Genomic DNA, 72089 nt, shown 5'->3' with positions numbered 1-72089 from the left:
GAATCTCAATATGCTTCGTCTTGAAGTGTTGCACCGGGTTGAGAGAAATCTTGATGGCACTTTCATTGTCACACCAAAGAGGCACTTTGTCACAAATGACACCGTAATCCTTTAAAGTTTGCCTCATCCATAAAAGTTGTGCACAACAACTACCGACAGCCACATACTCCACTTCCGTGGACGAGAGAGACACACAACTTTGCTTCTTGGACGACCAACTCACCAAAGAGCAGCCAACAAAATTGGCACCCTCCGGAAGTGGATTTCCTATCCACTTTGTCCCCCGCCCAATCCGAGTCTGAATAACCTGCAAGCTTGAAGTTTGCTCATCTTGGGTACCATAAGCCAAAGTTTGGGGTATGAGCCAAATATCGAAAGATTCGATTGACCGCCACAAAGTGACTTTCCTTAGGTGCGGCTTGAAACCGTGCACAAATACCCACACTCAAGATGATATATGGTCTAGATGCACAAAGGTAAAGCAAGGAGCCTATCATGGAGCGATATACATTTTGATCCACCGCTTTACCATTGGGATCAATGTCAAGTTGGCACTTGGTGGGCATGGGAGTGGAAGCCGGCTTGACATCACTTAGCATGAATCTCTTGAGCATGTCTTGAGTGTATTTGGCTTGGTTGATGAAGGTTCCTTCTATCTGTTGCTTCACTTCGAACTCGAGAAAAAACTTCAACTCTCCCATGGAAGACATCTCGAACTTTGAGGTCATTAGAGCCGCAAATTCCTCATTGAAAGCTTTGTTAGGGGAACCAAAGATAATATCATCAACATATAATTGGCACACAAACAACTCCCCTTTGACCTTCTTAGTAAAAAGAGTGGGGTCGCTTAGCCCAACTTCAAAACCATGGTCTTGTAACAACTCGGTAAGGTGGTCATAGCACACACATGGGGCTTGTTTAAGGCCATCTAGTGCCTTATCGAGTTGATACACATGATCGGGAAAGTAGGGATCTTCGAACCCGGGGGGTTGCTTGACATAAACCAATTCATTAATAGGACCATTAAGAAAACAACTCTTCACATCCATTTGTTGTAACTTAAAGTTATGATGAGAAGCGTAGGCAATTAACATGCGAATGGATTCAAGATGAGCAATGGGAGCAACGGTTTCACTGTAGTCGATACCCTCGACTTGGGAGTAGCCTTGTGCTACCAAACGAGCCTTGTTGCGAATGATAATCCCATGAGCATCTTTCTTGTTCTTGAATATCCACTTGGTTCCAATGACAATGTGGTTCACCGTTGGCCTTGGCACCAATCTCCACACTTTGTTGCGCTCGAAGTTGTTGAGTTCTTCATGCATGGCATTGAGCCAATCCGGATCTTCGAGCGCCTCATAGACCTTTTGGGGTTCAACACAAGAGACAAACGCGTGATGTTCGCAATAGTTTGCTAATTTTCTATGAGTGCTTACCCCCTTTCTTAAGCTTCCAAGCACATTTGTCATGAGATGATCCTTGGTGGAGAGCTTGGAAGCAACCTTGGCGGCTCGACGCTCCAATTCCTCCTCGGGGGTGAGACGAGGAGTGGTCACTTGATCATCTTGAGCGTTGTCTTGAGCTTGTTCTTGATCTCGTGGAAGCTCTTGATCTTGAACTTGCTCGGAGGAGGGAGCTTGACCTTGGGCATCACTTGATGTTACAACAGCATCTTCAGATTGATCTTGCCCTTTGTCTTGTTCTTGAATTTGAGGGTTCTCACTTTGTTCTTTGGAAGCGTGTGGGTCTTGGGTTGGTGAAGGTTCCACTTGAGTGGAACATTGTCCTTCTCCTTCGGCCACAAGGGGTTCCTCAATGGGTAGGATATGACCAACACCCATTCTTCTTATGGCTCGGGGAGGAATTTCATCACCTACATCACAAGTACCACTTTGCTCCACTTGGGAGCCGTTATTCTCATCAAACTCCACGTTACACGTTTCCTCAATAAGTCCCGTGGACTTATTGAGAACACGGTAAGCATGAGAGTTTGTAGCATAACCAACAAATATGCCCTCATAAGCTCTAGCCTCAAATTTAGACAAACGAACACCTTTCTTGAGAATGAAACACTTACACCCGAATACCCGGAAGTACTTGAGGTTGGGCTTGTTACCGGTGAGTATCTCATATGGAGTCTTGTTCAAGTCTTTGTGGAGGTAGAGCCCATTAGATGCATGACATGCGGTGTTGATGGCTTCAGCCCAAAAGTTGTTGGGAGACTTGAACTCCGCCATCATGGTCCTTGCCGGATCCATCAACGTCCGGTTCTTCCTCTCCGCTACACCATTTTGCTGAGGGGTATAAGGTGCGGAATATTGATGCTTGATTCCCTCATCACTCAAAAACCCATCCAAGGTGTAGTTCTTGAACTCGGATCCGTCGTCACTTCTTATAGTCAAGATCTTCGTATTGTGTTGTCGTTGAGCTTCATTTGCAAAGTCAATGACTGTTTGTTGGGTCTCGCTTTTCCTCTTGAAGAAATATACCCAGGTGTATCTTGAATAGTCATCCAAAATCACCAAGCAATACTTTCTACTGCCAAGACTATCGAAGGATGGAGTCCCGAAGAGATCCAAATGAAGGAGCTCCAACGACTTCTTCGAGTAGATGATAGTCGTGGGAGGGTGAGCCTTCTCATGTAGCTTTCCTTCGATGCAAGCACTGCAAGCACGATCTTTGGCAAAACTAACATTTGTTAGTCCACGAACATGATCCCCTTGAGAAGACTTTGCAAAGATCTCATATTGACGTGGGCTAAACGGCGATGCCAAAGCCATCCCACGTCAACTTTAGCCATTAGGCATGTCACGGTCTTAGTGGGTCGCTCCGAAAAGTTAATCACATAGAGACCATTCTCGACATGCCCAACAAAGGTTACTTTAAGAGTCTTTCTCCACAAGAGGGCCACAGTATTAACATCAAAGAAAGTGGCAAAGCCCATGAGTGCTGGTTGGCGAACGGAAAGTAAATTATATGCAAGGGACTCAACAAGCATGACCTTCTCGATTGTAAGATCATGAGAAATGACAACTTTGCCGAGTCCGAATACCTTAGATGACGAGGCGTCACCCGACTCGACGTTGGTGGGCATGGATGGAATGGTTTGCACGTCCACCACCAAGTCCTTGCTTCCGGTCATATGATTAGTAGCTCCACTATCGAGCAACCATGATCCCCCATCGGAAGCAAACACCTACAAGAGATCAATGCTTGGTTTTAGGTACCCATTTTTAATGGGTCCTTTGATGTTAGTAACAAGGGTCTTAGTAACCCAAATAGACCATTCAATATACTCATGAGGAGAACCAACAAATTTGGCATAAACATGCCCATCACTAGCACGACATAACACATAAGAAGGATTAAAATCGCCGGCTTTGTTGGGAGGGGTGACATTGCCCTTATTGACACCACCACTCTTCGCATTGTTCTTCTTCTCCTTGGAAGCACCCTCTCCCTCCTTCACAAAAGTTTGCTTGAGAGGAGGAGGTCGTTTGGTCTTGTCATTCTTGTTCTTGTTCTTGGACTTGGGCACGTACCCAATCCCTTCCTTGGCCACAACTCCCTTTTGGTTGGTCAAAAGGTCGTTGAGGTTCTTCTTGCCTTGTATGCAAGACACAAGACCTTTCTCAAGTTGCTCCTTTAGCTTAGCGTTCTCCTCAACAAGATGCACATGCTCACAACATGGGTTAGTAGCATTTGCATTATCAATTAACATTATAGAGGAAAAATAGCTTTCTCCTTGGTTAGATTTACTTGAAGTTGATCATGAGACTCTTTGAGGCTAGCATGAGCACCCTTCAAGACCTTGTGAGCCTTGTCAAGTAGATCAAACTCCTCTTTGAGTCTAGCAAGATCAACCCCAAGTTTGGCCTTCTCGGAGTTTAGCACATGAGAAACAACGAGAGCATGATCCAAATCTTTCTTTAACTTAGCATGATCAACGTTGTGTGACTCCTCAAGAGCCAAACGAAGACCACGCTCTTCCTCAAGAGCATTGGAAAGATCCGAAATCTCATCGGCATAGTCATGACTATGCCCCTCCATTTTGGAGATAGTATCTTCGTGAGCCTCGATCACGTCATTGCCTTCACCAAGTTGTTCCAAGAGAGCAACAAAATGCTTCTTGGTTTTACCCTTGAGTTTACCCATAAAGGACTCAAACTCATTTTCCTCCACATTAGGTCCCTCATATTCATCAATGCAATCCATCAAGGAAGGATTATTAATGATGGTAGCTTTGATGTTGGGGGTTACCTTGTTGGTGGCTTTAGCCATGAGGCACTTGGCGGTGATGTTCTCATTGGGTGAGTCGAAGAGAGATATCCTTGGAGTTTTTGCAATGGCAACGGAGGCCATGGCAACTGACTCACCATCTTCATCATCATCATCATCATCCTCATGGTACTCTTCTTGAACCACCAATGCCTTGTGAGGGGTTTTCTTGGTGAAGTTGCTCTTGTTGGGGAAAGACTTGGCTTTGTCTTTTCGAATGAGCTTGCCACCATTGTCTTCCCTCTTCTCATACGGGCACTCCGCAACAAAATGACTCACATTGCCACAATTGTAGCAAGTCCTCACACGTTGCTTTCTCTTCGTGCCACTTGAGTTGTTCTTGTTAAAGTTTGGCCTTGAGTTTTTCTTGCTCCAGAATTGCCTTGAAGCAAGTGCCATGTGTTCATGATAGGCATACTTTGTATCTTCGAGGTTGCTTTCCTCTTCTTCCTCTTCTTCTTCTTCAACAAAAACATTGGCCTTCAATGCAAGGTTGGGCTTCTTTGCCCTTTGAGAATGAAGCACCGCATTGTCGGCGGTCTTGTCCAACATGTTCATGGCCACAAACTCATCGAACACTTCACTTGAGGTTAAAGTGTGGAAGTCCGGCCTTTGACGAATGACGGAGGACATGGCCTTGTGGTACGACATCATTGCCTTGAGGAATTTGTGTTTGATCCAATTGTCATCCGTGTCCTTGCTCCCATGATCTCGGAGTGAGACCGCGAGTTTGGTTACTCTCCAATAAAGCTCACGAGGTTCTTCATCTTCTTTCATTGCAAACTCATCGGCTTCATCTTGCACTACTTCATAGTTGGAGCGTTGAATGCTTGCGCTTCCCCGGTAGAGAGAGACAACACAAAGCCATGCATCCTTGGCCAAGGCGAAGGGCTGAAGATGAGGAAGATCTTCGGGTGGAATTGCATCTTGAATGATGAAGAGAGCATTCTCATTGAATTGATTATCCGCGGCTTCTCGAGGAGTGAAGTTGCTTGGATCATGCGGATGGAAACCTTATTCAATGATTCTCCAAAGGTTAGTGTACACATGATTTAAATGACGCTTAAAGCAATAGACCCAAGAATCAAAGTCCTCATTTTTCACAATCTTAGGGGGAGGACCGGCATGATTCAAATGAGTGGAAGGAATCGGTCCACCATACACAAGTGGTGGTTCCACATGGGCAAAGATGTCGGTGCCATTTTTACTACTAGAAGAAGGAGCCTTTTTACTACTAGCTTCCCCCTTGTCGGAGATAGCATCCGTCACCTTGTTGGTGGGATCACCCGCTTTCAATGGTGCGGTGGATAGTTTAAGCCCTTCAATGAATTTAGTAAACATGCTTTCAACCTTGGTCGTCATGGAGGTTTTCAATGTCTCCAAGGCCACATTGAACTCCTCACGAGAGACCGAGGTTTCCCCATCGCCCGTAGACGATGTCGGATTCACACCTGAGTGTTCCTCCACACCGTCTACGGTATCAACCATACTCTTTGGACGGCGAAGTCCTTAGTAAAGAGACGAGGCTCTGATACCAATTGAAAGGATCGATATGGTTGACTAGAGGAGGGTGAATAGGCAACTATCAATTTTTTCGTTTCTTTACCAAATTAAACTTTGCAACAAAGTAGGTTGTCTAGATGTGCAACTAGGTGAGCAACCTATATGATGCAACAACAACAAACAAGCAAGCAAGCAAGAGAAGTAACACTAATAAGCTAGCAAAAGTAAAGGTAAGAGATAACCAAGAGTGGACCCGGTGAAGACGAGGATGTGTTACCGAAGTTCCTTCTTTTGAAGGGAAGTACGTCTCCGTTAGAGCGGTGTGGAGGCACAATGCTCCCCAAGAAGCCACTAGGGCCACCGTATTCTCCTCACGCCCTCACACAATGCGAGATGCCGTGATTCCACTATTGGTGCCCTTGGAGGCGGCGATCGGACCTTTACAAACAAGGTTGGGGCAAACTCCACAACTTAATTAGAGGCTCCCAACGAAACCATGAAGCTTCACCATAATGGAATATGGCTCTGAGGTGACCTCAACCGTCTAGGGTGCACAAAGCACCCAAGAGTAACAAAATCCACACAAGAAAGTATGGGGGAAGCAAATATCCTTTGGTGGAAGTGTAGATCTAGGTCTCCTCCTTCAATCCCTAGCAAATCAACAAGTTTGAGTGGCTAGAGAGAGATCAGGCAAAGAGAGCTTGAGTAGCATTAATGGTGGAAAGAGAGAGGTAAGAGGTAAATGTGGTAGGTGGAAGAAGCACCCTTATATAGCAACCCTAAAAATCCAACCATTACTGTGTTCTCAGTACTATAGAGGTACAACCGCTCCTGGTCCCGGTACAACCGGGACTCACAGTTTACGTGCAGAACCCTACCAGGCGGTACAACCGGGCGACCAGGCGGTAGTACCAGTTGAGAAGAACAACCGGACCAACTGCCCAGCCACCACTCAACCACCGCATAGGAACAGAAGGGAGTCACCCCTGAGTGCGGTAGTCGTGCGGTACCGGGCCGGTGCAACCGCATGGTCTTGAGCACTCGGGCGGCTAAGTCCTGAGCGGTAGAACCGCTCCGGACACCGGTGGTACCGGTACGACCGGACCAACCGGGCCACCACCGCCCGAGTACTGGATCAAAACAAAGGCCTAAACGGTACTTGGGCGGTGCCTGGCCGAAACAACCGCCCTAGTCTTTGCTGAGCAAGTTGGCGGTACCACCGCCCGGAAGCAGCGGTACAACCGCTCAAACAAAACTGGTCAGCGCCAAGACCCAGCGGTACAACCGCTCCAGAGAGCGGTACAACCGCTGGAGCCCACAGTAAGCAGAAGGAAAGAAAGGGAAGAGCTCTCTCTCTCAAAGTTTAGGAAGGCAAGAGAGGGGTGAGGTAAGTGTACGTGAAATGATACCCCCAACACTTTCCAATGTGGATTCCCTCTTGATAGTACAGGTTCCCTATGACCAAAAGAGATAAGCAAACATGTATAACACACCGTCTTTGATCCTTTTTTCCTTCAGAGAGAATAGCTAACCGAAGAAGACCTAAAACCGAAACCTGAAACACTTAGCATAAGATTAGGCCAATAAAGGGTTGTCATCATCATCCAAAACACAAAGTAGGGAAATGACCTTACAGGGTGCTGTGCGACCGCGGCGTGCAGGAGCGACCGTGTGAGGGTGCGGTGCGACTGCGACAGCCATGCGCAAGTGTACCTCCTTTTCAGTTTGAAAACTTTAGGCAAGCTTGGAAAAAATGTGTGGCAACGTATGGCAATGCAAGGCCTAGACCCAAACAGGATAAGTACGTAGTACTACGTACTAGGAGTACTAGTGTTAAAAAAGAAAGGCGGGGTTTTCCTTCGCGGGATTAATCGATACAAATCCTCGTTTCACGTGTCAATTAATACATATTTTTTCTCCAAAGCCCAAAGAGCTAACCATCTTACTCCTCATCGCTTGATTAATGCAGCGCCATGCAAACCAACCTTGTCACTTCCGCATGCATGCAGGGGATATTAATGTCCTTGGTTGCTAGTACGAGGCAAACCCCATCAATTTTGCCTCGATTAGTGTTTTGTGGCGTTTTTTAAATTGTAATTTTGATGTACTGGCCTTGTGTACAAAAAATGGAGGTAGTAACTATATTTGACTTCCTTCCCCATTGCAGTGACGTCGACGATATCTCGAACATTGTGGTTTGGCGAAGTGCGTTCGACGGAGAACACCATTGATGGAGACCATGGTAATCATTTGCAAGTGCCGCCTGCAAGCCGAGACAATCGCCTTATTTGCATCTAGGAAGTCTGTTGAACCAAAGGACGCGTAAATGTACTAGTACTACTCGTACACAATGGCGTCGTCTGTCCAGCTTAGTGTGGTGAGATGGTTTCTCGAAGAAGATGATGGAGAAGCGGAGTCAACGAAGAGTGAAATGATGGTTGCTTCGTCCGTGCTTTGTGATTTGACACCTCACTGCTTTGTGATTTGTGATAGAAGGGACAGGGGAGTAGACTCTATCCTCTATACTGTACATGCGTCCAAGCACGGGAGAAAGAGGAGAGACGTTGCATTTTTCTATTCCTTCAATCAATCAGGGAGCTTCGGTTCCATCCTGTTGGCTTTGGCAACACCGTCCACAATGGTTCCCACAATTCCAAAAGCTATTTTCACATTTGGATACACATTGTGGATGCCCCTAACCGTACCACTTGGTTTTGCTCCTGTGTGCTATCTATACAAATCTCAATTATATTGATCTAAAAAATTACGGAATCAATATTAGTAAAAAGGAGGTGATTTTGCCGCGCGGATGGCGGGGGAGGTTTCTTATTTTTAGAGGACGTTGTCCTGGCGGTTTGCTAACATGCGGTCCCACATGTCAGTGCTTTACCAAGCCGATCCGCTTCCCACATGAGGCAGAACAACGACAGAAGCAACACGTGGTTAACTTGAAGAAGATGAGGGAGAAGCGGATTCAACAATGAGTGAAATGATGGTTGCTTCGTCCCTCCAACTTCTTTTTTAGCATTATTACTTCGTCCCTCCGACTTAACTGTGGGAAAGGTGCAGCTTTGTGATTTGACGCCTCATTGCTCATTACTACGCCGGCTCCATAACTGGGTGCTTCACCCCGGCTGCTCTGCACTGTATTCCGGTATGGCACGTGGACCCGGTAGCTTGATGCCCACATGTCGGCGAAAGGGACTAGAAGATTTATGAAAGCGAGCGCTCCACTCTTACAACGGAGGAGTACACGACACAATGACCAAGTGAACTGTCACTTGTACTGTATATAGTACTGTAGTTTTGTTGTTTCACACGATCCATCGATACAAACCCGATTAAACAGGAAAGGGAGGGATTTTTCCCGCGCGGTATATGATACTGGCCATACATTTCAAAGGCAATTTTAATGTATGCAAACTAAATAATTAAGTAACAATATGATATCTAGTAAAACTAAAAACACAAATGATTTATTGTGTTAGAGTGTAGTAGTAGTGCTGTATTGCATAGTTGTTAGATGTAACATGCAAGAACGTGTAGAGATGAAGTTTTTGAGGGCCTACAGAGAGAAAAGCTTAATACGTTCACCGAACTTCAGAATAAGCTCATTACGGTCACTATATACGTTTTGCGGTGATTAATCGGTCACTTGCTCACGGTTCAGGATCGGATTGCACTTTGTTGACCGGCCAAATAGTCTGCGTGGCACCATATTGACTACTTAAATTGACCATGTTCCTTGTGGGTCCCACCTGTCAGTTTACATAGGGAAAAGGTCAGATAAACAAAAATTTACGTAGGCGCGACAAGACTCCACCTCGTGCGTGGGAATCACCTGGTTGTGTATGTGTCTGTCAGGGCCTGATGTGTGCGCATGCACGTGTAGGTTGAGCACTTGAGCGTGAGTGTGTGTGTGTTGGTTGTGTGGTGTACTGGTGTGTGCATGCATGTGTGCGTGTGAGTGTTGTGTGCCTGCGTGGCTGTGTGTGTACGTGTGAGTGTTGCGTGCGTGCGTGGGTGCATGTGTTCGTGTGAGTGTTGCGTGCATGCAGTTCGTGTGCATGCGTGTGTGTGTGTGTATAATCACCACACCAGCTCCTGGGTGTTAAAACAGACGGCTCAGCATACCAATACAAGGCCACCTTCCAATATTTTTTTGTCATTTGTTTTCATTCTTACTAGCAAGATGCCCGTGTGTTGCATGCAACATCAAGATGCATTTGTATGACTAGTTTATCTTGTGAGAGAAAAGGATGAACGAGGGAAGGCCTTATTTGCAAATGTGGAGAGGTGTGTGGGTAACATTTTGCAAAATTGTCATAGTTTCTTTCCTATCCGTCAGATATAAATCGGACGGCCTATATTGCAGGATGGCAGGCACACCATCATCACCAACTCTGTTTTTATAAGAGTGTATTTTATCCCTACTCTTATAAATGATCGTGTGCCTGCCATCCTGCAATATAAGACGTCCGATCTATATCTGACGGATAGGAAGGAAACTATGGCAATTTTGCAAAAAGATACCCACACCCCTCTCCACACTTGCAAATATGGCCTTCCCTTGTTCATCCTTTTCTCCCACAAGATAAACTACTCATACAAATGCATCTTGATGTTCCATGCAACGCATGGGCATCTTGCTAGTATTTTATAAGAGTGTAGATGTAGAGTAGATACAAGACGACAGGTGGGCCCGATGGTAGTGAGATAATGTGATGCAACACTAGAGGTGCCACGTGCAGCGTTTAACTGGTCAACTAGTCGTGTCTTGAGCAAATACAGAGTTGTACGGTGAGCCCGTGACTGTATAATAACCACAAAACGTAAATGGTGACCGTAATGAGTGGATTCTGAAGTCCAATGTACGTATCATTCTTTCGCTTCAAATACAATGATCGTCACTGTATATATCGCGAAAAAAAGATGAAACATGCGGGAATGTGCTGGGGGCTTACTTTTAGAGGACCTGGATGTAGCTTGTGTGCGTACGTGAAAGGGGCGTAGAGGGGGGTATGTGATGGAGAGAGAGATGCTCTTCGTTTCTCTTTATTATGACTAACTTTATATATAGTATAAAAATATACAAATTCACAGTGCGGAATAAATATCATTGTGGGCACCATGCAATGCAAGCGTTCCTACTCCTCCATATAACTTTGTAATGTTGTATATATGTAGAAATTCTGAAATATTTTTTTGGCCACACTTTATTCAAAAGGAATGTTGTATGTGAAATAAACGTGAAGAGAGGGCTTTTTAGATCAATGGGGTACGTGATGTAACATGTGTGAATGTGTAGTTGATGCATTTGGCAGGGCCTAGAGAGGTATGTGTGTGTATTACGTATTCGGGAGAGGCATGGATAGAGGGGCTGACAGGGGGCGTGGGAGAGATAGCACAAGAAATGAGAGTGGTCTAGAGAGAGAGACGAATATGACGTCACGGCGAGAGATTCCCTTGAGTGTGTATATGCAAGGGGGGAGTGGATAGAGGCACCAGGAGAATTTTTTGTGTGTGTGGTGTCTGTGTTGGTATGTGTGGGTGTGAGAAGATAACGAGACGTGGGGGCAGAGGGTGTGTCACCGCGTGAGGTCCGGTGGGTCGAGGTGAGGCCCTTCGTTCGGTTCCGTTCTGCGCCACATTGGTCGGCCCGTGACGCATTTAGGGAGACCCATGGATGACTAGTCGTACAAGACAAAGATAGCATAATTGTGAAGGACTCTATGTCCACTGACAAAGCCGGCTAGGATTTGTAACCCTAGGTTCTCGGACTAAGGTAACCTCTTTTATCTTGGATATTACTATTCATCCAACCTAACTTTAAGGGGCATCCTATAGAATGCTCTGCTAGAATCATACTCTTCGGTTAGGAAGAGAGGTGTGAGACAATGCATGAGAGATAGGCCTAAAGATAATGTGCGTACATGAGACACGTAGGCAGGTCTATGTATACAGAAAGGGTCGATGCGGATTGTGCATGTGTATGCTTGCGAGAGGAAGAGTGCTTGGATAAAGGTTAGTGAAACAGTCATAAATGGTTACGAGAGGGAGGGAGGGTTATATTCAGAGCATGTGTACGAGAAAGACACCTCGGGAGAGAGTGTGTGAGCATGTGTGAGAGACCACCGATGGAGAGTGAAACTACACGTACAAGACCGCTGTACACATTGATTAAAGATATAAGTTGTATCCAAATATTAGGATGGGATCATGATATTTGCAATTCGCATAAGGAACGGTCATTGATCCATCAGACATCTAGATTCTATCGAATTTGAGCATGTCTATGTTATTATTCGACACAATTGATCCACATAGTTAGTATTTTGAACTCCAGACAATGCATCGCTTTAGCAATCGAATATAAACGTGAGTATAGTTCATGTTGTGTGTCTAAAGCACCTTATACATACAAAAGTTACACAATGAACATTATAAATAGCTACCTATGAACTAGCATACATTTGAATTCAACTTAAGGTGGTTTAAAAAATCGAATTCAACATGAAGTCCATTCAATTATTTGAATTTGATATCATGGCATTTGTAAATCATACCTAAATTATGGTGGCACCAATCTTTGCTCTGATTTTGTACATAGTAGCATATGTAGTCGTGTACAAAATAGATTAAAGTTTAGCTCCTCCATTCCAAAATAATCGTAGTTATAGGATTTTCAAGTGTCAAAATTTCAAAAAGAAGCGGATAATTTAATGAGGTTTTCAAACGTACAAGGTCAAATTTAACATTGTCTATTTAGGTCAATCCTCAAAGTTCAAGAGTACTCTAAACGTGAATATTTGTGTTTCAAAATTTCAAACAAAGCGCCAAAAGATCCTCTACTCGCCCGAAACCGTGTGAGACCAATGTTTGGTAGTACAAGGAAATTACTTTTCTCATAACTCTGACCCATGAAACCTATCGGCCCGACGTCCAAAGGTCTAAACCAGGGTAGGTTTGTAGCTTCATCTAGATGCCACGCAACCGCCTCCGAAAAACATTCATACATAATGGTCGCTTAAGCACACATGTGCGCGGCCGAAATCGCTCATGTCCACTATTTGGGACACCTGGGATTACCATCCTACCCTAGACCCACAGTAGGTCCAAAATTTAAGAGGGGGGCAAAGTTTGTACTTTCCCCAAATTTCAAACAAGTGCATCCCATCTTCTGTTCAAAAAAGTCAAAAACAAGCGCGTCCTAGACCGAAACATGGCTCTCCCCCTCCCCGCTGCCCACCCGTCCGATTCCCCATTCGTACTCTGTGGGCGCAAAAACTACCTCTGTCTGCCACCCCATTCCACCCATCAACCACCGCCCTCCACCATCACGCCGGAGCCGATACCCCGACGTCGTCGTCCACCGCAACCTCAACTGCAACGCCCTCCACGGCTAGTAGTTGAAGCCGAGGCTGAGCCGTCCGTACCTGAGCCAGTTCAACCACGCCGTCCTATGCCTCACCGCTGCCGCTCCAACTTCGCCACCCTCCACCGCACCGGAGTTGTTCCTGCTACGCCGTCCTTCGCCTCCTCGGATATGCTTCCCCTCTGCTGACATACGGCCACGGCAACACAGTCAACAATTTGGCCATGGGTTCGTCCAAGCCTGCACCCTCCTCCAGAACAGCGATTTCCCCGGCAAAAAGAAGAAGATCGGCGCGACATGTGGAGGCGACCACACCGACAACCGAAAATGGTACTCCTATTCCCTTATTCGTGCAAATCTTACGTGTCTGCTTGTACGGTATTAATCCCACAGAAGACACTAGTTGACCGCTTGCTCTTGATACTAGATGTTCCTAGTAACTCGCGATGCACAAGGTTTCTCCTCATATACTATTTCACCTTAGCTAGAGGTCCGTCGCCCCCCTGAATTTCAATTCCTGGTTAGTTGATTCCCAATTAACGAAAGCATTCCCTGGCGTAACTAGCGCTAGTCCACCTATTACGCCAGGGAAGCAGCGCCTCGGTGTTTATAGACTACAACTAGTCTGACTACCCGTCCTCATATAACATATCAAGGACGCACCATCTTACCAGATTAACCATTCGACTTACCAATGCAGTGTGGAAGAAAGAAGTATTGGGACTACGTATCCAAGCAATTGATGCCATGGACTCCTTCGTAGAACCTTGTAAGCGAAAAAGAAGTTGTAGTGTGCCTGTACAAAGAGCTAGCATAAGTTCAGTTACCTACTTCTTGGAATTTTAGTTAGCCACTCATTGCAAAAAAATTCAATTATGTTGCTTGGCTTAATTTAGTTTGCTACTAATTACATAATGCCATAGCCTGTTAATCCTATTATAGACTGCGCCTATCTATGTGTTTGATACTTACTGTCAAGAATTACATGTTTGCCTTAACTTAAATAGCTACTTAAGCACGTGGATAGCTGGCCATATGTACTTCTAGGGTGCAGCAGAATTCACGTCTAATTTACGTTCTGATACCTTGTTTGTTTAAATGGTTTGTTGTTATCACTTGTAGCACTAGTAATGTTTGCATGTCCATAGATAGACAACTGTCAGGTTTATATGAGGGACACCGTATTTTTAACTTATATATGTGTTGGAATCATTTTGCTTACATCAAAGAAATTTACAGATGTCTGTGTTGCTGGTAAACGGTACCAACTTGTTACTTTAATACATTGCCAAGAACTTGTCAGTTTTACTGGTTCATGTGTAATTAAATATGTTGCCAAAACTGGTTAGTTTTACTAGTTTGATGTTAGTTTCTTATGGCTCTTGCATCATTTTATTTATGATTGCTAACATTCAAGTTTGCATGATCCAACTGAAACTCCGTTGGCACAACAGGTATGTTTTCAGAAACTTCCTTGTTAAGCTGGGTTGCTGATGTAACTTGTTGCTGTAATCATCTTACCAACTTCAAGTTTTCAGGATCCAATTGGAAGTCCAATTGCATATCATTTTCAAAAATATATTTGTGTAACAGGTTTGCTACTGTAACTTGTCGCTCTAATCAAGTTACTGACTACTTAACTTTTCAGGATCCAAGAGAAACTCCAATGCTACAACAGGTTCCTTTTGCAAAACTTGTTTGTTTAACTCCTTTGCTGCTGCAACTGGTTGCTCTAATCATGTTACTGGCTACTCAACTTTTTAGGATCTAAGAGAAACTCCAATGCCACAATAGGTACCTTTTGCAAAACTTGTTTGTTAACTGTTTTGCTGCTGCAACAACCGGTTACAATGATGTTAATAACTACTATTCAGCATCCAATTGAAACTCTTTAATTCCTTGTTTGTTTAACTGATTTGCTGTTATAACTCCCAGTTGAGATGTTTTGCTAACTTCAACTTTTCAGAATCCAATCGGAACTTTAATGGAAAAATAGGTTGGCCCAAGATCAAAGAGCGAGGTCCCCATGGACGTTGTATCATCCCACGGCAGTGGCACCGGCCCAATCGTGCATCATGAATTGCTAACTGCAGATGCTCTAGAGGCTAAACTATTGGTCGAAAGAGATTTTGCTTCTGCACTTAGAGATGAAGTTGACATGTTGAGGAAGCAAACAGCACAATCACAAGCAGTACTCAAGACAACCATTAAATATTTGGTGGATTTCAAAACGAAGCAAGCTAAGACTAACCACATTGTTAAGTTCCTGAAGGAAAAAACGGAAATTAAATTTCCACTTAGTAAATCATAGGTGAAATGTTCTTTCCATCGTTGAATAACCTTTGTGTTGTTTGTTCATGTAATCGATCAAACCGTTTGTTTTAGAGATCATGTAATAATTGTTTTTTGTTTTTTGGTTTGTAATTTTTTTGAGCACAAGTCTATATTAATTGATAAGACTCGGAGACATTTCATTTTGATTCTTGTGCCAGACCTACAAATAAGCCAATCAGGCTGAATGTGCATTCAGCAATAATAGTAGTATAGATGGACCTTAAGTGGCATGCATCGGAAAGGGCCAAGATGATGTACTAGCTTCGCTAAAAAAGGATGCCCTTCTAGCCAAAAAAGTACAGCGGACTGGTTATGTATGTTAGTTGATATTATTGATCCATATACTCTATAAGGGTTTATATGTCTGTTAGTTTTGTACATTATTGGTTGATTGACTCGGTATTTGAATCTTGATACATCGCTTGTGTACATATCTAAATGGGAGTACACATTATGCTGCGTGTGACACTTGAGTTGGACATAAAGTAGTTTCAAATATTCGAATTCACCTTAAACTAGATTCTAGCTTCTGAATTTGAGTATCGGCATTTGTAAATCATATTCATATATGACAGTGGAATACATCTTTGTCGTGCTTTTGAAGATATATAAAACACATAGAATGAGTTATAAAGATCCGTATAGGAATACAAAATGGATTCGAATTTAGTTGCCAGGGTAAACGTGGATGCTTATTGTCCCAAAATTCGAAAGAAGCAGCAAAATGTCCACTCCCACGTCGGCTGCCCGAAGCCAAGTGTTTGGGAGATGAAAATTACTGTCTACCCCTTACACGGACAATCCATCGGCCCGATTTCCACTGCTCTCGATAGGGGTAGGTTAGTAACTTCAATTAGACATGACACGACCGCCTCTAAGCCCATTCCCACACAGTGGGTGCTAAGCATGGGCGGCAAAACACATTTGATTCAAGCTCGTCCGAAAGACCTCTGTTTCTCCCTCCATTTCCCCATTCATACACGGTGGGCGGCAAAACAAACTCGACTTGTACGAAATCGATGTAGGCAAATATTTTCAATAGGGGCAGGTTTGTAACTTCACTCAAACGTGACACAACCGCCGTATCTGTCAGCCCCGTTCATACACCATGGGTGCCAACCATGGGCGCCAAAACACCCTCTCCTCGCCCGAAATCGCTCTAGGCAAATATTGGCGAGATGCGAGATTACCGTCCTATCCACAACCGACGAGACGTCCAAATTTTAAACGGGGGCTAAGTTCGTAACTTTCCCATATTTCAGACAGGCGCGTCCCAAAAACATGGTTCCTAGTACCTCTCCCTCCATTTTCCCATTCATACACCGTCCACGCTAGAACACCATCCCCACACCAGCCTCCTCCGTCTGCCACCCCATCCATCGTCGCTGTCCTCCACCCCATCCATCGCCACCGTGCTCCACCATGCCGGAGCACCTACCAAGACTGCGTCGTACACTGCTAGAGATGGATGTTTCTCATCCACGGCGACGGACCAAGAGCCTTGCATCGCGTCCTCTCGCTTCATCGGCATCGTCGTCCTCTTTGCCGAGGCCGCTCACACGACCTTCTCTTCCACCATAACGGGACTTACCCCCGATGCACCCGTCTACCATCGCAGATCTGCTTCAACACCACTGACAGCCATCGCACCCCCAATGCCTACACGGCGCCTCGAGAGAGGTGGTACTTCATATCTCCTCAACTTTTTGATCTCAACCAGAAAATAGATCGTAACTTGACTACTGTACTTTCTTTCCAGCTCTTAGAATTTAGTTCTTAGTTCAAAGCAAACAATGGATGCTAAATAGCATTTCTCTAGTTTGCAGCTTTAAATCTGCCATGGCACAGTCATAATAGGGTTTAATTGATCATGCTTAGGGTTTAATTGGTCATGTTGGTTCTGTGGTGGTTTATTTAATAGAAATCGGAGGGGAAATCCTCTTTTGCTCAAAAAATGCTTAGGGTTTCCCTCTTTTATGATCACTATACGATCAGCATACGTGCTTCGTGTCATAATAGCACTGCTCCACCCACCAAGCTAAACAAGCTTAGTTGTTCAAATACGAATCTGGTATTATTAAAATAGAGTCGTTTAATTGGTCAGCTAGATGTTCCTACTTTAGTTTCAAAAATGCATGTTCGCCGCTCGAGTGTGTATCTCTACAGGGTGCCCACTGTGGGTCGCGGCCCACCCTAGGATTTTGGGTCGACCCAGGCCTTGATTCCCCTCTGTTATGCTGCGTGCATCCGATCTCTACTCGCCCCCAGCCGCCTGCCTCACCGGCGACTTGCCATCCCCGGACGGCATGAATATAGGAGGAGACGCTGGACTAACAAGAGGTCAGGAGCCGCTCTTCTGACAGTGCCATTGTTGCCCGGGAGCGCCGCTGTGCCTACCTTCCCAGTCTGTTCAGGGCTCAGGCATGTAGCACCCACTAAGCCAACCCGATTTATCCTGAGATACGTCCTCAACACTCAGCAGCCACTCCTCATCACCCATTTTCTAATTGACTCATTACTCATTAGGCAGGACTGTCATTAGGGTTTGTTGTGTGCTAAGTGCTACTTACTGTCGGTGTCAAAACCGGCGGATCTTGGGTAGGGGGTCCCGAACTATGCGTCTAGGATCGATGGTAATAGGAGACGGGGGACACGATGTTTACCCAGGTTTAGGCCCTCTCTATGGAGGTAATACCCTACGTCCTGCTTGATTGATCTTGATGAATATGAGTGTTACAAGAGTTGATCTACCACGAGATCGTAATGGCTAAACCCTAGAAGCCTAGCCTGTATGACTATGGTTATGAGTATATCCTTTCCGGACTAACCCCTCCAGTTTATATAGACACTGGGGGGATCTAGGGTTTACATAGAGTCGGTTACATAAGAAGGAATCTTCATAGTCGGTCGCCAAGCTTGCCTTCCACGCCAAGGAGAGTCCAATCCGGACACAGGTACAGCCTTCGGTCTTCATGTCTTCACAGCCCATCAGTCCGGTCCATGGATAACAGGTCGGACGCCCGAGGACCCTTTAGTCCAGGACTCCCTCAGTATCCCCAGAACCAGTCTTCAATAGCGAGGTGTTTGGCACACAAATTGTCTTTGGCATTTCAAGGCAGGTTCATCCTTTAATGATCTCCAAGTGATGTATTCAGCCATTGGTTCAATGTCACTCCCCTCGGCTTCTGCACGTTAAATAACTTCGCTTCCCATGTGTCAGGTGAAGGTGGAAGTTCAAGGTATTTTTGCAGATAACACCCCGTCCATGCAAGGAAGAGCACCTATTAAAGAGATTGGATCCTAGATCCATTCGGCACCACGCAGAGGAAATCCCTGGAAACTGATTAGGAGAAACCATTTCAGCATGGCTAGCACCCCCAGCTCCTCCACCCGTTCCGGCCCAGAGAAAGGCCAGTGGGAGAGGTGTTCAGTGTCCCACAGTCAATTGACGAAGCTGCAGACGCAGGGATTTCTTCCCCCCGCAGATCTAGTTCCTGTTCGAGTGGGGCTAGATTCCTTCAACGGTGAGATTCAGGCAGAGGACCTCCCCAATCCATCCGGGGGAGAGCGAGTATGTTTCGTCCCCTACCTGCTAAGGGGCATTGGATTTCCCATTCATCCGTTCCTCCGAGGGCTTCTGGAATACTATGGCCTCCAGCTGCACAACTTCACCCTTGCCTCCATTCTGCACATTGTGGGTTACGTCGCTTTATGTGAGCTATTCCTGGGTATCGAGGCTCATTTCGAGCTGTGGAGGAAGTTGTTCTGTCTTGTCCCGCATAATCACGAGGGGTCAATATTTGAAGTGGGCAGAGCCAAAGTATGGCGTATCACCGATACTGAATATCTGTCTGGCACACCAAGGAAGGCATCCGAAGAATGGCCTTCCGAATGGTTCTATATTGAGGACGTCGCGCTTCCCGACCTAGTTCGAAAGGGTCTTCCTGAATTTGTGAGCGTTCCGCTGAAGAAACGCCACAGTTGGCGTCCTTGGAGTCTTGAAGAGGATGACAGTGCAGAAGTTTGCCAGCTTATGAGCAAGATAAAGACGCTCGCTCAGTCTGAACTCACAATAATCGAGGTAATGGCGATCTCCATAGTGCGTGGGGTTCAGCCTCTATAATACAGAGGGCTGCCCCTGTGGCACTATAATGGAGAGGATGACGCCTCCCGCTATGGCCGAAAGGGTCCGGATACCCTCGCCGCTCTGGCCAAAATATTTGCCGAGTTGTTTAAAGGGGAGGAAGAGGAGTTTCTTCGCATTAAGTGCAGAGATGGATATTCTATGTATGATCCTCCCAGTTGGGTAAGCTTCGACCCCTCTATTCCACTCATTCCCCTTCCAGATTACTTTTGATAAATTTCAAGTCTGTTTGTCATGACAGCACTGGCGGAAGGTCACCGAAGGACTTCATAGTCCTGCCCCACAGCCGGAGATCCACAACCGGGAACTAGATCCTGGGTTTGAAGAGGATACGAATATATTTGTGGTGCTTGTGGGGGGAGTGTTCTACCAGACAAGCTATGACGGCACAGAAGTGACCGTCACCGCCGACTACCCCGGCCTTCTTCCTGCTTCACATGTAAATAATTAAGAAACACCTTCTCTAAAAGAGTGCTCTTATTCTGCCTCACCCACCGCACTGTATCATGCTTCACAGGGGAGACGTCCGGCGATTTCGAAAAGATTGGCTCCCGCGCCGGGCAAGCCTTCCAAGAGGAAAGCAAACGAAGACACGGTCGTGCCTTCATCAAAGAGGTATGAATTCTCCAACCTGCACCTGAGCAGTCACGTCCAACCATGACCTTCCCGTTTTCCATGTGTCAGGAGGAAGGTGTGCTGGACTATATCCGGAGGTTTGAGCGGCCGTACTTCCCATAGCCAGGATTCAAACCCTGCCGAGAAGACGGGGGCTGATGCAGGGGTGACGTCGGACTGTCCTCCAGCCGAGGACACGGATGATGTATCCGTTACCAACTCGGAGGTGGAGAGTGCTATGAATCATCGGCGTCTCCGGGCCATTTTACAAGACACTGGATTTGCAGAAGAGTCGTTTAACGCCTTCAACTCAGCCGATGCATACATCTGGGCTGCTCGGGATGGGATTAACAGGGCCACAAAGCAACATTTTAAAGATGTGCAGGTAAATTCGCTTTGTCTGACTATGATAACCATATGCCAGTAGCCACTGAGACTTGAAGGAGTTGAAACAACTGATTTAAGGATCAATGCATGACCAGGTGCTTACGGAGAAGAATACCCGGCTAGCTCAGGAACTAGAAAAGTGTCAGCGCCAGCTGCTTGCTGCCAATGCCGAACTGGAGAAATACAAGGCATCTCCCGGTAATGTTTTCCTCTATCGAAAATTCATAATGATACACTGATAGTGTGAATCTGGGTTCTAATCTTCATGTTGGGTCGTTACACCAAGTACGAGAGCAGCTGGACGCCGCTCGAAGCGAAGAACACGGAGCCAAAAAGCTACTAGCCGTGGGCGAGCGTCTGTTGACAAAAGTCGTTGAAGAGAAAAAGAAACTCCAGGATTTGAACATCAAACTAGACGAAGAACTGAAAGATATGCGAGCGCAGCTAACCGACTCTGTGAAGGAGAACAAGAAGCTGCGAGGCGGCATTTTCAGTACGTGGCCGCTTTTATTTTATAGTAGTTTGGAGGTAGCGGTAGCTGATATAGCTGTAATTGCAGGTGTATTGACAAACCGCCCCGACGAGGAAGTGTCCGGATCATCAAATGATCTTCTGCAAGGGCTGTCGCAGTTGCACGAGCAAGCTCGGCAGGCTATGCAGAGTGTAGGCAAGGCTTTATGGCCATCCGACTCCCCCCCAGGAAGCATGGAGAAGCTGGTAGAGCTGTTCAAGGGAGCGCGGCGGCGTATCCGGCTGTGGAAGATATCTGCCTGTCAAGAGGGTGCGCGAGAGGCCTAGTGCCATGGTGAAGACATGGTATACCAAGCTGGATCCTAATCACATGGCTCGTGTCGGAGCGGTAGGGCCGAATCGGGAAGAAATTCCTATTAGTATAGTATATGACCAAGTAGAGGTGGCCGCCAAATATTCCCAACAGGATTGTAAGTTAGACTGCCTGTTGGAAGGTGTAGAGGAAGAGGTGTTCGAGTCCAAGTGACTATGTACTTTCCTCATCTAGCTGAATTGTATATCATTTTTCATGGCAGACCTTTTTGCTTCAACCTCTGGACCCGAAGGTGCGGAGTGTTTCCGAATACCGTCTCAGCCGAATAGGCCGGGGTATGCCTGGAAACTAGGCGTAGGGGTCATAGTTGCTTGATCAGACAAGTTGTATCCGGATAGCTATGTTATATTACATTGATATCGTAAGAAACATCTTCCAGAGAGAATAGTTCTGTTAATGGTTCCTTTCCTTGGGTGTGCATGCATTTGTATGACTTCTGTCCGAGAAGCCCCCAGGTACAAGTGACATACATATTTATAGATGTATGTGTCGACGGTGCGCGGTCTAGCCGTACTAAAGCATTAAAGCAAGAAAGAAGAGAATAATTGAAAAAGAGAGAAAAAATAATGGAAAATACAGGGGAGGAGGAGATGAACGAGGGGTTTGGCGCTAGGCATAGAATCTCCGGAGTCTGGCCGCGTTCCAGGGGTTCGGCTCGAGGCGATTGTCTGATGCATCGCAAAGACGGTACGCTCCTCCGGTGAGAACTTCGTCAATTATGAAGGGACGCTCCCATTTGGGCCTGAGTTTGTCCTTTTTCTTCTCCAGCAGGCATAGAACGAGTTCGCCAACGTTGTAAGTCTTGGCCCGTACTTCTCCGCTTTGATATCTTCGAGCCTGCTGTTGGTAAAATGCTGAATGGGCTTTTGCAACATCGCATTCCTCCTCCAGGGCATCTAGGCCATCCTGCCGATCAAGCTCGGCTTCTCTCTCTTCGTACATACGCACTCGAGGTGAGCCGTGAATAATATCACATGGCAATACGGCCTCTGCGCCATACACCATGAAGAAAGGTGTGTATCTGGTAGTGCGGTTGGGCGTGGTCCGCAGCCCCTAGAGTACGGAGTCGAGCTCCTCAACCCAGTGCTTGTCTGATTCTTTCAAAGACCGCACTAGTCTGGGCTTGATGCCGCTCATAATAAGACGTTGGCTCGTTTGACTTGACCGTTGGTTTGTGGGTGGTAGATGGAGGCATAATCGAGATTAATACCCAGATTAGTACACTAGTTTTTTACCTCACCGGCCGTGAAATTGGAGCCGTTGTCAGTGATGATGCTGTGTGGGACACCATAACGGTGCACAACACCGGATATGAAGTCTATCACCGGGCCGGACTCAACCGTTTTGACCGGTTTAGCCTCTATCCACTTAGTGAATTTGTCCACCATAACCAGCAGATATTTTTTCTTATGGCTTCCCCCTTTAAGGGGTCCAACCATATCGAGTCCCCAGACCGCAAAAGGCCAAGTGATGGGGATTGTTTGTAAGGCGGTGGGGGCATATGGCTTTGATTGGCAAAGAGTTGGCATCCGACTCAACGTTGGACAAGGTCCTGTGCATCTGCTCGGGCCATTGGCCAATAAAACCTTGTACGGAAGGCCTTGCTAACAAGGGCCCGAGCTGCGGCGTGGTGACTGCCGAGTCCGGCATGAATTTCAGCCAAGAGCTGCCGCCCCTCTTCCTCGGATATGCATTTTTGAAGGACTCCAATGTCGCTTTTATTGTAGAGCTCTCCATCATGAACCTTGTAGGCCTTTGAACACCGAACAATGCGGCGGGCCTCATTCTGATCCTCGGGAAGCTCTTTCCTGTTGAGGTAGACTAGGAAGTGTTCGGTCCATGGGGCAATGACTGCCATGATGAGATGCGCCGACGGTGTTATTTCGATGTCTGAGCCCCCGACAACGTTGGTGTTTCCGGGATCTTGGATTATGTGTGGTTTCGGACTAGTATTGTTGTTTTCCCCCTGCCACACCACAATGGCTTAAATAGCCTTTCCAGGAAAATATTAGGTGGGACGGGGTCACGCATAGCGCCAATATGAGCAAGAACATTCGCCGCTTGATTACTTTCTCGAGCCACATGATGGAACTCGAGTCCCTCGAACCGGGCCGGCATTTTTATGACTGTGTTACAATACGCTGCCATCTTCAGATCTTTAGCATCGAAATCTCCATTTATTTGAGATATTGCAAGGTTGGAGTCCCCGCGTACTTCTAGGTGTTGTATGCCCATGGAGACAGCCATCCGGAGACCATGTAATAAGGCCTCGTATTCGGCTGCGTTATTGGAGTTTGTGTATGGTATTTGGAGAACGTACTGGACGATGTCTCAAGTAGGGGACGTTAAAACGACGCCCACTCCTAACCCTGCCAGCATTTTGGAGCCGTCGAAGTACATGACCCAATTGGAGTACGTGTCGTACTCTTTAGGGAGTTCGGCCTTTGTCCATTCAGCAACGAAGTCGGCCAGTACTTGGGATTTGATAGCTCGACGTGGCTTATATGTAATGTCAAATGGGAGGAGTTCAATGGCCCATTTGGCAATCCGGCCCGTAGCATCACGGTTGTTTATGATGTCATTGAGTGGTACTTTGGAGGCCACCGTGATCGAACACTCCTGTATGTAGTGACGGAGCTTTTGGGTTGCCATGAAGACCGCGTCTGCTATTTTTTGATAATGAGGGTACCGGGATTTGCATGGTGTGAGGACGGTAGATACGTAGTATACTGGCTTCTGAAGTGGGAATTTATGTCCGTCCTGTTCTCATTCGACGACGAGTACGGCGCTCACCACCTGGTGTGTTGCCAATATGTATAATAACATCGGTTCGCCGGCATTTGGTGCGGCCAGGATTGGATTGCTCACAAGAAGGGTTTTTATTTCCTCCAGTCCGGCTGTTGCCGCGTCCGTCCACTCGAAGTGGTTAGTTCGCCGTAGAAGGCGATAGAGTGGGAGTGCCTTTTCTCCCAATCTGGAGATAAAGCGGCTTAGAGCTGCTACGCAACCCGCAAGCTTTTGAACTTGTTTAAGGTCTGTTGGCTTAGCCAATTGTGACAAAGCTCGGATTTTGGCTGGGTTTTCTTCGATTCCTCTATTGGAAACGATGAAGCCCAGCAGTTTTCCAGCGGGGACGCCGAAGACACACTTTTCCGGGTTGAGCTTAATGTCATACGCCGGGAGGTTGTTGAATGTAAGACGTAAGTCGTCTATTAGTGTTTCGACGTGCCTGGTTTTGATGACGACGTCATCGACGTAAGCTTCTACTATTTTGTCGATCTGTTTCTCCAGGCATGTTTGAATCATGCGTTGGTATGTGGCGTCGGCGTTCTTGAGCCCAAAGGGCATGGTGTTGAAGCAGAATGGCCCATACGGGGTGATAAATGTTGTTGCGGCTTGATCGGACTCCTTCATTTTGATTTGATGGTATCCGGAATATGCATCAAGGAAACATAGTGAGTCATGTCCTACGGTGGTGCTGATGATTTGATCAATGCGGGGGAGGGGGAAGGGATCCTTGGGGAAAGCCTTGTTGAGGTCTTTAAAATCGACGCACAGGCGCCAGGATTTGTCCTTCGTTGGTACCATCACCAGGTTTGCCAGCCAGTCCGGGTGTTTGATTTCTCTAATAAATCCGGCCTCGATTAGTTTGGTAAGATCCTCCCCCATGGCTTGTCGCTTGGGTTCGGAAAAGCGCCGCAGTGATTGCTTGACCGGTTTAAACCCCTTTAATATATTGAGGCTATGTTCGGCCAGCTCACGTGGGATCCCGGGCATATCTGAAGGGTTCCAGGCGAATATGTCCCAGTTTTCGCGCAAGAATTCTCGTAGTGTGGGGTCAACTACTGGGTTCAGTTGAGCTCCGATAGATGTTGTCTTCTTGGGGTCCGTTGGGTGGACCTGGAATTTGACTATTTCTTCTGCTGGTTTGAAGGATGTGGATTTAGGGCGTTTGTCGAGGATCACGTCGTCCCTATCCGCCGTGGAGCGTAGTGTGGTTAATTCGTCGGCCACGAGGGCTTCAGATAGCTCCTCCAGGGCCAGGGATGCGGTTTTGTATTCAGCGCGGAGTGCTATGTCCGGATCACTGACAAGAGTGATTATACCGTTTGGTCCGCGCATTTTGAGCTTCATATACCCGTAATGGGGTATGGCCTGAAAGCGTGTAAAAGCATCCCGCCCCAACATGGCATGATATCCTCTCCTGAAAGGGGCCACTTGGAAAGCTATTTCTTTGGACCGATAGTTCTCCGGCGTGTCGAATACTACATCAAGTGTGATCTTGCCCGCGCACCGCGCCTCCCGACTGGGAATAATTCCTCAGAAGGTTGTGTTAATTTGCATGATGCGGCTCATGTCTATTTCCATTTTATGGAGTGTGTCCTCATAAATGAGGTTTACTCTGCTGTCGCTGTCCATGAGGACCTTGGTCAGTCGAAACCCGTCCACGATGGGACTGAGGACTAACGCGACTGGCGCTCGTACTATTATGTACATTGGTTTGTCACCGGCGTTGAATGTTATAGCCGTATTGTTCCAGGGGTTTATCGCAGCAATTTGGCAGACTTCGGCGAGCTCGCGAAGCGCCCTTTTGCGCTTGTTGTTTGAAGCGAATGTCTCAAAGACCGTCAATACTCTTGAGTTATTGTCTCCTGGGGGAGGCCGTTCTGGGTCGTCCTTGATAAGGATGTCCTCGCCGCTCTTGGCTACTTGTCCTAGTATCCAACATGCTCTAAGGCTGTGGGTTGCCACGGTATCTGGTGTTGTATGTATTTTGCATAGGCCATCGAGCCATCGCACCAGAACAGTGTCGTGCCGCATAGCGGTTTGTGTTTCTTCACTGTTAGACTGGGCGTGCCCCGAGGGTCCGCCCTTTTCGCCTGTAGGGGGAGTTGAGTTGGGACTGACGGTTCTTAGCGAGCTGCCTGAGTTTTCCAGGTGCTCTCCATCGCGCTATACTTTTGTACGATGGTTGCTAAGTCAGCGAATTTCAGCATGTGGCGGCGATTGATGGCGTTGAGGATTCCTTCATCCATGCAATTGTTGTAGAACGCTGATATTGCGTCCTCGTCACGGCAATCTTTTACCTTGTCCTTGACAAGGAGGAACCTGGCCCAGAAGTGGTGGACCGTTTCCTGAGACGGTTGTTTTATGCTCATGAGAGCGTCTATATCCGGGTGGGTGGGTGGAATTAAATCCGAACCCCGACCTGACCGATTATCCGGAGTCTGACGACCTTCCGGGCTTAACAGTCCGGGTTCCGGAATATCTTCTGATTGTTTAGGACCGCCGTCCGATGCTATGTTCGGAGGGTTGGTCGCATCCTTTCGCAGGTGGGTATCCAGCTCTTCCTGATCGGCGATCCAAACATAGTCCGTCTTCGGTATAGAAGAAGACTCGCCGTCCTCCTCAACGACTACAGTAATCTGGTGGGTGACCGTAGGGTCTCGATTTCTTCTTGATTGGTTTTAGGCCTGATCTGATCATAGTCTGTGGCTATTCCCAAAGCGGCGATGCGATCTAGGAGCTCGTTCAAAGACAAAAACTCTGTCGGATCCATCTGCTTGGTGTGCTCGGAGTTGATGCGAAGGGGGTTTTCGATGGCCTGAGAGGTCATCGTCGGCTCAATGGCCGAACGGGTGGTCATAGTAAAGCCACCACACCAGAGGGTTTGGCCTGGGGCCAGAGCTCCCCCGGAGGTGTTGTTGTCTTTAAGGACAAGGCGATCCATCGAGCCTTTCGTCGACGACACGGTGGAACTCTCAATGAAAGCACCAATGTCGGTGTCAAAACCGGCGGATCTTGGGTAGGGGGTCCCGAACTATGCGTCTAGGATCGATGGTAACAGGAGACGGGGGACACGATGTTTACCCAAGTTCGGGCCCTCTCTATGGAGGTAATACCCTATGTCCTACTTGATTGATCTTGATGAATATGACTGTTACAAGAGTTGATCTACCATGAGATCATAATGGCTAAACCCAAGAAGCCTAGCCTGTATGACTATGGTAATGAGTATATCCTTTCCGGACTAACCCCTCCGGTTTATATAGACGCCGGGGGGGTCTAGGGTTTACATAGAGTCGGGTACATAAGAAGGAATCTTCATAGTCGGTCGCCAAGCTTGCCTTCCACGCCAAGGAGAGTCCAATCCGGACACAGGTACAGTCTTCGGTCTTCATGTCTTCACAGCCCATCAGTCCGGCCCATGGATAACAGGCCGGATGCCCGAGGACCCCTTAGTCCAAGACTCCCTCACCTACACTTAATGGTTCAGATGTATTTCAGTAATCTTTAGTACCTATAAAGTTCACAGGGTTTCAAAATTCCGGTCCTAGGAACAGACACTAGTCATTTTGGATTGTTGGTTGTAGTGACATTGACCCAGATTACTACTGCAGGCCAGGTTTGTTGACAATTTTACTTGTCTTTCTTACTCATTGGATATGATATCAAATTATTCACGTCGATTAGTTGCAAACAATAAGTGCTAGACAAACTTCTTGATTCAAATTTTGGACGGTCTCTTACTGCAGTTACAATTCTGCATACTTGTCCTAGTAAGCTCACAAGTAAATGATCGATTCACTACATCTATGCTTGCCTTGTCATATTTGTTGTCACTATTCTTTTAGGGTGGAACCGCAGACATGAGTGAATAGTATTTCTCTGTGCGATCTCTTCCATCATGTGTGGGCAACGAACACTGCATTGTATAGAAATAAGGTGTCATCTATAGCTTTTACATAGACTACGATCTTCTACACGGAATACAATTTGCCTACTTACTTTGTGTCACACTACCAGCACTCCACCCTTGAAGCTAAACATTATGCCACTCATAATTCCTTAGTTTATTTGTTCAAATACGATTTTGATATGATTATAATGTTCCTACTTCAGTTTTGAAATGTGTGTTTGCCTGTTATAGAGACATAAGAGGTTTGTATTTCTGTGTGTGGTCTGGTCAGCACGGTTGGGGGTGAACTTTGCATATGTAGGGTTTTATAGGGAGACACTCTTCGAGTTGAATCCGCAATGCATTCCATAGATAATCTAACTACTTTTTATGTTTTCATGAATCTCAGATTCTGAACAACATCATAATGATTATGAGCTTGCGCCCATGAAAAGAATAAAGCAGAACAATGCCATGGCTGTCAAATTTGGCATTAAGGGGCTGAAATCAAGTCTGGATGCAATGCAATGCAAATGCTCTCCACCTACAGATTCATGCTCAGAATATGATCCTAACAGTGATTCTATGCTAGAGGGCGACCTAAGTCAATGTAGCTCCCTAGTGGAGGAGTCAGAGGCAAATGCCCTATCTTATTCACCCATCAATGTGCTTGCTCCAACTTTCCAAGGTTATATTGGGCACACATATCTTGCAACTGATGCTTTGCATTGCTTCTACTTTGTTGCACTGCCATTAGCTTAGTTTACACATCGTGTATGTGAATACGCCCTGCCTATCCATTTTCAGTACATATTCCATCAGTCATCATACCATATTTATCCGTTCAAATGTTGTTCTTGTGTATTAGATGTTCAAAAGGAAGAGGGCGATTGCTGATCGCGGAGGAGCACGAGCAAAGTATTTGAAAAGGTAGTGACACCAGATAAATAAAATAGCCCATTAGGTGTATTTGCAATATCACCTGACCCACAAAACACGGCCCCAACTCTAGCAGACTCTAGCCCTACTACACTGGTCATTTCTGATGCCCCAACTCAGCAGACCCCAACTACAGCAAACAGTATGATGATGCTAGTTGACATAGCACCAGCTCTACGATGCAAAACCCCCATTCCAGCAAAGAGTACACCAAATCTAGTTGCCAAATCCCTTTTCGAACTAGAGAGAGCCCCAATTGCAGCAAATAGGACCCCTGTTCCATTTCTTCCCAATATAGAAGACGAAGCTTGTATTGTTGTCAGGAACTTTGTGCGCATCTTTCCTTCATGGAAAGATTATACCACAGACATAGAACAACTTCCAGTCTTCCTCCACAACTTACGCGTAAGTAATGTACTAATGTTATTCATGGTAATTATTGTATATGTTTCTGCTGACAGAAGACACAAGATTTCATTCTTTTAAATAGGCGAGGACCAAACTGGATTGTCAAGACAAGCAGGGGTTGGTTGCGCTTTTCAAGCACTCGTTGATGAAGTATCGTTCCTACCCGAGGCAAGCACACTTCGATGGCAAGCCTTGAAACAAAATTTTTGTAAAGTCTCTGGTGCTACATTTATCCAACAGTGACTGGAATAATCTTGCTACACATTGGTCTCGTCTGCAACGTAAGGTACTATCTATCATATCACATCACAATTTGAACTACATTTCTACATTTTCCTTAACATGTCACTTGTACAAAAACTGTTAGCAGAAGAACATTCATTCTCAAGGGACCACAGAATATCGCAACTATACTGCACACTGCATTGCTCTTGTGAGTACCTCTTGCCCTGTATGACCATACTTACTTTCATAGTTGTTTGATTATGTAGCATCACTGCACATGTTAGCCTCGTTATCGTCCATTTGGTGGACATTATAAGATCTGTATGGGCTCTTACATAAATTTAGAATCAACCCAATGCTTTTGAAGAGGTTTAGCTCTGTAGTCCTCTTGTAAGGACTGAACATCGTCTATCAATGTACTTACATTAACAGCTACTCCCTCCGTCCCATAATATAAGAACGTTTTGTACAGTACACCCGTGTTCAAAACACTCTTGTATTATGGGAAGAGTGATTGGTTCATTGTGTAGCATTCCGCATCTTATCTCCCTTGCCCACCATTTACTACAAAATATCATATCTATATTTAATCTTACCAGAAAGTTGAATACACAGACAATGCCAGTGCACAATTGTAGCCCATTGCTCTTGTCAGTACATTTTGTCATGGAACGCTTGTACTTCCAGGGATTGGTAGTTGATTTTGTAGTATCAATCTGCATCTTATCTTCATTATCCTCTATCCCTTCCAGTATTATCGTATATATAATTACTCTCTACATAATGTAGAGTACAGGCAATGCTTATGAAGAAGATTTTGTGCTGAAATTGTTGAGTTATCCTTCGCTTGACATAGAGAAGGGCATTATAAAGCCCGTGTTAACTGTTAATGCAAGTCAGTCCTTCTAAAGCCTTTTATCCTCAACTGCTATTTAATTTGCTCATACTCCCTATCATTAACTACTGTTTAGTTTGTTGTTTCTATCAAAATGCATGTTCGTAACAACCGTAAGTTCCAAGTTTTACTTGTAAAACCAAATTCCTTATTCATACCATGCACATTACTCGATACTCCCTATATGTATGCTTATTTTTGTGGATCTATAATCCAGTGTGTGGTGAAGCAACCCACGTTTGCACCTTGTCATCTCCTATTTTATCTATACCTACTAATAAAGCAAGGTGCGTTTCGCCAAATTTTTCATCCGTTCACCGCTGAAAATAATTTTTTTCCTATCCGAGTTGGTACTAAATTTATATATGTTTGTCTGCTAGAAAAAGTATTTTCGTACATGGGCCGCATGCTATGGCCCAGCAAAGCAAGCCTACTTATTTTTCTACCCACGCACTTGGGAAAATTCTATTTTCCGCGCAGGGCGGGAAATAGTTGAGATCCCACAGGGCAACCAATATTGGGCTGGCCAATTTTTCTTTTTATCTGTATTTTACTTCTATTTTTATTCTTATTTTCGTATCTCTTTTTTTCCTTCCAAGTTTATTTTTCTTTTAGAATTTATTTCTTAAATTTAAAATCCTCAAAAAATGTTCAGAATTAATTTTTTTTGGAAAATGTTCAAAATTCCAAAAATTTATTGCTATTTCGAAAAATATTCTGAACTTGCAAAGGGGTTCCCATTTTTTCAAAAAATATTATTAAATTTTTCGAGATGTCTAAAAATCAAGTAGCATTTAAAAAAACCTCCAAATTCGAAAAATATACTTGTTTTAGTGAAATTTTTACAATAAAAATGTTCACAAATTTAAATAATTTTCATTTTTAGTTGGATTTCGCACAGGACAACCAATAATAGGTTGGCTGAATTTTCTTTATTTCTGTGTTTTACTTCTATTTTTATTCTCCTTTCCTATCTCCTTTTTCCCTTCCAAGTTTGTTTTTCTTTTAGAATTTATTTCGTAAATTAAAAATTCTCAAAACAAGTTCAGACTTAAGAATTGTTTTTTTGAAAATGTTAAGAATTCCAAATTTTTTGCTATTTTAAAAAAATATTCGGAACTTGCAAAATGGTTCCCATTTTGTCAAAAACAATTATTGTTTTTAAAAATAGTTTGAGATGTCTAAAAAGGAAATAGCATTTAAAAAATGCTCCAAATTCGAAAAATATTCTGTTTTACTGAAATTTTAATAATTAAAAATAATGTTTTGTATGAAAGATACACATTTTCTAAAAATCTTAAGAATTTTGAAAATATGTTCCCTTTTTAAAAAATGTTCACAAAGTCAAATAATGTTAATGTTTTTATAAAAAATGGTGTTTTGAGAAAATATTTGTGAATTGAAAAAGATGTTTCCTTTCATATTTTGTTTGCGTATTAAAAAGTGTACATTATTTTCAAAAAATTATTCCAAATTTAAAATATTGTTCATACCTTAAAGTCCCCTCGATTGGAAGGATTGAAAAGAAAAGTAGATTGAATAACTCATGGGTCTTCCCCGACGTACGATGACATAACAAAACTCTTAAACGCCATCGATTAATGAATGAAAAAATAGCGGATTGATTCCTCCACACGCTGCGAAACCGAGGAGCTAATCGTTTCATTTTTTCTTGTGCACATAGGGTTATGTTTGCACAGATAACTCTCACTGGCTTTAAATGCATACTATTTTATCTCCCGTTGCAACGCACGGGCATATGTGCTAGTCTTACTAATGTGGCTGATGATATGAACAACATGCCATGCATATTAACCAAAATAGATACAATGATTGTCTTTTCCCTTCATCTATGCTTGTTATGTTGACATGGTAATCCAGTAGTGTGGTGAAGCTCCCCGCATTATGAACAATGCCAAATTATGTTATTGATATTTTGAACTTACTCTTTTTTTTCAAATTTGAAATTTAATGGAATTGACAGCATACTTATGATCTTTGTTTATACACATGCAAAACCAGTCATCTCTCTGCTTGTTTCAGGGTGATATGCCTAATGGCATGCACAAGTCTGCTGAAGGCTGTGAGACAAACCCAACATATATTGCAGCAAAGAAGACAAAACATCTTGAAAATAGCGAGACAACCCCAAAGTCTTGTCTTGATGCAGTGTTCAAGTTACTTGAGACTATGTAACGCCCTCGATGCAGCTATATCTCCTACGTGTCGAAGCACGACTTAGAGGCATAACCGCATTGAAAGCAATGTCGCAAGTAAGGTAATCTTCACAACAACCCATGTAAATAGATAAAAAGGGGAAAGGTAACATAGTTGGCTTACACTCGCCACTTTACACAAAGTACATAAATAGCATTACATCAACCAATACAATCATGGTCCGACTACGATACCAAAATAAAAGATCAACCCCAACATGCGACATGGTCCCGATCGCCCCAACTGGGCACCACTACTGATCATCAAGGAAAGACACATAGTAACAGCGTGAGTCTTCGTCGAACTCCCACTTGAGCTCAAGCGCGTCATCTGGAATGGAATCATCAGGCCCTGCATCTGGTTTGGAAGTAATCTGTGAGCCACGGGGACTCAGCAATCTCGCACCCTCGCGATCAAGACTATTTAAGCTTATAGGAAAGGCAAGGTAATATGTGGAGCTGCAGCAAGCGACTAGCATATATGGTGGCTAACCTGTTCGGAAAAGAGAGCGAGAAGAGAAGGCAAAGCACGAACGAAGAACTAGAGAACAACTTACGGCAAACATTACTCCAACACTGCGTTCACTTCCCGGGCTCCGCCGAGAAGAGACCATCACGGTAACACACATAGTTGATTCATTTTAATTAAGTTAAAGTTCAAGTTATCTACAACCGGACATTAACAAATTCCCATCTGCCCATAACCACGGGCACAACGTTTGAAAGTTCAAATCCCTGCAGGGGAGTCCCAAATTAGCCCATGACAAGCTCTCACGGTCAACGAAGGATAAACCTTCTCCCGAGACATTCCGATCAGACTCGGTATCCCGGTTCTACAAGACATATTCGACAAGTTAAAACAAATCTAGCAACACCGCCCGAATGTGCCGACAAATCCCGATAGGAGCTGCACATATCTCGTTCTCAGGGCACACTCAGATTGTCCAAACTTCCGGTGGGCCAGGCCAGAGTTGCCCCTAGTGGCCACCGGCGGCTGACGAGGTGGACCAACACTCAGAGGAGCACTGGCCCGGGGGGGTTTAAATAAGATGACCCTCGGGCTCCGGAAACCCAAGGGAAAAAGAGGCCAGGTGGCAAATGGTAAAACCAAGGTTGGGCATTGCTGGACGAGTTTTATTCAAGGCGAACTGTCAAGGGGTTCCCATTATTACCCAACCGCGTAAGGAACGCAAAATCCGGGAACATAACACCGATATGACGGAAACTAGGGCGGCAAGAGTGGAACAAAACACTAGGCAAAAAGGCCGAGCCTTCCACCCTTTACCAAGTATATAGATGCATTAAGATAACAAGATAATATAATGATATCCCAACCAATAAACAATGTTAAAACAAGGAACGATCTCCAATCTTCACCTGCAACTAGCACCTCTATAAGAGGGGCTGAGCAAAGCGGTAACATAGCCAATCAACGGTTTGCTAGGACATGGTGGGTTAGAGGTTTGACATGGCAATTTGGGAGGCATGATAAGCAAGTGGTAGGCATCATAGCATAGACATAGCAAAAGAGCGAGCATCTAACAAGCAAAGATAGAAGTGATTTCGAGGGTATGATCATCTTGCCTGCAAAGTTGTCAGAGTTGACTGGATCCTCGAAAGCAAACTCAACAGGCTCCTCGTTAGAGAACTCGTCTCCCAGCTCTACCCAAACAAGACAAACAAGCAAAAAGGACACAATCAACCACGTGCAAAGCTCAAACAACATGATGCAAACATGGTATGCTATGCGGGATGCGGTATGTGATGCATATGCAAGATTTGACAAGGAATGAATGAACCTGGCCTCAACATGGAAATCCAAGTGTGCCACTGGAAAGGTGAGGTGATTTCGCTTGAAATCGATATAAAGAACACCGGAATCGGAGACACGGTTTGGAAATGGCAAGCAAAACAAATATGGCACCGGTCTGCGATAAACAGCAAGTAGCCATCTAAATGCATCAAGATAATCATGCTATAGCACTCAAACATGGAAACAAAATACATGGCAGGGATCCACTCATAATGCTTGACAAAAGATGAACACTGAGATACGGCCAATTCATCCATTAACAGGTTCAAACAAGCATGGCAAAAGTGCAATTGGTAAACAGGTTTCAGACTTAGTGAAATTAACACAAGCCTGGAATTTCTGATCAGGTAGCACACTTTGGAGCATGAAAACTAGATGCTACAGGAACTTAACATGGCAAAGCAAGGCATGGCATGGAGCTACTCAAAGAGCTTAACAAAAGTCCCTTAGTGACCTTGAGCCAAAAGGGATCAGAAAATACAATTGCAAGGATGTGAACATGGCAAAAACATAATCAGATCTCAGACTTAGAGAAAAACTGGAGCATGCAAATATCTTAACGAGTAGGCATGTTTACGAGCTCCATGCACTCGCTACAGAGCAAGGCATGACAAACTAAGCACACACCCATCAAGAATGCACATTATATAAGCAAGACATGGCAAGAACAACAACATAGCATGCACGGATCAACAACAACATCCTCGGCAAAATCGCTAACAAGTAGACAATCTGCCCAGATTCATGAAATAGCAAAAGTAGAGCTCGATTGACTCAAGCTAGGTTGCCCCATAATTGCAAACAAAGACATGGATGGATAGAGCACCACAAGATTAACAAATCATCCTTACTGATCATCCTCAAAAGAGGCACGGATCACTAGGAAAGAACATGAACATATGGCATATTGATAAAAACAGATCAAGGACTTCGAGAAATTCTAAGTCCCTGAAATCAGCATTAACGAATGCACTACTTTGCAAGCTTGTGCTAGTCACCACACACATCACAAAAATACATAGATAGCACCTCTGTAAAGATGGCAAAACATATAAAAAACACATGTAGAGCTCAGGGGCATATCATGCACACATTAAACATGGCAAAAATGACAAATACCTATTTGGTGCAGCAGATCTGACAATTAACTCAAATAGCTCTCTACCAACAGCATTTCGGGCATCAAGATGAGCTCAAATGAAAATGATGGAATGACATAAAATTATGTACTCTCTGGGATGAACATTTTGATATGCTACACGCGCAAAACGGAGCTACGAATGTGGAGTTACGATGCGTCAAAGTTTGCCAAAAAAATACTAAAACTGGGGAGTTAGAGAAAAATATACCCTCCGGATCTAGGGTTTAGTGTTCACCCGATCCAGGTCCACTGTTCACCGGCGACGAACCGAGGCCGCCGGCGAGAAGCTGCGACGGCGAGGGGAAGGCGAGGCGATGGCCGGAAGGGGGGCGCCGGGGCGCGGTCGGCGAGGAGGGAGACGGTGGCTCGGGGCGGCGCTGCTGGCGTGGTGTTCCGGCCACCGGAGCTTGCGGCGGCGAGGGGAAGGCGAGGCGCGGCCGGGTCGCCAGCGTTGAGGAGCCGCGGCGATCGGCGAGGCGGCTCGGACGCGGCGCGGCAGCTCGGCCACCGGACGCGGGGAGGGCGAAGGCGCGGGGCGGCGCCGGATCTGGGCCGCGGGGGCCTCGCCTGGGCCCGGGCGGGCCGGCGCGGCGGTGGGCAGCGGCGTTGTGGGGCTTGGGGGGCCATGTGGCACTCCCTGATTGGCCGGAGGGGGCGGCGGACACTGTCCGCGCGGGCCAGACACGTCCGTTGCGCGGAGGAGCTGATTTTAGGGTTTCGGGGGGAGAAGAACCGAGAATTTCGGAGGGGGTGCTATTTATAGGCATAGAGGGAGCTAGGAGAGTCCAAATGAGGTGCGGTTTTCGGCCACGCGATCGTGATCGAACGCTCTAGATGATGGAGAGGGTTTTGGTGGGTTTTGGGCCAAAATGGAAGGGTGTTGGGCTGCAACACACACGAGGCCTTCTCGGTCCCTCGGTTAACCGTTGGAGCATCAAACGAAGTCCAAATGGTACGAAACTTGACAGGCGGTCTACCGGTAGTAAACCAAGGACGCTTGGCAAGTCTCGGTCCAATCCAGAAATGTTTAACCCCCACACACGAAAAGAAGGTAAGAATGACCACCGGAGGAGATAGGAGCGCTGGAATGCAAAACGGACAACGGGGAAAATGCTTGGATGCAAGAGGCGAACACGTATGCAAATGCAATGCACATGATGACATTATATGAGATGCATGACAACGACAACAACACACGGAGACAAAAACCCGAACCCGAGGAAATAAAATAACTTAGCGCCGGAAACGACAAGAGTTGGAGTACATATTAGGTAAATTACATCCGGGGTGTTACAACACTCCACCACTACGAAAGGATCTCGTCCCGAGATCTAGGACTGGAAGAACGTCGGGTACTCAGAACGGAGGTGATCTTCGCGTTCCCAGGTGGCTTCACGGTCGGAATGGTGTGACCACTTGACTTTGAGGAATTTGATCGACTTATTCCGAGTCCTGCGTTCAGTCTCTTCAAGAATAGCAACGAGGTGCTCACGATAAGAGAGATCTTCTTGGAGAGCAATGTCTTCGAAGTTGACGGTGCGGTTAGGAGTCTTGAAGCACTTGCGGAGCTGAGAGACATGGAACACGTCGTGCACATTTGAAAAGTTTGAAGGAAGCTCGACTTGATAGGCGAGATCGCCTCTCTTGCTGACAATTTTGAAAGGACCCACGTATCTAGGTGTAACGCCCTCGATGCGGCTATAGCTCCCACGTGTCGAGGCACGACTTAGAGACATAACCGCATTGAAAGCAATGTCGCAAGTCAGGCAATCATTACAACATCCCATGTAATATATAATAAAAGGGGGAGATACATAGTTGGCTTACACTCGCCACGTCACATCAGAGTACATAAATAACATCCATCAAACAGACACTCATGGCCCGACTACGGCGCCAAAATAGAAAAGAACCCAACATGCGACAAGGCCCTGAATCGAACCCCAACTAGGCACCACTACTGATCATCGGGAAAGGAAACATAATAACGCTGAGAGTCCTCGTCGAACTCCCACTTGAGCTCGTACTCGTCACCTGGAGCGGAATCACCTGGACCTGCATCTGGAGTTATAGTATCTGTGAGCCACGGGGACTCAGCAATCTCGCACCCTCGCGATTAAGACTATTTAAGCTTATAGGAATGGATAAGGCAAATATAAGTGGAGCTGCAGCAAGCGACTAGCATATGTGGGGCTAACTTATACGCAAAAGAGAGCGAGAAGAGGAGGCAAGGCGCGAGCGAGAAGCTATAAGAACAACCTGCGCAAGCATAACTCCAACACCGTGTCCACTTCCCGGACTCCGCCGAGAAGAGGCCATCACGGCAACACACTCAGTTGATTCTTTTTAATTAATTAAGGTTTAAGTTATCTACAACCGGACATTAACAAATTCCCATCTGCCCATAACCGCGGGCACGGCTTTCGAAAGTTCAATCCCTGCAGGGGAGTCCCAACTTAGCCCATGACAAGCTCTCACGGTCAACGAAGGAATAGACCTCCTCCCAAGGCGTTCCGATCAGACTCGGTATCTCGGTAACTCAAGACACTTCGACAGGTTAAAACAAGACCAGCAACACCACCCGCTGTGCCGACAAATCCCGATAGGAGCTGCACATATCTCGTTCTCAGGGCACACCGGATAAGCTAAGCGTACGGGAGCCAACGTAACCCAAGTTGCCGAGGGACGGCCCCGCACGGTGCTCTAGTTTGGACCAACACTCAGAGGAGCACTAGCCCGGGGGGGTAAAATAAGATGACCCTTGAGTCTGCAGAACCCAAGAGAAAGAAAAGGCTAGGTGGCAAATGGTAAGACCAATGTTGGGCATTGCTGGACAAGCTTTAATCAAGGCAAAATATCAAGGGGTTCCCATTATAACCCAACCGCGTAAGGAACGCAAAAACCGGGAACATAACACCGATATGACGGAAACTAGGGCGGCAAGAGTGGAACAAAACACTAGGCGAGAGGCCGAGCCTTCCACCCTTTACCAAGTATATAGATGCATTAAGATAACATGGCAATATAATTATATCCCAACAAGTAAATAAACGATGTTCCAACAAGGAACGGCCTCCAATTTTCACCTGCAACTAGCAACGCTATAAGAGGGGCTGAGCAAAGCGGTAACATAGCCAATCAACGGTTTGCTAGGACATGGTGGGTTAGAGGCTCAACATGGCAAATGGGAGGCTGACAAGCAAATGGTAGGCATCGTAGCATTGGCATAGCAAGAGCGAGCAAACTAGCATAGCAAAGATAGTAGTGATTTCGAGGGTATGATCATCTTGCCTGCACAGTTATCAGAGTTGACTGGATCCTCACAAGCAAACTCAACGGGCTCCTCGGTAGCGAACTCGTCTCCCGGCTCTACCCAACAAGACAAACAAGCAACAAGGATACAATCAACCACGTGCAAGACCAAGCAATATGATGAAATGATGATATGCTATGCGGGATGCGATGCGGGATGCAAAATGCAAGTTATGACAGGAAAAACATGAACCTGGCCTCAACTTGGAATTCCAAGGGTGCCAATGGATAGAGGGGATGAAATCGCTTGAAAATGATATAAAGATCATTGGAATCGGAGTTACGGTTTGGAAATGGCAAGCGTTTTAAGATATGACACCGGTCTGCGATATACAGCAAGTAGGCATCTAAATGCAACGAAAAGAACATGCTACAGCCACCAAACATGACAACAAAATACATGGCAGGGATGCCCACAAGATGCTTAACAAAAGACTAGCACTGAGCCACGGCCAAATCATCCATTAAGAGGTTCAAACAAGCATGGCAAAAACGCAAATGCAAAATAGATTCCAGACTTAGTGAAATTAACACTAGTCTGAAATTTCAGATCACGATGCTCTCTTCGGAGCAGCAAAACAACATGATACATGACCTGAACATGACAAGTAAGAACATGGAATGGAGCTACTCAACAAGCTTAACAAAAGACCCAAAGTGACCTGGGGCCAAAAGGGTTCACAAAATATATTAACGGGCACACGAACATAGCTAAAACACAATCAGTCTTCAGACTTAGTGAAAACTGAGACATGCTGAACTATAACTCACGAAGGCATGTAAACGAGCTCGATGCACTCACCACGGTGCAAGTCATGGCAAGGCAGGCATACACCCATTAAGAAGGCACAAAATAAAAGCTAGACATGGCAAGAACAATGGCATAGCATGCACGGATCAACTACAACAACGCCGGCAAAATCGCAAACGAGTTGACGATCTGCCCAGATTCACCATGAAGCAAAAGTAGAGCTCGATTGACGCAAGCTAGGGGGCTCCATAATTGCAAACAAAGACAAGGATGGATATAGCATAACATGATTAACAAAACTCCTTTACTGATCATCCTCAAAAGAGGCACGGATCACTAGGAAACAAGCTGAACATATGGCACCATGAACTAAAATATCCCAGACTTAGTGAAAACAACTAAGTCCCTGAAAACAGATTTACCGGGTGCCTCAATTTGCAAGCTTGCAAAAGTCACCACACACATCCTAAAAATGCATGGGTTGCACCTATGGAAAGAAGACAAAATTCTTAACAAAACATATGAAGGACTCACAGGCATAGAATGCACACAATAATCATGGCAAAAATGACAAAAGTCTAAGATGAACTAGCAGATCTGACAATTAACTCACGAAGCCTCCTTCTAACAGCATTTTGGGCACCAAGATGAACTCAAATGAAAATGATGCAATGGAATGGAATGATGCAATCGTCGAGGCGAACATTTTGATATATCATATGTCCAAAACGGAGCTACGGATGCAAAGTTACGGCAGGTCAAAGTATGCATGAAAAACTAGGGTTAGGGACGAAAAAAGTCAACCGAGAAGTCTCCAGATCTGGATCTGGCACAGATTACAAGGATCGCCGGTTTTACTGTAGCCCGCCGGAGACCTTCGTGGCCGGAGAGGAAGGAGAGGGCAGGGGCGAGGCCGGCCTTGGCGCGGCTCCCGAGGACGGCGGCGGCTTGGACGGGGCGGCGCCGGCGGCGAGGGGCGGCCGGGCGCGGGCGGCGTGGCGGCGAGGCGGCGCCGGCAGCGAGCGCGCGCGGCGGCTCCGGGCTCCTTCGGCGGCCGGACGCGAAGAGGAGGGCGGCGCCTGGGCAGACGGCGGCGGGGCAGAGGACTGGGCCGCGGGGGCCCGCGTCGGGCTCGGCGGGCCTCGCGGCGGCAGCGGCGAAGCGGTCCCGCGAGGGACACGTGGCGGCGGACGGTTGGTGCGGGCGGAGGCGGAGGACGTTGTCCGGCCGGGGCGGACACGTCCGTCGGCGCGGATCTGTTTTTTTTTAGACTAGGGTTTGGAGGGGGAAGACGAGATCCGAAAATGGAGGGGGTAAATATAGGCATAAGTAGAGCTAGGAGAGTCCAAATGAGGTGCGGTTTTCGGCCACATGATCGTGATCGAACGCTCTAGGACATGGAACAGAGTTTGGTGGGTTTTGGGCCAAATTGGAGGGGTGTTGGGCTGCAACACACACGAGGCCTTTTCGGTCCCTCGGTTAACCGTTGGAGTATCAAACGAAGTCCAAATGGTACGAAACTTGACAGGCGGTCTACCGTTAGTAAACCAAGGCCGCTTGGCAAGTCTCGGTCCAATCCGGAAATGTTTAATCCCCACACACGAAAGAAAGCTAGAAATGACCACCGGAGGAGAACGAAGCGCCGGAATGCAAAACGGACAACGGGGAAAATGCTCGGATGCATGAGACGAACACGTATGCAAATGCAATGCACATGATGACATGATATGAGATGCATGAAAACGAAAACAACACACGGAGACAAAGACCCGAACCCGAGAAATAAATATAACTTAACGCCGGAAACGGCAAGAGTTGGATACAAATTGGGAAAGTATATCTGGGGCGTTACACTAGGGGCAAGCTTCCCTTTGATACCGAAGCGACGAGTACCTTTCATTGGAGAGACGCGGAGGTAAACATGATCTCCGATCTCGAAAGCCAAATCACAGTGCTTACTATCATAGTAGCTCTTCTGGCGCGATTGCACGGCTTTGAGGTTATCACGAATGACTTTGCACATTTCCTCTGCCTCTGTGATTAAGTCATTTCCAAGAAGTTGACGTTCACCGGTTTCAGACCAGTTGAGTGGAGTACGGCACTTCCTGCCATATAGAATTTCGAATGGGGCCTTGCCCGAACTTGCTTGAAAACTGTTGTTGTAGGAGAATTCGGCATATGGAAGACAATCTTCCCACTTCATGCTGAAAGAGATCACACAAGCCCTGAGCATATCTTCAAGAATCTGATTGACACGCTCGACTTGACCGCTAGTTTGAGGATGGAACGTTGTGCTGAAGCTGATGTTGTGCCCATGGCCTTCTGAAAAGAATCTCAAAACTTGGAGGTAAAGATGCTGCCACGGTCTGAAGAGATCACCTGTGGAATACCATGCAGAGAGACAATCCGAGAGGTATACAGCTCCGCCAATTGAGCTGCAATGATAGACTCTTTGATAGGCAGAAAGTGAGCCACTTTAGTGAGTTTGTCGATGACAACGAATATAGCATCATTGCCACGCTTGGACTTTGGAAATCCAGTCACGAAGTCCATCTCAATGTGGTCAAACTTCCATTCTGGAATGGCAAGAGGTTGGAGGAGACCAGCTGGCCTTTGGTGTTCTGCCTTCACTCTTCTGCAGACATCACACTCATTCACAAACTGAGCAATCTCGCGCTTCATTCGAGACCACCAATAAGCCTGCTTGAGGTCCTGATACATCTTCGTACTCCTAGGGTGGATGGAGAGGAGTGAATTGTGAGCCTCGTTCATGATAACTTTACGAAGGTCACCTTTGGGCACAACAATACGATTCTCGAAGAAGAGAGTATCCTTGTCATCAAGGCGGTAGCACTTGTACTTGGGTTGACTCTTGGCAATCCCAATCTTCACCTTCTTCACCATAGCATCAAGAAGTTGAGCCTCGTGAATCTGATCTTCCAAAGTAGGAGAGACTTGAAGGTTGGCGAGGAAACCTTGAGGAACAACTTGCAGATTGAGTTTGCGGAAAGCTTCACAAAGCTCGGGTTGGTAAGGCTTGATTATCAGACTGTTGCATTAAGCCTTCCTGCTCAATGCGTCAGCAATCACATTGGCCTTGCCTGGAGTATACTCGATACTTGTATTATACTCTTGAATCATTTCGACCCAACGAGTCTGCCTGAGGTTGAGATTAGGCTGAGTGAAGATGTACTTGAGACTCTTGTGGTCAGTGAAGATGTCCACTTTTCTTCCCAATAAGAGATGTCTCCAAGTCAAAAGAGCATGCACAACTGCCGCCAACTCGAGGTCATGAGTGGGGTAGTTCTTCTCTTTGGGCTTCAACTGGCGAGAGGTATAAGCCACAACTTTCTTCTCTTGCATCAACACTGCACCAAGACCTTGAAGAGAGGCATCACAGAAGACCTCAAACGGTTTGGATTCATCAGGAGGAGTCAGAACTGGAGCAGTGACCAATTTCTCTTCCAAAGTGTTGAAAGCGATGTCACATTCCGGAGACCAAACGTACTTGACGTGCTTCTGGAGAAGGTTTCAAAGAGGCTTCGCGATCTTTGAAAAGTTCTCAACGAACCTTCGACGGTAGCTTGCGAGACCGAGGAAGCTACAGAGTTGCTTCATGTTCTGAGGTGGTTCCCAATTCACAATTGCAGACACCTTCTCAGGATTCACCGCAATGCCCTTGGTAGAGATGATATGCCCAAGATAAAGAACCTCATCGAGCCAAAACTCACACTTTGAGAACTTGGCATAGAACTGATGTTCCCTGAGCTTATCGAGCACCAAACGCAAGTGCTTGGCATGATCTTCCTTGTTCTTCGAAAAGACCAGAATGTCGTCGAGATAGACCAAAACAAAGTCATTTGTGTAGGCATTGAAGATGAAGTTCATCATGCGAGAGAAAGTCGGAGGAGCGTTGACGAGGCCAAAAGACATGACAGTGTATTCGTATGAACCATAGCTTGTTCTGAAAGCCGTCTTGGGAATACCTTGCTCACGAATTCGAATCTGGTGATAGCCCATACGGAGATCAAGCTTGGAGAATACTTGGGCACCTTTGAGTTGTTCGAACAGCTCGTTGTGGGTACTTGTTCTTGATAGTCTTCTTGTTCAATGGACGGTAGTCAACACAAAGTCGGTCCGTTCCATCCTTCTTCTTCACAAAAAGTACTCCACAATCCCACGGAGAAGAACTAGGTCGGATAAGACCCATTTGCTCTTGAATATCGAGTTGCTTCTTCAGCTCCTTCAACTCTTCAGGTCCGAGCTTGTAAGGACGCTTGCAAACAGGTTCCGTGCCAGGCTCAAGATCGATGACGAATTGAACTGGCCGGTGCGGAGGCATTCCTGGAAGCACTTCTGGAAAGACATCTTGATATTCGCAAACGACTGGAATTTGAGAGATAGCATCCAGTTCACCCTTCTCATTGAGAGAAAATAGGCGGATGGTATTATCCCGAGCGGCAAAGACAATTACATCCTCAGACGAATGAGTCAATTGAATCTGCCTGGCTGCACAATCAAGCTGAGCCTTGTGCTTAGAAAGCCAATCCATCCCGAGAATAAGATCAATGTCCGAGTTACCAAGGACCATTGGAGAAGCCAGAAACTTGAAATCACCCATCATGATAGAAATATCCGGAATCTCGTGGTTAGCGAGCAAACATTTACCTGGAGAGACAACTGCTAACGGTTTATGCAAAGCTTGGGAAGACAACTCATGCTTAGATGCAAAAGGTCTCGAGATGAAACAATGCGATGCACCAGTGTCAAAAAGTACTTTTGCAGGAACATCATTAACAGGAAGGTTACCCATGATGACATCTGGCGAGTCCTCTGCCTGAGCTGCATTCATCAAGTTGACCTTGGCGTGCTTGGGGTTTGCTTGACCATAGCTGTACTTGCCGATCTCACAGGAGGAGGAGGAGGGAGACGCCTCTGATTGAAGCATTTGTTGGCATAGTGACCCTTCTATTGGCACTTGTTGCACGTGACCTCTGAAAGCGGACGGTGATACGGAGCACTCGATCTTGGAGCTTGAGACGAAGTCTTGTTTTGAAAGCCAGGGTTGGGTGGGTGGGAAGATCCACTGCCACCTTTGCTCTTCTGTTGAAACGGCTGACGGAACGGAGGAGGAGGAATCCAATACTTCTGCTGCTTGGCCACTTGAGTAGAGGAAGAAGGAGTAGCATCTCTGACTCACTTCTTGGAGGCATCACACTTTAGTTGAGCAGCCTCTTGCTTCAATGCCATGTTGTAAAACTCATCATACCTCCTGGGCTCAAAGAGAACAAGAGCTAGCTGGATTTCTTCTCTGAGACCACCCCTGAACTGATATATCATGCTCTTGTCGTCAGGGACGTCCTGCTTAGCAAAGCGGGAGAGCTTCTGAAACAACTTGTTGTAGTCATAGACAGACAAAGAGCCTTGCTTCAGGTTGCGGAATTCCTCACGCTTGCTTTCAACCACGCTCTAAGGAATATGATGAGCTTTGAAGTCTTGACGGAATTCATCCCAGGTAATCACACGGCCTCCTCTGGAATCTTTGTACTGCTGAAACCATTCTACAGCTTGGTCTTTGAGTTGGAAGGAAGCGAACTTGACAAAGTCCTCAGGCCTGACGTTACTGCACTCGAAATGCTTGCACAAGTCCACGAGCCAATCGTCAGCATCAGTTGCCTCAACACAATTGTTGAAGGTCTTTGGCTGGTTAGCAAGGAACTGGTTGAGTGTAGCAAAGTGATTCTGATTGTTGCCTTGGTTTGCTTGGTTGCGCTCTTGAAGAATTTGCATGATCAACTGCGTGTTTGCATTGGTAGCGGCCATCACAGCTTGCCATGCCTCCGGAGGAGGAGGTGGTGGTGGCGGATCAGGATTCGGAGTCGTGCACGTTGGAGGAGCCATCCTGAAGAGGTTGACATCCATTAGCACATTGACAGATAAGATTGAAGCTGAATCAAGCGGGTAGAAATTGCAACATATAGTCTTCACATCCGAACAAAATGAACGAATGCATTCCAATTGAAATGGTCACATATCCATAAATTGAGAAGCCACTTAGAATTTAGGTAGAGGAATAAATCAACAAGGTACGGAGCAAGAACGAATACTTGGTAAAGATCACCCAATCTCAAACCAAATATCCGTGGAAGAAGAACTAGAGCTACAAGAATTCCCACCTATGAAACTCCCGAACCTTTCCGGTTATGCAATTAGGTGTTGGGGATACAGGGGAAGCATAATATCTCACCCAAATCTAGAAAATCCTACATCCAGCTGTATCCATCCTTCAACACATAACCGAGAAAACTTTGGAAATCGTCTACCTCAACCTTCGAAAAGCATCCATTATACAAGTTATGGCAATACTCCCGAACTCCCGCCCCAGTACTGGGTGCGTCGAGGTTATCTCACCAACAACTGCATAAAAGAGATTTTCGATGTCGGCGAACTAAACTCAGGTATTCCAGAACTGCAACGATAAAATTGTGACGACAACACCTTGGAGCTCAACTCCCCGGGACATTGCCACAGCCCCTAAATGACAGGAGGCACCAAGAACAATGTTCTCGTCACAAATCGATCGGAACGATTCCAAGATACCCGCGTGATCCTAAAATTTTTTTAGTGAAATTTGAGAAGAGAAGAGTCAAAACTCTACGTCAGGATGCCTTACCAGAGAGATGAAGGGACTGGGGAGTAAAAAGAATTCGTAAACTCTCCGATATATAATTCCTAAACGACTCAAAACATTTTTTCTAGACTCAACAACGGCTGCTAATTCGATCAAGAAGTGGGGGCTCCTAAGGTCGGGGAAGGCTCTGATTACCAACTTGTAACGCCCTCGATGCGGCTATATCTCCTACGTGTCGAAGCACGACTTAGAGGCATAACCGCATTGAAAGCAATGTCGCAAGTAAGGTAATCTTCACAACAACCCATGTAAATAGATAAAAAGGGGAAAGGTAACATAAAGTACATAAATAGCATTACATCAACCAATACAATCATGGTCCGACTACGGTACCAAAATAAAAGATCAACCCCAACATGCGACATGGTCCCGATCGCCCCAACTGGGCACCACTACTGATCATCAGGGAAAGACACATAGTAACGGCGTGAGTCTTCGTCGAACTCCCACTTGAGCTCAAGCGCGTCATCTGGAATGGAATCATCAGGCCCTGCATCTGGTTTGGAAGTAATCTGTGAGCCACGAGGACTCAGCAATCTCGCACCCTCGCGTTCAAGACTATTTAAGCTTATAGGAAAGGCAAGGTAATATGTGGAGCTGTAGCAAGCGACTAGCATATATGGTGGCTAACCTGTTCGCAAAAGAGAGTGAGAAGAGAAGGCAAAGCATGAACGAAGAACTAGAGAACAACTTACGGCAAACATTACTCCAACACCGCATTCACTTCCCGGACTCCGCCGAGAAGAGACCATCACGGTAACACACACAGTTGATTCATTTTAATTAAGTTAAAATTCAAGTTATCTACAACCGGACATTAACAAATTCCCATCTGGCCATAACCGCGGGCACGGCTTTCGAAAGTTCAAATCCCTGCAGGGGAGTCCCAACTTAGCCCATGACAAGCTCTCACGGTCAACGAAGGATAAACCTTCTCCCGAGACATTCCAATCAGACTCGGTATCCCGGTTCTACAAGACAACTTCGACAAGTTAAAACAAATCCAGCAACACCGCCCGAATGTGCCGACAAATCCCGATAGGAGCTGCACATATCTTGTTCTCAGGGCACACTCAGATTGTCTAAACTTCCGGTAGGCCAGCCTAGAGTTGCCCCTGGTGGCCACTGGCGGCTGACGAGGTGGACCAACACTCAGAGGAGCACTGGCCCGGGGGGTTTAAATAAGATGACCCTCGGGCTCCGGAAACCCAAGGGAAAAAGAGGCTAGGTGGCAAATGGTAAAACCAAGGTTGGGCATTGCTGGAGGAGTTTTATTCAAGGCGAACTGTCAAGGGGTTCCCATTATTCAAGGCAAAATCCGGGAACATAACACCGATATGACGGAAACTAGGGTGGCAAGAGTGGAACAAAACACTAGGCAAAAAGGCTGAGCCTTCCACCCTTTACCAAGTATATAGATGCATTAAGATAACAAGATAATATAATGATATCCCAACCAATAAACAATGTTCCAACAAGGAACGATCTCCAATCTTCACCTGCAACTAGCAACGCTATAAGAGGGGCTGAGCAAAGCGGTAACATAGCCAATCAACGGTTTGCTAGGACATGGTGGGTTAGAGGTTTAACATGGCAATTTGGGAGGCATGATAAGCAAGTGGTAGGCATCGTAGCATAGGCATAGAAAAAGAGCGAGCATCTAACAAGCAAAGATAGAAGTGATTTCGAGGGTATGATCATCTTGCCTGCAAAGTTGTCAGAGTTGACTGGATCCTCGAAAACAAACTCAACGGGCTCCTCGTTAGCGAACTCGTCTCCCGGCTCTACCCAAATAAGACAAACAAGCAAAAAGGACACAATCAACCACGTGCAAAGCTCAAACAACATGATGCAAACATGGTATGCTATGCGGGATGCGGTATGTGATGCATATGCAAGATTTGACAAGGAATGAATGAACCTGGCCTCAACTTGGAAATCCAAGTGTGCCACTAGAAAGGTGAGGTGATTTCGCTTGAAATCGATATAAAGAACACCGGAATCAGAGACACGGTTTGGAAATGGCAAGCAAAACAAATATGGCACCGGTCTACGATAAACAGCAAGTAGCCATCTAAATGCATCAAGATAATCATGCTACAGCACTCAAACATGGAAACAAAATACATGGCAGGGATCCACTCATAATGCTTGACAAAAGATGAACAGTAAGCTATGGCCAATTCATCCATTAACAAGTTCAAACAAGCATGGCAAAAGTGCAATTGGTAAACAGGTTTCAGACTTAGTGAAATTAACACAAGCCTGGAATTTCAGATCAGGTAGCACACTTTGGAGCATGAGAACTAGATGCTATAGGAACTTAACAGGGCAAAGCAAGGCATGGCATGGAGCTACTCAAAGAGCTTAACAAAAGTCCCTTAGTGACCTTGAGCCAAAAGGGTTCAGAAAATACAATTGCAAGCATGTGAACATGGCAAAAACATAATCAGATCTCAGACTTAGAGAAAAACTGGAGCATGCAAATATCTTAACGAGTAGGCATGTTTACGAGCTCGATGCACTCGCTACAGAGCAAGGCATGACAAACTAAGCACACACCCATCAAGAATGCACATTATATAAGCTAGACATGGCAAGAACAATAACATAGCATGCACGGATCAACAACAACATCCTCGGCAAAATCGCTAACAAGTAGACAATCTGCCCAGATTCACGAAATAGCAAAAGTAGAGCTCGATTGACTCAAGCTAGGTTGCTCCATAATTGCAAACAAAGACATGGATGGATAGAGCACCACAAGATTAACAAATCATCCTTACTGATCATCCTCAAAAGAGGCACGGGTCACAAGGAAAGAACATGAACATATGGCATATTGATAAAAACAGATCAAGGACTTAGAGAAATTCTAAGTCCCTGAAATCAGCATTAACGAATGCACTACTTTGCAAGCTTGTGCTAGTCACCACACACATCACAAAAATACATAGCTAGCACCTCTGTAAAGATGGCAAAACATATAACAAAACACATGTAGAGCTCAGGGGCATATCATGCACACATTAAACATGGCAAAAATGACAAATAGTTATTTGGTGTAGCAGATCTGACAATTAACTCAAATAGCTCTCTACCAATAGCATTTCGGGCATCAAGATGAGCTCAAATGAAAATGATGCACTGAGATGGAATGATGTACTCTCTGAGACGAACATTTTGATATGCTACACGCGCAAAACGAAGCTACGGATGTGGAGTTATGATCCGTCAAAGTTTGCCAAAAAAATACTAAAACTGGGGACTTAGAGAAAAATATACCCTCCGGATCTAGGGTTTACTGTTCACCCGATCCAGATCCACTGTTCACCGGCGAAGAACTGAGGCCACCGGTGAGAGGCTGCGATGGCGAGGGGAAGCCGAGGCGGTGGCCGGAAGGGGGGCGCCGGGGCGCGGTCGGCGAGGAGGGAGACGGTGGCTCGGGGCGGCGCTGCCGGCATGGTGCTCCGGCCACCGGAGCTTGCGGCGGCGAGGAGAAGGCGAGGCGCGGCCGGGTCGCCGGCGTTGAGGAGGCGCGGCGGTCGGCGAGGCGGCTCGGACGCGGCGCGACGGCTCGGCCACCGGACGCGGGGAGGGCGAAGGCGCGGGGCAGCGCCGGATCTGGGCCGCGGGGGCCTCGCTTGGGCCCGGGCGGGCCGGCGCGGCGGTGGGCAGCAGCGATGTGGGGCTCGGGGGGCCACGTGGCGCTCCCTGATTGGCCGGAGGGGGCGGCTGACACTGTCCGGCGCGGGCCGGACACGTTCGGTGTGCGGAGGAGCTGATTTTAGGGTTTCGGGGGGGAGAAGAACCGAGAATTTCGGAGGGGGTGCTATTTATAGGCATAGAGGGAGCTAGGAGAGTCCAAATGAGGTGCGGTTTTCAGCCACGCGATCGTGATCGAACGCTCTAGATGATGGAGAGGGTTGGGTTTTGGGCCAAAATGGAAGGGTGTTGGGCTGCAACACACACGAGGCCTCCTCGGTCCCTCGGTTAACCGTTGGAGCATCAAACGAAGTACAAATGGTACGAAACTTGACAGGCGGTCTACCGGTAGTAAACCAAGGCCACATGGCAAGTCTCGGTCCAATCCGGAAATGTTTAACCCCCACACACGAAAAGAAGGTAGAAATGACCACCGGAGGAGATAGGAGCGCCGGAATGCAAAACGGACAACGGGGAAAATGCTCGGATGCAAGAGGCGAACACGTATGCAAATGCAATGCACATGATGACATGATATGAGATGCATGACAACGACAACAACACACGGAGACAAAAACCTGAACCCGAGGAAATAAAATAACTTAGCGCCAGAAACGGCAAGAGTTGGAGTACATATTAGGTAAATTACATCCGGGATGTTACAGACTAGCAGTCAGACAAGCTCACAGAATTCGCTGTCTGAATCATTTCGACTTCTTGAGTCCAAAGTTCTAGTAGAAAGGCATTCTGCAACTCAACTTCGAATTGAAGTCCTATCTCTAAGAAAGATTGCGAAGAACACCAATGAGAACCTCATTGCTAAACAACTACACCTGGAAGCTATGACCGACATGCTAGGCCGGTCTCACAGCCTTGCTCAGCATCTTGTCCAGTAGTTCCCGCACAAGGTTAACATTTCTTGAGCTGTCCTGGAAGTGGTCTCGGTTCAGTATATTTTGTTACACTGCAATGGTGCCCAGTTTTTGTAATCTGCTTCTTCGTTGCGCTTTATGATCACTAGTGGCGAACTTCGATGCCCACTAGTACCAGAGTAAGTACTACGGGCCTTTGACTGGGCCGGCTTTTTTAACCTATATGGGCCTCTGTTGGGCCCTACCATGTGTTGACGTATCATAGGCATGTCTCCTCCAATGGACGGACGACATCTGGCCCACCGAGGAGAAGACACGTGTATCCTCCTGCCAATGATGATTTTACACGTGGAAAATTCCCATTGGTCCGGGCTGTTAACGGGTTATCGGATCCAAACCAGAACCCGATAGCTTAACGGTAACCCGTTACGGTGGATGCCACGTGTCGGTCACCCTTGACAAAAGCACTTCTATGACGCGTGATTTATCGTCATGGAAGTGGACACTTCCGTGATGATAATTTTGGTGATGTCATGGAACACTTCTACGACAGCACAAGTATGACTATCTATATTCTGTCATAAAATCGTCATGGATGTACATGCATGACAAAAAATGTGACCTACTGTGACAAACACGTATCATCATGGAAGTGTATTTTTTTGTAGTGAGTGCCTGCAAAAAATACCTTGCTGAAAACTGCTTGTCATTTCCTCCTGCTCCTCATTGGGTTCGACACTCTTATCGAAAGGACCATGGTTGATCCCCTATACTTGTGGGTCATCAATAATCCCTCACTAGTAATCAATTTTTCAGTTTGACCGATCAAAGATTCCTACAAATGGGCCTAGTAGATGTTGGCGTGGCTCCTTCCATGTGGAACCAAACATAATTTTGCCATGACGGTGACTGTCACTAACAGTTACCACAATGGTGTTTGAGCAGTCAACGATTTTGACATATGGGCCTAATGATATGATAGCGTGCCTGCTACCAATTGGGTCCGGACGTGTGTAATGTGGCTTCTTACATGCGGCTCCACATGCTCGTGCCGACATGCATAACCGTCACATTTTGTAGGTTCTGTCAATTTGTTTTATGTTGTAATTGGGGGCATATTTGAATAAAATTTGTAATTATTGATAATTTTTATATGAATTTGTGAAAAATTAATTTGTGAATGCAATTTCAGCTCTCGCAGCTATGATTAAATTGCAGACTTGACAATTTTCACAGACTGTTTGAGGGTTGATGATATTGGCGCGCCTTCGGCTCGCTACAGTGCTTGGTATCATTGCCAAGCATTCTACCAGAATAGGTGTAATTTCTATGACTCTTGGTGTTCTTTGTGCTACCTTGACTGTTGATGAATATATCCGAAGTTTTGCCCACAAAGAAAACATACTTTGTATGCAGCATTACCCGAAGAATGCTTTATGTCCGCGTATATCATTTCTATCTACAATATATTATTGATCTCAACTATTCTTTTATATTGATAATTTGAACCACCGGTTTCCTATTGATTTAATAATATAATATATTGTTATAAATATGGCAATATTCACTCCAAAATATTTTTAATGAGTATTAATTATGTCCTATATATAGTCCATGCAAAACAGTCAAAATCCATGGCATGCATGTGAGCCTTATATTTGGATACAAGTTATGGTTGGTGTTCTTTCCTATTGCTTCATTGACACTTGATGGATAGATTGTAGGGTTTTCCTGATTTTTTCCTACTATGTATGTAGTATTGGCTGAAAAGCAATTTATGTCCATGTATATCGTTTAGATCTACAACAAATTATGGATCTTAGTAGTTCTTTTTTATTGATAATCTAAACTACCCAATTTTTTCTACAGTTTTAATAATACAATATACTATTATCAATATGCCAACATTCACTCCACAAATATGCTTAATGACTACTCCCTCTGTCCAGAATTACTGTCGCATAAATGGATAAAAATGGATGTATCTAGAACTAAAATACATCTAGGTACATCTACTTCTCCGACAAGTATTTCCAGGAGGAGAGAGTATTTATTATGGCCTAATTATTGGCCATACCACAAAATTCAAAATCCATGTTATCTTAGCCTTATATTTGGATACAATTTATTGCTTGCATTAATCATCGGTTGCGGCATAAATTTTGCATGCTCCTCATGGCTTTAAATTCTGACAGACGTAGCTACTTTGCTGAATGAGTTTGATACCTCATTCGGAACAAAACATATTTGTATACTTTTTCAGCTACTGAAGTTCTAAGGAAGACGACTACTGAAGTCAAAGGTATTTCTTGAATCTGTTCATATAGTAATGTTTATACGAAGTAAACATCGGGCTTGCGTGAGAAGGAGACGTTGAGAGTAGGGATCTTAATTTTGAAATTTCAAAGTCGCCCTTGTTTGGTCGCTTGCCCCATTGCAGGTGACGGGCGAACCCTAGCCCCTTCTCCTGTAGCCCCCTTCCACATCCTCCCCTCCTACCGCCATCGGCGCCTTGCCCACGCGGTGCTGGTGGCGGCGGGCAACTCTTTCCCCGAGCACACGGCATGGGCCCAGGGGATCCTTCTGGTGGCAGTGTGGCACGGTCGGTGGCGCTCTGGCTCGGGGAGGTGGTTCCCGGTCCTCGGGTGCCTTAGGCATGGCGGCGTGGCCGTTGGTTGCGGGGTGGCATGGTGGTGTTGTAGCTCAGCCGATGGCTCCTGCTAGGCCCAGATCCGGGCCCTTTGGGCCCCATCTGGGTTCAGGCGGGCCACCGAATCTCTGCACGGTGGCAAGGCTCCTTGGAGGTGGAAGTGGGCGGCGGTGGTCTCTGGGCGGTGGCGACGTTGGTAGCCGACGTGCTGCAGCATGGGGGAGGGGACTTCACGAGCCCATCTAGGCCCGGGCGGCCAGTAGGCGCTCGGTTTGTCCTAGCTGCGGCGTCCGGTTGGCTTTTGCATCGACGGTGGAGGTAGTCCCATCCCGCTTGGCTGCGTTGCTGCGGCCTCGGGTCTGTTGTTCCCTCTTCCTTCCTCTAGGCCCCATATCAATGGCCTCAGTTTGGCGATGAGATTGATTCAAGGCCGTGGTGGAGCATGTTGGTGGACGGCAAGATTAGTGGAGCACTCGGATCGTTCGAGGTGGTGAGGATTTTTGGGTAGGGAGAAATCCATATAGGCTCGTGCGGCACCAAGGTGGTGTCGCCTATGAGCGCCGTCGTTCCTTCTTGAAGGGCTTCAGGTATACCCCCTCCCCACTACCCTCCATGTACCAGGGGAAACCCTAGGACTCGTCTAGGCAGCAGCGTCGCTGTCACCTTCCTTCTTGAAGGTGTTGCTTGGTATGCGATGCTTCGGTGTGCTTGGAGCGCGGTGGGACATCTCCATAGGGCGCAACCATTGCCGGTCTTCTTTGTTTCGTCAAGCTGCCGGTGTTAGCATTTGTTTCTATTTCTTTCTCACATTTCAACAAGCATGTTTCACCGCTTTGACTTGTAGAGTTCTGCATGACGGTTCCTTTTATGTACAGTTTTAACTGCTACTTTCAGTTAACCTTCAATTCTACATAGGGGAATAACATTCTTTTTTTATGATAGCAGATTACCATGGACGGAGACAACAGTGGTGTGCACAATGAATTTGACCTCTTCATGACAAGCACACACAACCACCTATTCTAGCACAACCATAGTGATGAGATGGATGACCTGCTTGGAGCCTCTACTATCGTGGGAAACACTGATGATGCCAACGTTGTTGTTGCAGACCACGACAACAATGATGGAGAGACCCATAGTGAGCAGAGAATGGCCACAAGGTGTGCAAAGTATCATCGTCTGCGCAGTGAACAAATCCAACAACTTGAAGCGTACAATACATACTCAATCAATGTTTCTTACCTAGCGAAGATGTGTGCTAATCCATTTTCATTAACGTGATATGTAGTGTGTTCCGGGATTGCCCTTATCCAAATGAGAAACTCCAGAAGGACCTTAGCGAGAGGCTTGGCATGAGTGCCCAGCAGGTCAAGTTTTGGTTCCAAAATAAACGAACCATCAACAAGGTATATACCATTCTTTTCCACAGTTAATTGCATATGGGTCAGCTATGATATGCAGTTATATGCACACTTTGTTCTTAAATAGTACGAACTCCACTGAACATTGTAGCATTGTTTGTCATTTGATCTTACAATCTACTATTGTATTCCCCTCATGAACATGGTATCATACTCTGCTAACCACTAATTAAAATGATGCATACCTGAAATTAATAAATGCAGGGCAAGATGCAGCGGTGGGAGACTCAAAATTGTTGGGTAGAAAACGAAAAGCTGAAAACTGAACGTCAAGCCATCATGTTGCCTATGCAAAACAAGACTTGCCTCAAATGCAGAGGGGTGATGGTACAAACACAGCATACTTCAGAGTTCCAACGCCTATACACCGAGAATATGAGGCTCAAGGAAGAACTCCTACACGCCACTGCCTATCTTAAAGAGGGTCTTCGCCGAAATGGCATGTCGCTCCCATCGGCCCACGACTGACCATACCGTCTTCGGTCTGAGCCAACATTCATTCCGCCGCATGAACTATAGTTTTACTTGGTTCCTCAGCTAGCAAATAATGCGCCATGGTGCGTGTGTACGTACATGACTTGGTCGCTTGTTTATTTATTTCCATAGGCTCTCATGGTTGCTACGTGGGATGGCACGAGATATGGCAATCATGGCAGCAATGTAGGGGTAGTAGGATGAGCGGCTTTGGGATGGCATTGCTGTGAAGCTCGGTCCAACGCCCGTCTTTGTCTCTTTGAGTTTGTAACAGAACATATCAAGTAGATGCCAATAAATAGAGAAAAACAAACATAAAAGTTGCAAGGTGAATGCCGCACAATAACATTGTGTGTGTGTGAGTTCTAACACTTAATGGTATGAGTATGCCATTCATGAGATACCTCTACCATCGATGTTTTTCAGCAACATAAAGTGGTATGAGAGCATTCATCATCTTCTGGAGCCAAGGCTGGAAGTGAACCACAACCGCCACCCACCTCACGCACTCCCGTGTGCATGCACCTGTAGAGTCATGCACGGAGCATGATGAGGAGGATCAATGGATCGTGACAAGTCGTTACTACTAGCAATGACTTCCTCTTTCATTACTTCATCCTTTCCATATCCCTCTCCCTTGTTCGATCTTACTCACCAAATGGCACTCAGTTCATATCTGTAAGTTTGTTCGATCATTGACAAGGTTCAAAGAAAGGGTGGGCCATTCACCATGAAGGCTAAATGCGAGATAGGCTTTACTGGACATTTTCGCTTACAAAGGCGAAGACAATTCCACGTTTTTTAGCCGATTCTCTGAAATTTAAGAAAATTATTGTCACTCAAACTTCCAAAAGTCCTTTTCTTTTAAGCTATAAGAAGTGCAATACTTGGTGAAGGATTCCTTGGGCCCCTCTTGTGCCCGATGGTCTCCTGCATGAATTATGCGAAATGAGAATTTTTGTCACATGTGAATAAGCAAGTGCAGGGCTTCTGCAAGTCCATGGAGCACAACCCAATCAGTGAGCGCAAAGACAGGAGCGCACTGGTGGTGAACCTTTGGCGTGTGACACTACAGATGATGTGCATAGCGGCCTTGCTTCATCACAAAAGTAAATAACATGCCCATCAATATTATCGACCAAGAGATCTTTAACCATAGCAACATTAGGTTCAACTTATTTTTTTCCAGAGGGTCTAGGTGCTCTGATGTTACTTTTTGTTAACCACAGTTGATATTTTAGCATGTTCCTTTATCCTAACAGGAAAAGGTGGTTTCTCCATATAAGCGGTAGGCACAACTGGATCAACATTGTAAATGATAGTTTCATTTTTAACTATAATGGGTTTGTCAATCTTTTCTTTAATAGGGGGTGATATTTAAACCACTTTCTCCTTAGGGAGATCAACATAAATAGAAAATGATTCACAAAATTAGGCTATTATCTCAAAGTCTAGTCCATATTTAGTTCTAAACTTATGAAAAGCATCGGTATCCATAAAAATTTTAACACAATCAAACTCAAGTATAATGCCTGACTCTTTGCCTTTGTCGTGTTTCCAATCTTCAGAGTTGCCTTTAATTATTTCCAGAAGACCCCATCTGAATTCAATAGTTTTCTTCATAAAGGAACCAATAGAAGAAGAATCGAGCATGGTTTGATCATTATGAGAAAGCCGAGCATAAATATTATGTAAGATAATTTTCCTTGAGAGTTCATGATTGGGGCATGTGTACATCATGTACTTAAGCCTCTCCAAAGCTCGAGCAATGCTTTCTCCTCCAGAATGGTGTCGTGCCGCATAGCGGTTTTATGTTTCTTGACAGTTGGACTGGGCGTGCCGCGAGGGTGCGCCCTTTTCCCCTGTAGGGGGAGTTGAGTTGGGACTGATGGTTCCCAGCGGGCTGCCTGAGTTTTCCAGGTGCTCTCCATCGCGCTGTAATTTTGTACGATGGTTGCTAAGTCAGCGAATTTCAGTATGTGGCGGCGATTGATGGCGTTGAGGATTCCTTCGTCTGCGCAATTGTTGTACAACGTTGATATTGTGTCCTCGTCATGGCAATCTTTTACCTTGTCCTTGACAAGGAGGAATCTGGCCCAGAAGTGGTGGACCGTTTCTTGAGACCGTTGTTTTATGCTCATGAGAGAGTCTATATCCGGGTGGGTGGAATTAAATCCGAACCCCGACCTGACCGATTATCCAGAGTCTGACGACCTTTCAGGCTTAACAGTCTGGGTTCTGGAATATCTTATGATTGTTTATGACCGCCGTCCGGTGCAATGTTCGGAGGGCTGGTCACATCCTTTCGCGGGTGGGTATCCGGCTGTTCCTGATCGGCGATCCAAACATAGTATGTCTTCGGTATAGAAGAAGACTCACCGTCCTCCTCCACGACTACCGCAATCTGGTGGGTGACCGGTAGGGTCTCGATTTCTTCTTGATCGGTTTTAGGCCCGATCCAATCGTAGTCTGTGGCTATTCCCAAAGCGGCGATGCGATCTAGGAGCTCGTTCAAAGACGAAAACTCTGTCAGATTCATCTGCTTGGAGTGCTTGGAGTTGATGCGAAGAGGGTTTTCGATGGCCCGAGAGGTCATCGTCGGCTCAATAGCCGAACGGGCGATCATAGTAAAGCTGCCCAACCGGAGGGTTTGGCCTGGGGCCAGAGCTCCCCCGGAGGTGATGTTGTATTTAAGGACAAGGCGAGCCATCGAGCCTTTCGTCAATGGCACAGTGGAACTCTCAATGAAATCACCAATGTCGGTGTCAAAATCGAAGGATCTCGGGTAGGGGGTCCCGAACTGCGTCTTGGATCGATGGTAACACGAGACGGCGACACGATGTTTACCCAGGTTCGGGCCCTCTCTATGGAGGTAATACCCTACGTCCTACTTGATTGATCTTGATGAATATGAGTGTTACAAGAGTTGATCTACCATGAGATCGTAATGGCTAAACCCTAGAAGCCTAGCCTGTATGACTATGATAATGAGTATATCCTTTCCAGACTAACCCCTCTGGTTTGTATAGACAGCAGGGGGTCTAGGTTTACATAGAGTCAGTTACATAAGAAGGAATCTTCATAGTCGGTCGCCAAGCTTGCCTTCCACGCCAAGGAGAGTCCAATCCGGACAGAGGTACAGTCTTCGGTCTTCATGTCTTCATAGCCCATCAGTCTGGCCCATGGATAATAGGCCGGACGCCCGAGGAACCCTTAGTCCAGGACTCCCTCACCTACACTTAATGGTTCAGATGTATTTCAATAATCTTTAGTACCTGTAAAGTTCACAGGGTTTCAAAATTCCGGCCCTAGGAACAGACACTAGTCATTTTGGATTGTTGGCCGTAGTGACATTGACCCAGATTACTACTGCAGGCCAGGTTTGTTGACAATTTTACTTGTCTTTCTTACTCATTCGATATGATATCAAATTATGCACGTCGATTAGTTACAAACAATAAGTGCTAGAAAAACTTCTTGATTCAAATTTTGGACGGTCTCTTACTGCAGTTACAATTATGCATACTTGTCCTAGTAAGCTCACAAGTAAATGATTGATTCACTACATCTATGCTTGCCTTGTCATATTTGTTGTCAAAATTCTTTTAGGGTGGACCACCCTGTTTCAAAATACTGGAACCGCAGACATGAGTGAATAGTATTTCGCTGTGTGATCTCTTCCGTCATGTGTGGGCAACGAACACTGCATTGTATAGAAATAAGGTGTCATTTGTAGCTTTTACATAAGCTACGATCTTTTACATGGTATACAATTTGCCTACTTACTTTGTGTCGCACTACCAGCACTCCACCCTTGAAGCTAAACATTATGCCACTCATAATTCCTTAGTTTATTTGTTCAAATACGATTTTGATATGATTCTAATGTTCCTACTTTAGTTTTGAAATGTGTGTCTGTCTATTATAGAGACATAAGAGGTTTGTATTTCTGTGTGTGGTATGGTCAGCATGGTTGGGGGTGAACTTTGCATATGTAGGGGTTTATAGGGAGACACTCTTCGAGTTGAATCCGCAATGCATTCCATAGATAATCTGACTAATTTTTATGTTTTCATGAATCTCATATTCTGAACAACATCATAATGATTATGAGCTTGCGCCCATGAAAAGAATAAAGAAGAACAATGCCATGGCTGTCAAATTTGGCATTAAGGGGCTGAAATCAAGTCTGGATGCAATGCAATGAAAACGCTCTCCACCTATAGATTCATGCTCAGAATATGATCCTAACAATGATTCTATGCTAGAGGGAGACCTAAGTCAATGTAGCTCCCTAGTGGAGGAGTCAGAGGCAAATGCCCTATCTTATTCACCCATCAAGGTGCTTGCTCTAACTTTCCAAGGTTATATTGGTCACACATATCTTGCAACTGATGCTTTTCATTGCTTCTACTTTGTTGCACTGCCATTAGCTTAGTTTACACATCGTGTATGTGAATACGCCCTGCCTATCCATTTTCAGTACATATTCCATCAGTCATCATACCATATTTATCCGTTCAAATGAAATTCTTGTGTATCAGATGTTCGAAAGGAAGAGGGCGATTGCTGATCGCGGAGGAGCACGAGCAAAGTATTTGAAAAGGTAGTGACACTTGATAAATAAAATAGCCCATTAGGTGTAGTTGCAATATCACCTGACCCACAAAACACGGCCCCAACTCAGCAGACTCTAGCCCTACTACACTGGTCATTTCTGATGCCCAACTCAGCACACCCCAACTGCAGCAAACAGTATGATGATGCCAGTTGACATAGCACTAGCTCTACGACGCAAAACCCCCATTCCGGCAAAGAGTACACCAAATCCAGTTGCCAAATCCCTTTTCGAACCAGAGAGAGCCCCAATTGCAGCAAATAGGACCCCTGTTCCATTTCTTCCCAGTATAGAAGGCGAAGCTTGTATTGTTGTCAGGAACTTTGTGCGCATCTTTCCTTCATGGAAAGATTATACCATAGACATAGAACAATTTCTAGTCTTCCTCCACAACTTACGCGTAAGTAATGTAGTAATGTTATTCATGGTAATTACTGCATATGTTTCTGCTGATAGAAGACACAAGATTTCATTATTTTAAATAGGCGAGGACCAAAATGGATTGTCAAGATGAGCAGGGGTTGGTTGCGCTTTTCAAGCACTCGTTGATGAAGTATCATTCCTACCTGAGGCAAGTGCACTTCGATGGAAAGCCTTGAAACAAAAAATTTGTAAAGTCTCCGGTGCTACATTTATCTGACAGTGACTGGAATAATCTTGTTACAAATTGGTCTTGTCCGCAACGTAAGGTACTATCTATGATATCACATCACAATTTGAACTACATTTCTGCATTTTCCTGGACATCTCACTTGTACAAAAACTGTTAGCAGAAGAACATTCATTCTAAAGGGACCACAGAATATCGCAACTATACTGCACACTGCATTGCTCTTGTGAGTACCTCTTGCCCTGTATGACCATACTTACTTCAATAGTTGTTTGATTATGTAGCATCACTGCACATGTTAGCCTCGTTATCGTCCATTTGGTGGACATTATAAGATCCGTATGTACTCTTACATAAATTGAGAATCAACCCAATGCTTTTGAAGAGGTTTAGCTCTGCATTCCTCTTGTAAGGACTAAACATCGTCGATCAATGTACTTACATTAACAGCTACTTCCTCCATCCCATAATATAAGAACGTTTTGTATAGTACACCAGTGTTCAAAACACTCTTGTATTATGCGAAGAGTGATTGGTTCATTGTGTAGCATTCCGCATCTTATCTCCCTTACCCACCATTTACTAAAAAATATCATATCTATATTTAATCTTACCAAAAAGTTGAATACACAGACAATGCCAGTGCAGAAGTGTAGCCCATTGCTCTTGTAAGTACATTTTGTCCTGTAACGCTTGTACTTCCAGGGATTGGTAGTTGATTATGTAGCATCAGTCTGCATCTTATCTTCATTATCCTCTATCCCTTCCAGTATTATCATATATATAATTACTCTCTACAGAATGTAGAGTACAGGCAGTGTTTATGAAGAAGATTCTGTGTTGAAATTCTTGAGTTATCCTTCCCTTGACATGGAGAAGGGAATTATAAAGCCAGTGTTAACTGTTAATGTAAGTCAGTCCTTCTAAAGCCTTTATCCTCAACTGCTATTTAATTTGCTCATACTCCCTATCGTTAACTATTGTTTAGTTTGTTGTTTCTATCAAAATGCATGTTCGCAACAACCGTAAGTTGCAAGTTTTACTTGTAAAACCAAATTCCTTATTCATACCATGCACATTACTCAATACTCCCTATATGTATGCTTATTTTTGTGGATCTATAATCCAGTGTGTGGTGAAGCAGCCCACGTTTGCACCTTGTCATCTCCTGTTTTATCTTACTAATGTGGCTGATGATATGAACAACATGCCATGCACATTAACCAAAATAGATACAAGGATTGTATTTTCCCTTCATCTATGCTTGTTATGTTGACATGGTAATCCATTAGTGTGGTGAAGCTCCCCGCATTATGAACAATGCCAAAGTATGCTACTGATATTTTGAACTTACTCTTTATTTTCTAATTTGAAATTTGATGGAATTGACAGCATAGTTATGATCTTTGTTTATACACGTGCAAAACCTGTGATCTCTCTGCTTGTTTCAGGGTGATATGCCTGATGGCATGCACAAGTCTGCTGAAGGCTATGAGACAAACCCAACATATATTGCAGCAAAGAAGGCAAAACATCTTGAAGATAGCGAGACAACCCCAAAGTCTTGTCTTGATGCAGTGTTCAAGTTACTTGAGACTAGTAGTCAGACAAGCTCACAGAATTCGCTGTCTGAATCAGTTCGACTTCTTGAGTCCAAAGTTCTAGCAGAAAGGCATTCTGCAACTCAACTTTGAATTGAAGTCCTATCTCTAAGAAGGGTTGCAGAGAACACCAATGAGAACCTCATTGCTAAACAGCTACACCTGGAAGCTATGACCGACATGCTAGGTCGGTCTCATAGCCTTGCTCAGCAGCTTGTCCAGTAGTTCCCGCGCAAGGTTAACCTTTCTCGAGCTGTCTTGGAAGTGGTCTTGGTTCAGTATATTTTGTTACGCTGCAATGGTGCCCAGTTTTTGTAATCTACTTCTTCGTTGCGCTTTATGATCACTGGTGGCGAACTTCGATGCCCAGTGGATCTAATATACCATAAATCCTTTATTGTATAGTGTAGGTTTATTCAAAGTTACTATGTCATAATTTCTTTATTGTATAGAGTTGGTTTGTTCTTAATTCCTACTAGTTACTGCCATCATTCGCTATTTGGAAAAAAATCTGATGTAGTCGACCGGGCCAAAACATTCACCTCTAACGGGCCTGGTTTTTAGCGGCCCACAATTGGGCCGGCCTGCAACTTTCTTGGGTCCGAATGGCCATTGGGGCCTGCACACTTTGCGCCAAGCCCACAACTTACTCCGGCCTATATTCGTCCCAAATTTTAGTTGGGCTTTTGTGGACCCAGCGTTTAGTTTTTCCCATGTAGCTTTGGGTCATTAACAGGCTGAATATTCTGCTGGCCTGCTACGACCCAGAAGAAACCATGGGCCTTTAGCAAGCCAAAATGCATGTTGGGCCTCAATTTTCACTAGTCATCGACGGGTCTTCAGCAGGTTGAAATGTAGACCGGGCCTTTTTTGGCCCAGTTATATGACGGGCCGTTACCAGGCCGAAACATATCTCGGGCCTTAGTTGGCCCACTGATATCATGGGCCTTTAAGAAACTGAAAGCTTAGTACAGGCATCAATGGGCCGAATTATACGACATGCCTTTAATAGGCCCAAAGTCACATTGGGATGAACTGTCGCCACTTTTATCACAGGCCGTTAGTGGGCCAGATGTCGTGTCGGAAAATATATGGCCCATGGGCAACCTTGCCATTCCTAGGCTGAAAGACACACCGGGCTGAAATGGGCCCATGTCTACAGCGTACCTCTAACAGGCCGGTCATTCGGCCGTAATTGGGCCCAAATATTTGGCGAACAATTAATGGGCCAGATCTGGCTTCGGGCCGTAAATGGGCCATGTTTAAACAGGCCGTTATTGGGCTGGCCCACTAGTACCAGAGTAAGTACTACGGGCCTTCGACTGGGCCGGCCTTTTTAACCTATATGGGCCTCTGTTGGGCCCTGCCATGTGTTGACGTATCATAGGCATGTCTCCTCCAATGGACCGACGACATCTGGCCCACCGAGGAGCAGACAAATGTTTCCTCCAGCTAATGATGATTTTACACGTGGAAAATTCCCATTGGTCCGGGATGTTAACGTGTTATCGGATCCAAACCGGAACCCGATAGCTTAGCGGCAACTCGTTACGGTGTATGCCACGTGCCGGTCACCCTTGACAAAAGCACTTCTATGACGCACGATTTATCGTCATGGAAGTGTACACTTCTTTGATGATAATTTTGGTGCTGTCATGGAACACTTCTACGATAGTACAAGTATGACTATCTTGATTCTATCATAAAATTGTCATGGATGTACATGCATGGCAAAAAATGTGACCTATTGTGACAAACTAGTATCATCATGGAAGTGTATTTATTTGTAGTGAGTGCCTGCAAAAAATACCTTGCTGAAAACTGCTTGTCATTTCCTCCTGCTCCTCATTGGGTTCGACACTCTTACTTATCGAAAGGACTATGGTTGATCCCCTATACTTGTGGGTCATCAATAATCCCTCACTAGTAATCAGTTTTTCAGTTTGACCGATCAAAGATTCCTACAAATGGGCCTAGTAGATGTTGGCGTGGCTCCTTTCATGTGGAACCAAACATAATTTTTTCCATGACGGTGACCGTCACTAACAGTTACCACAATGGTGTTTGAGCAGTCAACGATTTTGACATATGGACCTAATGATATGATAGCATGCCTGCTGCCAATTGGGTCCGGAAGTGCGTAATGTGGCTTCTTACATGCGGGTCCACATGCTCATGCCGACATGCATAACCGTCACATTTTGTAGGTGCTGTCAATTTGTTGTATATTGTAATTGGGGGCATATATGAATAAAATTTGTAATTATTGATAGATTTTATATGAATTTGTGAAAAATTGATTTGTGAATGCAATTTCAGCTCTCGCAGCTATGATTAAATTGCAAACTTGACAATTTTCACAGACTGTCTGAGGGTTGATGATAATGGCGCGCCTTTGGCTCACTGCAGTGCTTGGTATCATTGCCAAGCATTCTACCGGAATGGATGTAATTTCTATGACTCTTGGTGTTCTTTGTGCTACCTTGACTGTTGATGAATATATCAAAAGTTCTTCCCACAAAGAAAACATACTCTGTATGCAGCATTACCCGAAGAACGCTTTCTGCTCGTGTATATCATTTCAATCTACAATGTATTATTGATCTCAACTATTCTTTTATATTGATAATTTGAACCACCGGTTTCCTATTGATTTAATGATATAATATATTGTTATAAATATGCCAATATTCACTCCAAAATATTTTTAGTGAGTATTAATTATGTCCTATATATAGTCCATGCAAAACAGTCAAAATCCATGGCATGCATGTGAGCCTTATATTTGGATACAAGTTATGGCTAGTGTTCTTTCCTATTGTGCTTCCTTGACACTTGATGGATAGATTGTAGGGTTTTCCTGATTTTTTCTACTATGTATGTAGTATTGGCTGAAAAGCAATTTATGTCCATGTATATTGTTTAGATCTACAACAAATTATGGATCTTAGTAGTTCTTTTTTATTGATAATCTAAACTACCCAATTTTTCTACCGTTTTAATAATACAATATATTATTATCAATATGCCAACATTCACTCCACAAATATGCTTAATGACTACTCCCTCTGTCCAGAATTACTGTCGCATAAATGGATAAAAATGGATGTATCTAGAACTAAAATACATCTAGGTACATCTACTTCTCCGACAAGTATTTCCGGGAGGAGAGAGTATTTATTATGGCCTAATTATTGTCCATACCACAAAATTCAAAATCCATGTTATCTTAGCCTTATATTTGGATACAATTTATTGCTTGCATTAATCATAGGTTGTGGCATAAATTTTGCATGCTCCTCATGGCTTTAAATTCTGATAGTCGTAGCTACTTTGCTGAATGAGTTTGATACCTCATTAGGAACAAAACAGATTTGTGTACTTTTTCAGCTACTGAAGTTCTAAGGAAGACGACTACTGAAGTCAAAGGTATTTCTTGAATCTGTTCATATAGTCATGTTTACACGAAGCAAACATCGGGCTTTCGTGAGAAGGAGACGTTGAGAGTAGGGATCTTAATTTTGAAATTTCGAAGCCGCCCCTATTTGGTCGCTCGCCCCATTGCAGGTGACGGGCGAATCCTAGCCCCTTCTCCTCCAGCCCCCTTCCACATCCTCCCCTCCTGCCGCCATCGGGGCCTTGCCCACGCGGCATTGGAGACGGCGGGCTACTCTTTCCCCGAGCACACGGCATGGGCCCAGGGGATCCTTCTGGTGGCAGTGTGGCTTGGTCGGTGGCGGTCTGGCTCGTGGAGGTGGTTCCTCGGTCCTCGGGTGCCTTAGGCATGGCGGCGCGGCCGTTGGTTGCGGGGTGGCGTGGTGGTGTTATAGCTCGGCCGATGGCACCTGCTAGGCCTAGATCCGGGCCATTTGGGCCCCATCTGGGTTTAGGCGGGCCACCGAATCTCTACACGGTGGCAAGGCTCCTTGGAGGTGGAAGTGGGCGGCGGTGGTCTCTGGGCGGTGGCGATGTTGGTAGCCGACGTGCTGCGGCATGGGGGAGGGGACTTCACGAGCCCATCTAGGCCCGGGCGGCCAGTAGGGGCTCGGTTTGTCCTAGTTGCGGCGTCCGGTCGGCTTTCGCATCGACGGTGGAGGTAGTCCCATCCCGCTTGGCTGCGTTGCTGCGGCCTCGGGTCTGTTGTTCCCTCTTCCTTCCTCTAGGCCCCATATCAATGGCCTCATTTTGGCAATGAGATTGATTCAAGGCCGTGGTGGAGCATGTTGGTGGACGGCAAGATTAGTGGAGCACTCGGATCGTTCGAGGTGGTGAGGATTTTTGGGTAGGGAGAAATCCATATAGGCTCGTGCGGCACCAAGGTGGTGTCGCCTGTGAGCGCCGTCGTTCCTTCTTGAAGGGCTTCAGGTATACCCCCTCCCCACTACCCTCCATGTACCAGGGGAAACCCTAGGACTCGTCTAGGCAGCAGTGTCGCTGTCACCTTCCTTCTTGAAGGTGTTGCTTGGTATGCGATGCTTCGGTGTGCTTGGAGCACGGTGGGACATCTCCATAGGGCGCAACCATTGTCGGCCTTCTTTGTTTTATCAAGCTGCCGGTGTTAGCATTTGTTTCTCTTTCTTTCTCTCATTTCAACAAGCATGTTTCAAAATTATTGAAGTAATCAGCGCCAGATAATCATGAATATGTTACAGTGAAGTCAGGAAAGTATGTTAATGTATATTTTAGATAGTAATTAAAGTCTACTTAATTACATCTCGGTCTAGGAAACTCATATGGATGAATTCAAGTATTCTTAAAGTGAAGTTACATCTGACTAATGTGGGCATAAAAAACTAAATGTACTTTGACTTCTAGAGTTCTGCATGAGGTTCCTTTTATGTATGGTTTTAACTGCTACTTTCAGTTAACCCTCAGTTCTACATAGGGGAATAACATTCTTTTTTTATGATAGCAGATTACCATGGACGGAGACAATAGTGGTGTGCGCAATGAATTTGACCTCTTCATGACAAGCACACACAACCACCTATTCCAGCACAACCATAGTGATGAGATGGATGACCTGCTTGGAGCCTCTACTATCGTGGGCAACACTGATGATGCCAACGTTGTTGTTGCAGACCACGACAACAACGATGGAGAGACCCATAGTGAGCAGAGAATGGCCACAAGGCGTGCAAAGTATCATCGTCTGCGCAGTGAACAAATCCAACAACTTGAAGCGTACAATACATACTCAATCAATGTTTCTTACCTAGCGAAGATGTGTGCTAATCCATTTTCATTAATGTGATATGTAGTGTGTTCTGGGACTGCCCTTATCCAAATGAGAAACTCCGGAAGGACCTTAGCGAGAGGCTTGGCATGAGTGCCCAGCAGGTCAAGTTTTGGTTCCAAAATAAACGCACCTTCAACAAGGTATATACCATTCTTTTCCATAGTTAATTACATATGGGTCAGCTATGGTATGCAGTTATATGCACACTTTGTTCTTAAATAGTATGAACTCCACTGAACATTGTAGCATTGTTTGTCATTTGATCTTACAATATACTATTGTATTCCCCTCATGAACATGGTATCATACTCTGCTAACCACTAATTAAAATGATGCATACCTGAAATTAATAAATGCAGGGCAAGATGCAGCGGTGGGAGACCCAAAATTATTGGGTAGAAAACAAGAAGCTGAAAACTGAACGTCAAGCCATCATGTTGGCTATGCAAAACAAGACTTGCCTCAAATGCAGAGGGGTGATGGTACAAACACAACATACTTCAGAGTTCCAACACCTATACACCGAGAATATGAGGCTCAAGGAAGAACTCCTACACGCCACTGCCTATCTTAAAGAGGGTCTTCGCCGAAATGGCATGTCGCTCCCATCGGCCCGCGACTGACCATACCGTCTTCGGCCTGAGCCAACATTCATTCCGCCGCATGAACTATAGTTTTACTTGGTTCCTCAGCTAGCAAATAATGCGCCATGTTGCGTGTGTATGTACATGACTTGGTCGCTTGTTTATTTATTTCCATAGGCTCTCATGGTTGCTACATGGGATGGCACGAGATATGGCAATCATGGCAGCAATGTAGGGGTAGTAGGATGAGCGGCTTTGGGATGGCATTGCCGTGAAGCTCGGTCCAACGCCCGTCTTTGTCTCTTTGAGTTTGTGACAGAACATATCAAGCAGATGCTAATAAATAGAGAAAAACAAACATAGAAGTTGCAAGGTGAATGCCGCACAATAACATTGTGTGTGTGTGTTCTAACACTTAATGGTATGAGTATGACATTCATGAGATACCTCTACCATCGATGTTTTTCATAAACATAAAGTGGTATGAGAGCATTAATCATCTTCTGGAGCCAAGGCTGGAAGTGAACCACAATCGCCACCCACCTCACGCACTCCCGTGTGCATGCACCTGTAGAGTCATGCACAGAGCATGATGAGGAGGATCAATGGATCATGACAAGTCGTTACTACTAGCAATGACTTCCTCTTTCATTACTTCATCCTTTCCATATCCCTCTCCCTTGTTCGATCTTACTCATCAAATGGCACTCAGTTCATATCTGTAAGTTCGTTCGATCATTGACAAGGTTCAAAGAAAGGGTGGGCCATTCACCATGAAGGCTAAAAGCGAGATAGGCTTTACTGGACATTTTCACTTACAAAGGCGAAGACAATTCCACGTTTTTTAGCTGATTCTCCGAAATTTAAGAAAAATATCCTCACTCAAACTTCCAAAAGTCCTTTTATTTTAAGCTATAAGAAGTGCAATACTTGGTGAAGGATTCCTTGGGCCCCTCTTGTGCCCGATGGTCTCCCTCATGAATTACGCCAAATGGGAATTTTTGTCACATGTGAATAAGCAAGTGCAGGGCTTCTGCAAGTCCATGGAGTACAACCCAATCAGTGAGCGCAAAGACTGGAGCGCACTGGTGGTGAACCTCTGGCGTGTGACACTAGAGATGATGTGCATAGCGGCCTTGCTTCATCATAGAAGTAAATAACATGCCCATCAATATTATCGACCAAGAGATATTTAACCATAGCAACATTAGGTTCAACTTAATTTTTTCCAGAGGGTCTAGGTGCTCTGATGTAACTTTTTGTTAACCACAGTTGATACTTTAGCATGTTCCTTTATCCTAACAGGAAAAGGTGGTTTCTCCATATAAGCGGTAGGCACAACTGGATCAACATTGTAAATGATAGTTTCATTTTTAACTATAACGGGTTCCTCAATCTTTTCTGTAATAGGAGGTGATATTTAAACCACTTCTCCTTAGGGAGATCAACATGAATAGAAAATGATTCACAAAATGAGGCTACTATCTCAGAGTCTAGTCCATATTTAGTTCTAAACTTATGAAAAGCATCGGTATCCATAAAAAATTTAACACAATCAAACTCAAGTATAATGCCTGACTCTTTACCTTTGTCGTGTTCCCAATCTTCATAGTTGCCTTTAATTATTTCTAGAAGACCTCATCTAAATTCAATAGTTTTCTTCATAAAGGAACCAATAGAAGAAGAATCGAGCATGGTTTGATCATTATGAGAAAGCCGAGCATAAATATTATGTAAGATAATTTTTCTTGAGAGTTCATGATTGGGGCATGTGTACATCATGTACTTAAGCCTCTCCAAAGCTCGAGCAATGCTTTCTCCTTCATGACGCCAAAAACTATATATATATAATTCCGATCATGATGAACCAGATGCATAGGATAAAACTTTTCATGAAATTCCAATTTCAATCGGTTCCAATCCTGAGTTCTAATATCATAATATAGACTATGCCATGTCAATGCCTTTCCCCAGGGTAAACATGTCGGCGTTCTGGGAACAGGGGTCCCCAGACTTGCCTGCCTGCGGCCCGTGGCGTGGCTGTGCTGGCAGGTCTGTACGGCCCATCATCATCAACAAGGCATTCAAGACCCTCGCGAGGGGCCAAGCCTCGCGAGGCGGACGATGCAAGACCTCCTCAGGAGCGGCCTCAGTGGGCTGCCTCGCGAGGAGGGGAAATATCAAGGCGGGGCGAAACTCGCGAGGCTCTCGTGACGTGAGCCATGACGATCGACACCAGGCGGGCGCCAGCGCGCGCAGCGTCCTTGTTTCCTCTTTGGTGCTAAGGAGGCAAGTGTAGGCGCGGAGTACCGAGGCATCAGGCAAAGGTTTCCATATCAGTGGAACAAGACCAAGAATAGAAGGACAGCAGGACGGAGGTCACCATGGAGCCCAGGACGACGTCACCACCAGAACCTTTGGCAGGCGAAGACCACCTTTTGTCAGGATAGCTTGTACTAGTTGTCCCCTTTCAAATTGGCTGCCGTTGTTGGCTCCCTTCCCGCTCAATATTTGGGGAGAGGACCAGGGCCTATATAAGTAGGACTAGCCAATACCAAAGGGGGAGATCCAATCTGATAAAAGGCCAACCCTTAGCACACCAAGCACAAGAACACCTCAACCTCAGGAGGCTGTTCTTCCCCTTGTACTGTTCATCATCAGCCCAAGAGGCAATCCACCACCACCGCACTGGAGTAGGGTATTACACCACATCGGTGGCCCGAACCAGTATAAACCTTGTGCCTTTGTGTTGCGACTGCGTCGAGTTCGTCCGCGAGACCTTAGCGAGCTAGGGCGTAGATCGGAAGGAGGGAAAGAACTTCGCGCGCACCCTAGAGTTTGAACCTCAAGGGTTTGCCAGAACCCGAGATCTGACATTTGGCGCACCAGGTAGGGGTGCGTCGGAGCCTCTTCCTCGCCAATCAACCCGTCGACGCTCCGCGGCCCCAATGTCCGGCGACCCAAGGGCTGACCCCGACCGCTGGGCAGCTTGGCCAGCCCAGGCGGCGACACCAGCCCACGAAGACCTCAACCCCGCGCCCCAGGCGGCGCAGGCGCCGCCTAACACTGCTGGGCGTGGGCGACGTGGCCAGGCGTCATCCATATGCTCAACCCCGCGCCCCAGGCGGCGCAGGTGCCGCCTAACACTGCTGAGTCAAGCGGTTATGTAACCCAGACATTGTGAGTATGTGCTCACTGACAGAACTATTTTCCTCCATCTTACAGCTGAAGAACTTGTCGGAGACTTCATATCTCTCGACCCGGGCATGAGCTTGGAAAACCATTTTCAGCTCTTCGAACGTCTCATATGCTCCGTGTCGCTCAAAACGCTTTTGGAGCCCCGGTTCTAAGCTGTAAAGCATGCCGCACTGAACGAGGAAGTAATCATCAGCACGTGTCTGCCAAGCGTTCATAACATCTTGGTTCTGTGGGACGGGTGCGTCACCTAGCGATGCTAGTAGGACATAATCTTGCTTGGCAGCTATGAGGATGATCCTCAGGTTCCGGACCCAGTCCGTATAGTTGCTGCCATCGTCTTTCAGCTTGGTTTTCTCTAAGAACGCGTTGAAGTTGAGGACAATGTTGGCCATTTGATCTACAAGACATATTGTAAAGATTTTAGACTAAGTTCATGATAATTAAGTTCATCTAATCAAATTATATAATGAACTCCCACTTAGATAGAGATCCCTCCAGTCATCTAAGTATAACATGATCCGAGTTAACTAGGCCGTGTCCGATCATCACGTGAGACGGACTAGT

The 72089-nt window shown here is 45.6% G+C and overlaps 1 protein-coding gene and 1 pseudogene across 1 annotated transcript; both read left to right on the top strand.

Annotated features, from left to right (window-relative positions):
- The first annotated feature begins 54641 nt into the window (after positions 1-54641).
- Positions 54642-55906, top strand: LOC147976301 (homeobox-leucine zipper protein HDG7-like; annotated as a pseudogene).
- Positions 55907-67423: 11517 nt separating this feature from the next.
- Positions 67424-68647, top strand: LOC147976300 (homeobox-leucine zipper protein ROC5-like). The gene is made up of 3 exons (XM_087519749.1): positions 67424-67688; positions 67766-67883; positions 68103-68647. Exons 1-3 carry the CDS (start codon positions 67426-67428, stop codon positions 68364-68366), a joined length of 645 nt encoding a protein of 214 aa, XP_087375875.1. The 5' UTR covers positions 67424-67425; the 3' UTR covers positions 68367-68647.
- Positions 68648-72089: the final 3442 nt, after the last annotated feature.

Source organism: Triticum urartu, chromosome 4A (assembly GCF_056163025.1).
Source record: "Triticum urartu cultivar PI428250 chromosome 4A, HENAU_Tu73, whole genome shotgun sequence".
Taxonomy (NCBI): Eukaryota; Viridiplantae; Streptophyta; class Magnoliopsida; order Poales; family Poaceae; genus Triticum; species Triticum urartu.
Note: the sequence above shows the minus strand (reverse complement) of the source record. Positions and strands in the feature narration are given on the sequence as shown.

What these genes read in the sequence shown, in the direction of transcription:
- LOC147976300 (XM_087519749.1), top strand. Translation starts at nt 67,426, where the DNA reads ATGGACGGAGACAATAGTGGTGTGCGCAATGAATTTGACCTCTTCATG. An exon ending in CAAATCCAACAACTTGAAGC is followed by an intron (nt 67,689 to 67,765) that starts GTACAATACATA and finishes TGTGATATGTAG; the next exon opens with TGTGTTCTGGGACTGCCCTT. An exon ending in ATAAACGCACCTTCAACAAG is followed by an intron (nt 67,884 to 68,102) that starts GTATATACCATT and finishes TAATAAATGCAG; the next exon opens with GGCAAGATGCAGCGGTGGGA.